Source organism: Ambystoma mexicanum, chromosome 12 (genome assembly GCF_040938575.1).
Source record: "Ambystoma mexicanum isolate Mex_15411 chromosome 12, UKY_AmexF1_1, whole genome shotgun sequence".
Classification (NCBI taxonomy): Eukaryota; Metazoa; Chordata; class Amphibia; order Caudata; family Ambystomatidae; genus Ambystoma; species Ambystoma mexicanum.
In genome coordinates, this window is record NC_090936.1 from 819,500,782 (window position 1) to 819,572,870 (window position 72,089).

Below are 72,089 nucleotides of genomic sequence, written 5' to 3' on the forward strand. Positions count from 1 at the left end.
CCGAGGGTGATCCTAGCATGAAAAGTCATCACCCAAAGTACATTTAGAAACAAACTTTTTTATGTATGTTTTTTTAACACATCAGGCCCTCAAAGGCATTATACTTTTCATTGAATGGAGATTTAACCATCGAAGAACCTGATAGATGGAATGGAACTGTTGGCTCATGCTGGAAAAGCTCAAGCTTGTATTGTGCTCAGGAGATCCACTTTGTCCCGTGCTCAAAAGGTGGGGACGGGAGACTGCTAGCAATCACATCCTGACTGATAATTTGTGAACACTTCTTTCTTTATTGAGAACCCTCTCCCATACTCTTTCTGTAATTAGTTGCAAGTATTTGGCCATTTTCTTTTTAGTTTAGGCCTTTTAATTTGACAAGACGCCAATAGGACTCCCATATTTTTCATTTGATGGTCAAAGCTTGCTCTCATCTAATAAACACTCTTGAACTGTGATCAGTTGTGTCTGTCTTTACTGTTGCCACCATGAGTTCCTTACAGCAGACAGAAAAGGGTTTCAGATAGAATATGGTGATGATTTGAGGTGGTTGGAAATATACCATTAAAAGGGGGTAAGAGTGAAGTACGCATATCAGAGAAACACAAACAATACCCACACGATAAGGGAGAGGACAGGCTGAGAGGCAGAGGCATAGAAGATTCCAAGCTGTCCGGCAAGGTCTTACGCCTGACAGTGTTTTAACATTCCTTGCAATGGCCAAGATTCCTATACATCCAGGATATAAAGCAGATGCTCTAAGCATACACATTACATTGTGAAAAGGAACATAAAGAATCCAAGAAAGAACTGTAGGACACATAAAAAAACCTCAAGCACAGTGGGTGGCATTTTGACCATGACCAAGTAGGTGAACAGTGAGTGATAGAGGGGTAAACTGGGAGACTACTGTCCAACATGACTATTCATTTGATGTATTCTGTTGCAACAAGAAGATTGATTTGATTACTTTGTTGAAACTTTGCTTAGGGTTTTGAATCTACTCTCATTGCTAGTATTGTTGGGGGACCGACTGTTAGGACAGATCTTTTTTAGCCAACTAAACATTTTGATTTGGTTTTTTAATCTGACTTGATGTTTTTCCAGTGAAGTGAAGCACTAAGCTTCACTCCACTGACGTTTTTCTCATTTGTCATGGGGAAATGGACTAGTCCTTAAGGCTGTCGGGTCTGGGAAACTACATTTCCCTTTTATTGTTACATGATATCGCATTTGGGTAGCTTTGTATCATTGCAAATTGTATTTTACAATGCAGTGCAATGGGGTTAATTTTATATGACCCTAGGCTAACATGCAGAGGAATTTTGGTTACCTTTGATGTTCCTAAACGACAAGCTGTAGCAGCAGTTGCATTTGTGCTATTTTTGCAATACTTTTCTTTAGCCCTACCACGTTTACCATGATTGGCCACTAACTGTGGCTAGTGTCGCAAAAAGAATGAGCCACAAGGTGTTTGCTTGTTCTTCTGGCCATCTTGTTCTGTGACCTTCTCTCTGCTCTGCCAGGTCAGGAAATTCCTTTTAAGGTCATGCAATTGCGTTGGTTTGTTTTGCAGTCTAGTGCAGGGCCATTTGTGTGTGTTCCCAGGAAGTGGGCTGGGGCTGTCTGATCCCAATCTACATACTGGTGCCTGAATATCGGGTGTGCATTCTTACATGAGACCCTCATTGGTCCTTGATTGGACCACTGTTGGTGTGCATGAGTGGGGCAAATCTTGCCATTGATTCTGAGCACTCACCTGACTATGCATAAGAAGAGGAGTCCTAAAGGCATGCTGCAGAGATCCTGGTAGAAACCCAGCAAGGAGCCAAATATTCTTCATTGCTGAAGATGAGTGAGGAAACCATGGACCCGTCTGAAGAAGGCCTGGCAACCAACTTCTGCTGCTGTTCTAGAAGATCCATGTCTGGCAAGAGATCTTTAGAAGTCCTTTGTTGGAGCTTTGACCCTGGGAGTAGGGGGAACATCTAGTCCAGATGTCTGTTTGGTGCCCTGCGAACCAGAGCCTTTGGAAGTGCCCATGAGCGAGTCTGTGGCTGACCAGTTCGAGGTCTAGACTGCCACGCTGCAGACATCGCCATTCTGGGGTGAGAACTGGTACTTTGGGGATCGACAGCGTGTGCTACTGGACTCCATCCTGCCAACATTTGTTGTTCCAGCATTGAGGGGACACGAGAAAGGAGGCTAAGTCCGACCGCAGCAAGTATATCCCCTAGTGTCGCTGTGCATCTGTGGCCACTGTTCAAAACAGATTTCCTGTATCCAGTCCTGTGCTAACAGTGGGCCTACACTGAGTTCTTCTGCATTCCCCATGCTGAAGACCTTGCACCAGCAACAGTCACCCATCAGAGAAGTGCTCTAACCTGTAAACCATGGGCATTGTGGACCAAAAATGATTGAGGGAAACGTGACCCGGGACACTTTTCAGATCACCTGATAAGTCCTAAAAAAAAATTGGAGATTGGTTGGTGATTTTTAGAGATAACTATATCCCCCTTCTAAACGTTTGGTAACTTTTAGAAACGTTTACTATACTTTGGCTTAGCCTTTGCTTGCTAATGCAAGTCCTCTGAAAGTAAGTAACTGTTTTGTTAGTTAGTGTCTCCATTGACTATTGAAACAATTGACAGGTCCCCAGCAACCCTTTCCTCATTTATTCTTGCTTCATAAACTTCATTGGAAATTTGGTGAACTTTTGAGCATAAGGCCCATTTAAAATAGGGCTGGATTTTTGAATATAGGGTTTTCTGCTTCCTGGGTGACAGTGTATATGACTTACTTCCCTTCCCTTTCTGGTGTTGTGAAGTATCTCTGTAATTATTGCTCTTTCTAAATGAATGCATATATGTGTTTTAAATTAGTTTGTGTGACAGTAACTGCCTGCTAATAGTATTTTTTCATTGTGTGTGTCTGGCCATATAATAAATGTTCTTTTTAGAACTGATTGTCTAAGGGTTATTCTTGTTTACTTGGATGGACACATTATAGACACCTTACCAAGCACACACTTCCTGAGACTTTGCCTTGACCACTCACCTTGCTACCTTCAACTGGTTTGTCTATAGCTCCCAGAGGTGTCTCTCTCCCAATCATAGTGTGGACTCCTATGCATCTGTCCACCAGGCCAGAGTATAAAAAAATGGTCGTAACACTGATGAAAGTACTTGTGTTGATAATGTGCTGGAAGTGATGGTGTTAAGGATGCCAAAGATGTGGGGTCTGAGAAGTGGGAGTAGGAAATGGAGAAAGAATAGCATGCATTTGAGATGCATATGAACGATGGACGGAAGGAGGATCATGCAGATATGGGGGACGGGCAAAGTCATATGAGAATGGAATTGGCGTTTAGTATTCTGTCCTCAACCTGTCCTGTAAAAAGCTGTGAATCATAGGTAGGATGGCTGGCGTATGGACATGATTTGCTGCTTCTCGATCATACACCAGATGTCCTTCAAAAGTTACTAGATGTATTAGCGGAGTACTCACTTAACAATGGATTAGAAATTAACATAGATAAGAGCAAAATAATGGTGTTTCCTGCTAAGAATCCACCAAAAAAAACATGAATGGCATATGAATAATGTAAATCTGGAACAGGTATCCAGTTACAAATACTTAGGGATTCTGCTGGATTGCAATTTAAATTGGGAGAAGCAATGGTTGTCTTTAAAGGCGCGTTGCCTAGTATCCGCTAATGCTATCAGTGCTTTTATAGTCATGAACATAGGTTTCTCAGCGCATGCGGTTCTGCTGATGCACACAGCAAAAGTATGTGCCATGTTAATGTATGCAATTGAGGTATGGCGACGTAGATATTTATCTTGATTAGTCAAGATACAGGCAACAATATTTAGAAAGTTAATATGTCTTCCCGTCTCTACTTCCGTCAAATATCTTTATCTGGAATTCAGCATGAAATGTATTTGAACAGAGTATCTAAGTCGTTCAGTGATGTGCTATGTCAATTTGATGCAGTTAGATAATGGTACCATTGTGGTTGCACACATGCATGCATTTATGAAAATTTAAAAATTATCTGCAATGGGTGTTCTGGGTACTATTAAATCCCTCTTTGATCAATGGAAAGTGGGATTTGCTGTCACATCAAATATTGTTCCTGTAGGCATATTTAAGAGTTGTCTCAAAAAGGAAATTAGCATTATACTGTAATGAGTGCCACATTGTCTATCTGGCCTCTAAAGTACATAGTGGAAGTTATTGCCAATATTACATCCATCAGGTGAATGTACCAACATATATTAAAGCGTTTCCCAGTAACTATGTCTTTCGATCCTATCTTCTAATGAAGTTCAATTATTCTGAGGCACTTGAGACACAAGGGTCGTGGAAAGGCCTTTGTCGCAGACTTTGTAGATTGTGTGGCTGTGCAGAAATAGAATCCTTATATCACTTGCCAATGTGCTGTGAAAGCTTGCAGGCATTGAGAATCAAGTTTCTGAAATCTTAGGACAATCAGATTGTTATTTGTATGATAGATGAAATATGGACATTTGTTATGCAAGGAGATGATATTAATTTTATTTATTTTATAGTAAAATTTTATTTGAGAATCGTCGAGATTTTAAAATGTTTAGCATAATGATGGTTATAAGTGTAGCTTGGTTGATGTAAACCTTTTTAAATTGGATTGTGTATCTGTTTCCATTGTTTTAATTGTGACACTTGTATTGTTTTTTTATTGTTTTATCTGTTGTATATACAAAGCTAGTTAGCTGTATGTATATTAAATAAACATAAACACACACATATGAGAATGCAGGAGTGGTGGAGAAAAAAGGGAGGAAGTCTCTTGCCTGACTCGGAACCCGCAGGGTGTGGTCAACAGTGCCAGGTCCCACCCTGAGCTTGTGGATACTGCACCCGGAAAAGGTATATGGGAGATCCCCAGTTCACCTTCATTGGGTCACTGTACTATTGCAGGAGACAGGTATTGACCACCACAAACCATACTCGTGGAGAGGGTTATGAGGAGGGCAGTCATAGAGACACTCATGCTCCCTTCAAACCCACTGCCCTTAACAGTAGTGAACATAATAGTAAAGGAAGTCTGCCAATGACCTTTAAAGAAACATCTTCCCATAAAATGCATGCTTTCAGGGAGCCATTCAAGTTCCCAAGCCATAACCACATCTCAAGCATAGAAAGTGAAGATTTGCCCTTTACAGAAACAATGTTACACCACTTTAATCCCCGATGAGCAAGGACATGCATTATCTCCTACAGCAGGTGCCTCGGGGAACAACTTTCCATTGTGACTCACGTTTGCGTGGCCCATGAAAGTGCAGTGCTTATAACGTATTGCCTGAACAATGCGTGTATAACTTTAGATCCTATACAACCTCGCAGGAAGGAAGTTGTTTTTTCAAGTCTCCAAAAAATGAAACATTGTAAATAGATTCTGGATTTTGCACACTAAAATGTGCTTTCCAACATAAATGAAAGCCACACCACTTGACAGTTTGTTATGATTAGTGTGCGTGTATTTTTCTTACTCTACGTGCCACGTATTACACATTAGAAAATAACACGCTCGTTCAAGAGCATTGTTCATATTAAAATGACATTGTAAACAAAAAACAAGATTATATTTTGTATATGTAGTTTTTGTTGTTTGAGATGAAAAATAGCTCATTTTGGTGAGGGGCATAACGTAAGGAACATGTGTAAAAGATTTGTGAAAGGCTTTTATGCACGTTTCTTACATCACGGCTCATTTTCCTGCATGTGTATGGCGGAGAGGAGAGGCGGAATGCAAATTACATTTCCACCGCTTCCTTCTGCTATACAAATACTTCCAGCATTGCGAAAATGTTGTGGATCCCTATGGGGTCACAGGCGTTATGCGCCAATAAAAAGCAGACGGACCCATAGCAGGCAACGTTTACTCAATTTGCACAACGGAGCGAACCGTTCATAGCAAAAGGCTGAGTACAGGCTTGTACAGCGCCTTTTGTCCTGCACTTATGCACTGCATTGTGGCAAAGACCCACCGAGGTGAAAGCTTCACGTAACAGGAAAATTAGCTCCTGTCACAACAAACAGATGAAGTGACTGGTGAGGAAGTTGATCGACCTCATAAGCATTCATAATATTTGCATTTGCAAAATCGCTTTGTATTTTACATAATTGATATCCTCTATGGCTTACAGTGAGTGTTTTGAGGTAAAAAGTAATAACTTTGCTCCTCTAAAATTGCAATCAATATTTAGTTAGGATATGCTGGCATTGCTATGACTTCTATGCACACTGTTTATATGTAGTTTAATTATTTAGTTGGCCAGTCTGATCACATGATATGGCCAAGAAAAGTGTGTTGCCACCATGCTTGCCTACAAATAAAAGATTGTGATCAAAAACAAAACAAAGAAGAAATAGAACACATTTGAAATAATGTATGTTACCTACCAAGTCCGTGTGATAGATAGTAGGTTGTTGGATTTTTTAACATAAGTTTGGACAAAACAAATATGATAATATTAATATAAAAATTGGTTTGTTTATCTTTGCGTTTTAGTCTCGGCTCAGGGGGCAACCCGCAAGAGGACACCGAGCAACACACGTTCGATCCCCGAGTCCGCACTTAGAAACCTTTGGGTATTAAGCATGTTATAAATAACCTATCACAAAACAATGACTTCAGTGAAGTAGTCTCCCCCTAATATTACGAGGGTGTGTGTATTTTCTTTAGACAAACCTCATATTATATAATGTCGTTCAACCTGGAAATAATCACTATTGTATTTCTGAAACATATCATAGTGTATAATGAGGGCAGGATTTGAATGACAGACAAAACAGTGTTTGATATTAAAATTACTTATTGCAGAGCTAAACAATCTAGGGCTCTTTAGAACATTAGGTAAGACTTTGAGAATGTTGTACACTGCCTGAATTAAGAATCTTGAATCCCATGACAAAGTAAAAGTCACTTATCACCTGAAAATTATAGCTTCAATGTAAACAGTGTCAGTCAAGTGTTTTGTGCAGTGTTGGTCTTTTCAATAGGGCAGCAGGTTGAAAACTGGAACTGTGTAGGCAATGATCAGAGACAACTAATGTAGGGAATCGGGGGCGATCGTCCCAGGCACCCAAGAAGTTCAAGATGTGGAAAAGGGCCAAGAGTGTGCTGTAAATGCTTGGGGAGGTTATAGGAGGTGGGGGTGTTGATAGAAGCTGCATTGTGGGTAGGCTAGTATGTGAATAGGTGTAGACCAGGTTGTATACAAATTGATCGTTTTACAATTGCTTGAATGACAATTGACCTTTTCACAATTGACCGAATTGTGAAGGTCAATTGTACCATATATATGGGGGGAAACCCCCCACAACCCCCCACCCAACGCCAAACCCCCCAAAACCCATATATATATATATATATATATATATATATATATATATATATATATATATATATATATATTCAGTCAATTGTGAAAAGGTCAATTGTGACCCTTTAAATTTGGTCAATTGTTCATTCGAACAATTGTAAACGACCAATTTGGGTAATACCGTAGACCACACTAGAATTTTAAGCACCATCTTAGAAAATAGCAGCCATCTTGAAATCAAGGCCTGGTGCTGTTCTGCATCCTAGACAGTAGGCATGGCACGGAACATAGAGCTATGTGTATGAATGCAGGAGCGGGCTGCAGCCTGGGCAGCAGTAGGACAGGCCAAGTCCATGGGGATTCATAAACATCTAATTGTCTCATACAATGGGGGTCATTACGACCCAGGCGGTAATTACGCCAACTTTACCACCATGGTGTAAACTATGTTTACACCATGGTGGATGGCGGATTTACCGCCCCATTCCAAGGTGAGTGGGGCGGTAAATCCCCATTTTCCATTTTCCCTTCCCCATTCCCATTTTTGCCCCATAGGGCATAATGGGAGTGGGGAAGGTGCTAATTACGCCACCGTAAATTACGGTGGCGTAATTAGCATCATGGCGGGTTAGCGCCATGGATTTTAACGGCTGCTTAAAGCAGCCGTTAAAATTGGAATCAGGCGTTAAGGGTTAACGACGGCGTTAACCCTTAACGCCTGGGTCGTAATGAGGCCCAATGTGCATGTAAAACCAAGAAAGAATGAGCTGTGCAAGGCCATGAGGGGGCCAAAGCTCCTGATGCACAGTTGGCCCACAAGAAGGAGGGTATGAGCCTCTGACCTACCCCTACCCAACCCTAAGATGTCCCTCTCCCAAGACCCCAGCATTCCAGAGTACCAGCCAGACCGAGACCACTGACCATAAAACTGTTAGAACGCCCATTTCTCAGGAAGATTATAGCAGAATATCCTAGGTGCATGAGATTTGTGCTGCGAGGTACCATGGAGGGAAAGACACACATTAAGGCCAGAGGTGGGAAGAATTGGAATTGGCGCTGACACTTCGGGAATCGAGCCGGGGTTTGTCAGATACTGTGACCTGAAAAGTATCTTCTGCGCCCTTGTCTGCAATACCATTTGTTCATTATGCCACAGATAGGGCATGCTATGATTTGGACATGTATTTAGCTATTAGGAGCTGCCCGATGACGTATGAGGAAGAAAGACACATGGAAGAAGATAGACAAGAGAGGCTGGGACCAATGACCTTGCATTCCTTATGTAGAAGGCCACCCTTTTATAGGTTCGCACCAACCGGCTACATGGATCTGTAACCTATGTAATGCATGTCAGCTGTGACACTTTTCCCCTTTATAAACGTATTGTCCATGTTAATTTCGTCGCAGCGCTCTGTGGCAGCAGAGTCCTTTGCTGGTGTGTTTTTGTCTTTTCTGAAAATAAAACTTTTTCTCCTTGCAAGAGGTATGCTGGGCCTTTTATCTCTAGTGGGTTGTATTTTTTCTGGTGTGAGCGTTGAGAGGCTTCTCTACACTAATTACTGAATTCAGTCTGAATTTTAATGAAATATCTGGAAATATATCTCCTTTTGGCTTTTATAATTAAGTGGATTGATATAAATCACAGTGAATTCAACCTATTCATTTACTTGAAAAAGAAAAACAATACATTACTTATTTTAGCTGGGGAGGGGGGTCAGTTGCAAATCTGCTGAATTTCAAAAAAACCTACAAAATGTTATTAGCGCATGGAGATCATCATTGACTTCCACTCAGCCAATCAGAATATTCAGAGTGCAGTTAATAACAAGAGACATTGGGCCTCATTACAAGTTTGCCTTTCTGCAAACAAGCATTCCGGTAAGCTCACGGGAACCCTTGTTCCCTTGTTGCTGGACTGCCAAACTACGAGTTTGTCTGCCGGAGCTGCTGCGCCAGACAGGTCTGATCCTGCCAGGCGTAGCGGCCACAGTAGCCAGACTCTTGACGGAAGCGCCAGCACCGATAGCAATGGTGCCAGAGCTTCCATGAATCCATTTCCATGAAGTCCTAATGGAGTCCATGGAAATGGGGACTAACATTTCACTGGCACCTAGCTCCCGGTCTGCCGGGACTTGTAATGTCCTGGTGGCAACGGGAAGCTAGGTGACGGTAAAATGTTACGGGTCCGGCGGCAACCTGCCGGTAGCACATGGTTACCCCCGGACTCGTAATGAGGCCCATTGACTGCATTCTGAATATTCTGGAGCTCATGTTGCTCCAATATGTATTTTGTCGTTGGTGACCTGCTACGTTTGCACTCGGGTGCAGCCATGTCTGGGCCGTCAATTTTTCATCATTAGGATGACAGAGTGCAAACGGGCAGGGCAAACAACAGCATACATGTGTCTATGCCACATTTTGCCATGCACTTTTGCACACCGCCATGCAAAGTGAGTAAACAATGCCTGTCATGCTATGCAAGGCAGTGTTTGCTTTTAATTGTGAGTGCTGCTTGCCATGTTCCCATAGCAAGCAACACACACAATTCTAATTAAACCCTGACTGACATGCTTGCATGTCGGGAGAGTTTAATTTCAATTTGTGAACACTGCTTACCATGCACTCACAGTAATCAATGTTCACACTTAGAGATAAACACTGACACAACATGTTTGCATTTCAGCAAAGCTTTTGTTTACAGTTGTACACACTGTCTGCCTGTGAGCATGGCAGGCAGCGTATACAATGGATCCCTATGGGATCTGCCTGCCTTATGCCAGCCATAAAGCAGGCGCACTCCATAGGGAACTCTAGCATGTGCTCCAGCATGAAAATACATGCCTGCGCAAATGTTGGAGCATTTGTATCGTGGAGAGGCGGGAAGGTGACGTAAACACTTGGTGTGGTCCGACCCTACTCTCCGCCATACAAATGATTGAAAATGGGGCATGACATTAATGTAGGGTGTTTAAGGCTTACTCGAATCTTTTAAGCCTTCCATTAATGTTACACCCCATTAGAAAATGAGCTCCTCTATCTTTTAAAGCAGGCAGGGACACAGACACAATAATGTAATTCACAAGTCAAGTCTCTTTCTACAATACACTTCCTCGCCAGGAGGACCAGCTTCCAATTTAACAAACCAAATGACTACTAAATCATGGGAAAACACTTTAATTTTCTTAGAGAGAAACTGTTAACTTTAACATGAACCGTATGGCATACTCTTGTTAAACCCTCTCCAGTTTAACCAAGTTTGCAATTGAAAGGTTAAATGCATGAAGAAAAACTTGTTTTTTTAAATATTATAAAATAAAACCACATTTAATTAATGTACTGAGTTTGTCAATTTACTTTTTCATCATTATATTACAATGTTTAACTTCACCACCAAAACTCCAAAACATGATTTGCTAGTACCATTATGTGCTATTAGCCTTATAGACCTCGGGAGGAGTCATTGTCACTTGAGAGCCTGCAACAATGACCCCTCCATCAGTCTATACGGCTTGTATATTAATTGTCAAAAATTAAATCCGAAAATGCAGTTTTGTAATTGTAAGAGATGTAATACAGAGAGTGACTTTTCACAGTACTTTAATAATAATGATTAATTACCAAGGACACTATTTACTGCGATAACAGCATATATTTCCTTGATTGTCTGCATACCAACAGATCAGATAAGGTTGTTTACATAGGAAATGCACAGACGCAGTGATTGCATGTACTCACAGTCTATAAACATCTTACAATTATTGCACTATACACATATTATATATTGCATTCCATTAACATTTTGATAATGTAACATTAAAAACATAATTGTAAAATTAATAATAACACTTTAATTAAGGTTCTTGGACAATTTTATTCTTCTTTCCAATATTTTTGAACAGGGTTACAGCCAATGTGAACTGAAAAATCTGTCAAGAAAAAAATATATATAGTTTACGTTTGCGCTACAATGCAAAGTTTAATAATGTATTACTTGACGAAAGTACAATATCACTTCTATGTAACAACGGATGACAAACATATCTCCAAATAATGCAGTATTAAATTTGTCAATAAACCAACATATTTTTGGGGAAAGTTGTTGATTGAAAGGTCAGACTTCGCCATTATATTCGTATAGGCTGAGTGCTCTGCAATCAGAGTGACAACATGAATATTTCTCCACAGGAGCTCAGGAATGAGCAGTGTTTTCTAAACTCCTATTCAACCCCATGCCTCTAATAAAACAGAAATGCTCTCATTCATAAAGGTTAAACAGACAGAACATGAATGACACCTCCTTTCCCTATTTAAGGTTGCATGGGCCAAAGAGAGGCACTTTCAATAAGGATGGGAGCGAGCAAAGAAATATCCAATAGAACAAACACACGAATACAACATTTCAGTAAAGGAAGTCACAGAATAGGCAGGCTTTGGATTGAAAGGAGACACTCTGGGCCTGATTCATGGAATATGTTGCACGGTTCAAAGTACTTTACACTGGTGCAAAGTGTATTTCTGCTGTGCAAAGTGACTGACTTTGCAAGGCAAAAAGACACTTTGCACTGTTCCATGAATCAGGGTGTTTGTTGGCAGTGCAAAGTCACTTTTCACCAATAAAAATGACTTTGCACCCTGTAAAATATTCCATGAATCAGGCCCTCTGGGTCTAAAGACAGCAGTAGACAGGCGTCTTTGGAGCAATGCGCAAATTAAAGTGGGGTATTAAATGTGACGTGGGTCCTTATAACCAGACCCGAGGGACAGAACTACTACAGATACATTGCAGTTGTGTTCTTTTGGCTCAACAGTGTTGATCTGAGAGTCTGGGAGCTTTGTGAGACAGCAGTTTGATGTCCGGTTTGTGACCGGTTTACATTGGCATCCAGAGCTGTTTCTTTGTCAGTGGGTTGCTGTGTGTTGCAGTACAGTTTCTTAAAGGTTAAGGTGAGTCCTCCGTCTGCCCTTCCCAGCCAGGAGGGTTGACTGGGAACATTTTCAGGGGATTCCTCTTCCAGTGCGTGTTGTATTAATAACAAGGATTCAAGAATCAGGCAGTCCTTTTTTCCAGCAACAGGGCACCTCAAGTGGCCATCTGGGATCGATGAGGGGAGGGTCATGCTCCTCCTTTGAGTTAGCTTCACCTCTATAGCAAAATTCCTTTGCCAGTCTGAATGTTATGTTATGTCATGTTATGTTATGTTATTGGGCATGTATATTGCGCTCTATATTTCATTGGTATGACCTCAAAGCACTGGTATGTTGAACGCCCTCGGGGACGGCAGTCCAGGTCAGTCGAGAGAGTTAGTGTCATAGGGTGCACGTGTGCACCAGTTATGTGTGCAGCTGATGTAATTGCCTGATGTTAGCTGCATGCTAGCATTAGGTGTGACGGTGAGGATATCAGTTGAATGTGTGCAGTCTGGTGGGTGGACACCAAGACTGGGTTCTGGCTGTGTTAGGCCTGTAGGACGATTATGTGAGCAGCTAGGCTGGATTGTCAAGGGATAGCTGCATTTTATTAGAGTGATGAGGTGTTAATGGGGTAGTGTTCGTATGTGAGCAGTTAGGCCGAATTTTATCGAAGGGTACTGCTGTATTCCAAATGTGTGATGGTGTATAGTAGAGAGTAAGCATAGAAATATGATTTGATGTGATAGTTCATTCACAAAATGCTCAAGCACAGTGAGTCACACAATAGATTTACAGGTGAAAACAATCTTTTTCTGATGGCGCTTCAACTTAAGTGGGCCAAATTTCAAGCCTTCAGTAAGTGTCCAATACTAACTTTTGGGACAACTGTCTTTGCCTGGTGATGTCAGTCCCAGAGTGTTTTGTATGTAGGAAGTGGGCACAAGAAATGTTTGTGGAATAAGAAATTCCGGTATGTTGGAACCCATCTCTTGACTACAACTCCTCTCCTGGGATACTCTAAGATCTTCTTCTCCCCAGTCTGCTTGCATCATAGAGTCTCCAGCAACTATTACCCTGGTATGATCTCTTCATTGTCCTGGCAGGGCTTGCCTTTGACACAGTTGTTCCAAGCTAACTCCCTGGCGCTATATCCTGTCCTACTGGGAAGATGGCAAGCCTTCCCAGAGAAAAATAAAGGGGAGCTTCTTAGGCTGAACCCAAACAGTGTGTTTGGGGGGGGACACAAAGTTCCGTGACAGCTGAGTGAGTCACTAGAAACTAGGCTGCCCGCTATAGCTGTATAATCCTAAAACCACCATATCAAACCAGACATGGTATATATTTATGTATTAATCAAACTGCCATAAGGCCTGGGGGATGTACAATTATAATAAAAATGTAATTTATCCTTTCAAAGGGATTCCCATTTTTATCCCCAAAAAGGCCAATGTGAAATGTAGAACAATTTGGTTTATAAATGCCAGTAAGACATCTGGCTTCATTATGAGTCTGCCGGTCCGGAAACATGGGTGCCGGTAGCAATGTACCGGAACCCTTTCCGGACCAGCAGACTACAACTCTAATCTGCAGGTCACATCAGCCCCAGTAGGCAGGGTTGCTATGGAAGCACTGGCACCACTGACAACTGTGCTGGCGCTTCCGTGTACCATAGGGCACAACATTTTCTGCCACCTGATATCCCAGGCCGCAGGCACTGTAATGTCCCAGTGGTACCGGGATCTCTGGCGGTGGAAACGGTGGAAACCCACTGGTACGTTACCGGCAACCTTTAATGAGGCCCTTCCTTTCAAAGGCACGTTTCTGATGTAGTCTTGAACGTTCCCTCGAATTTGCAGTTAATTGGCAACCAAAACATGGTTTACCCTTTTTTGGTGAACTTCTTCACTGAGTCACTTTCTAAAAGTGAAACTTCATTGCTTAACATGCTGCTAGCATGGTCATTTCGAAGACCGAGCAGAAAGTACACAGGGGTTGTCTTATATTTGGATGTTAGTAATTTCACCGGCACACTCAATAGTTTTCAGGTACATCTGGGCACACATCCACCACTACCATTTTGTAAAACATAGAGCGGTGTCAGAAAGTGAGTCGGAGTAGCTGATTGGAATTTCATGGCAGAATCATTTGGTAGAGCTGCTGAAATGTCACAAACATCTGGGAGATTGTCCGTAGCAAATGGGCATTCATCATAATCGGGTCGTACTTTTTGAACCAAAGCACCTACTAAATCAATGGTTTACTGTAAAATAAACAGAGCAGGACCCCAGAGATATTTCTCAGGTTTATCCCTGACTCTTCTTCATTTTTATGATAGAGGTATTTTAGAGAATTGACTTGCCAAATCATTTCACATGGAAAGTATTTCACCTTGAACAATGATTGTCAGTAGGGCTATGTCTGTTAGCTTGATATCCACTGCAGCCATGTTGGGTTAAGTTACACTGGACTAAAATGCATTATTTAAATTCAGTGAACAGTTCAATGTATGCTAATACTTTTAGACAGCTGTTTGAAATAGATTGCGCCCAACAATGTTTGAGACAAAGGGCCTCAGTACGAGGTGGGCGGTAATGGGCTAACAGTGCCGGTAAAGGTGCCAGAGACGTTAACCCCTTACTGCCCTATTATGAGGTCCGCCTGGTTTTTACCAGACGTCCTTAGTGGCTCCCGCGAGCGGCCCAGCATGCTAACAACGGGCCCGTAATTAACGGGCCCGTTGTTAGCATGCTCCCCATTCCCTTTGAGCCCTATAAGGGCTCGAATGGGGATGGTCCGGGTTCCCTGAATGGAGAAATACTGGGCCCTCCAAGGTCGGAATGGCCTGGTATTTCCCCATTCAGGGAACCCGGACCCGAGCTTGGAGGCAGCCATCCAAACTTGTAATGAGGCGCAATGTATGTGCAAACTACCAGTCTAGGTGCTTCTAAATCTGGCTGCCTCTGTCTGAATTTCTGCATTTTCCATGTATGTGTGAATTACAAATCTCAGTGTTTCTAAATGTCACTGCCTCTGTCGACCTTTGCATTCTCCTGCTTTTACAAGGTCAATTGTAGGGTTATTACGAAAAATCTGCTGTCCTGTGTGATATTTGTCCAAATACCTCCCTCATCAAAGCCTCTTGGCTGCTAAGCTGCCTGGTGAGTTCCTTCGTGCTCTGTGCAGCTCTCCATTTTCTCTTCCTCCCTGGGCATCCGTCTATCCCCTTCCCCTTATGGTGCTCCTCATCTCCCCTATCTATTCTGATCGATTCTCCATTTCCTATCCTCCCTACCTTTCAAAGCCTGGAAGTACAGAGTTTAAGAAGCACCTCCTGGCATCTAACCCAGGCCTGCCCCTTTGCTGATACCTATGTTAACGCCTTTCCCAGGCAGACTATTACTGCCATACTCTTTGTCATTCCATCTCAAGACCTATGGACTCCCCATATGGTCTCAGTCCTCTCTCCTTTCTCTTCATCTCCCATTAATGGTGGAACCAGATGGAAAGTGTTCTTGGCTCACTTCTTATCATTAAGGAGCACCATTAATGTCTATCTGAATGGCACTATCATGGCCCAGGGCTCTCAGCCCAATCTTCTCCTTCTTCACAGCAGTCTGATATGATATGATATGATATGAGTGTTTCCTGTCTCTCATTAATTACCCCCCTTCTCTGGCCACTCTTCCACCTGCCACCCCTCTGGCCTTCTCGCCCCCACCGACAAGTGTACCACATCCCTGTACACTCCCTCAGAAAAACGTTAAAGGTGGAAACCAGATTCACTTAGCTACCCTCAATTCTCACTCTGCTAATAAACACTTCTCTGACATCTGCCAACTCCTTAAAGACTTTGATGCCCTTGCCCCCACTGAGATGTTGTTCAATGCCAGCTCTGTCACTTCTTTAGACACTTTCCTCATAAGGGCTATAAGATCCTCTCCATGTCCAGCCCTAACCGTTCTGGGGGTGGAATGGCTGTTATCTTTCCTGAATGGGTCCCTGCTTCCATCATACCCATTCAACCCTGCTCCTCCTTTTGAATGCCTGATCTGCAAGCTTTGTGTCTCTATTATCCCCTCGCTCACTCTTGCCACTATTTACAGGCCCCCGGGCCTGATCTCCCTCTTCCTGTCAGAGTAGGCTGACCTTACCTCCTCTCTCTTAACCTCTACTTCTAAGCTTCTCCTCCTTGGTGACTTCAATATTCATCTTGACTCTCCTGACACTGCCTCCTTACTCTTCTGCAACCTCTGTGACTCTCTTTCCCTCACCATTCTTCCCTCCTGTCTGACCCACTCAGCCAGGCACACCCTGAATGTACTCATTGCAGAGAGCATCCCTTCACCCTCTCTAACCCTCTCACTACACCTCTCTCCTGGTCAGAGCACACTCTCCTCTCCTCTCACATAGAGCTCTCACATAGAGCTCTTGGGCTCCCCGACTAAGCCTCTTCCCACTCTGCCAGTCTCCTTCTCTGTCATTGGACCAATGAAGCAAGTATCAGTGGCTGCCTTCATCACCTCTTTTATCCCCCCACCTCTGCTGCTGACTCTCCCACTGACTCTGTCCTTTCTAACCTCCATCTCTCCATTTCCAACACCCTTGACACCCTTGACCCTGCCATGAGGATCTGTATGAAGCCTGCTTCCAAGAGCAATAACTGGAATGGTTCCAACCTTGCCTCACTAAAAGCTAAAATAGTCTGCTCTATGAAAGTCTCCTCCAAAGAGGTGCTACCCTGCACCTCCAGAACTTCGAAGGCCAATGTTGGTCCCTCTTTGGCTGAGATCTGCAAGCAATCCTTTGCCACTGACTCCTCTCCCCTCAAGCACTCCCTTGTACAACCCTTCCTAGAAAAGCTGTGTGTGGATCCTTCCTGCCCGGCCAACTACTGTCCTATTTCTACTACCCCTTTCTCGGCGACACTCTTGGAGAAATTGCCCATCTCCAAACTAATCCTTCACTCTGAATCTGTTGGTTGCCTCCATTACCACCAGTCTGGCTTTAGAGCAGCCAGAAGCACAGAAACTGAACACCTGTAAAGCCCTGCTGTCAAATCTTGATGCCCTCTATCCTTCTGCTCTCATCCTCTTTGACCTGTCCTCTGCCTTTGACAGTGTCAATCATGCCATTCACATAAATTGGCTCTATGATATTCTTGATATCACGGATTGGACACTGGATTGGTTGACCTCTTTCCTCTCTGACCCTTCCATGTCCAAACGGGCCCATTTCTCTCCTCCACCTCACTCTCCATCTGTGGTTCCCCCAGGGCTCCATACTCTCGCCTTGGCTTTTCAAAATCTATCTTGCCCCGCTTGTCCACTTGATCTCCACCTTCTCTCCTCATTTCCAGTGTTATGTGGATGACACTCGGCTCTCCTTAAAGCTCCCATCCTCTTACTCTTCTGCTTCCTCTCTCATTCCCTACTTTCTGACTGCTATTCAGGCATGGTGTGCTGCTAATGATGTCTGCCTTAATGTCAGTAAGACTGAGATCATGCTCATTGGGACTCCTGCCCCCTCCTTTCCTCTGACTCTCTCGCCACCCTCCTTGAACACTCTCCCTTCACCCTCATGGGTGTCATCTTTGACCCCTCCCTCTCTTTCTTCCCTCATATCGCTGACCCTGCCAAGAAGGCCCACTATCAGGGTCACCTTCTCAGAGGCATTCTCCCTTTTCTCACTTTCTCCCAGAAACTCAATGTCTCCAGAGCTCCGTTTCTCTCCAGGCTGGAATACTGCAACAGCCTATTCCTCAACCTGCCTCTTTCCTCCCTCTCCCCTCTTCAACTAATCCAGAATAGGACTACAAGATTCGCCTTGGCCTCAAGCCCAGGGACTGCATCTCTCCATCCCTAAAATCTCTCACGAGTTCCCGGTGGCTGCAAGGATAACATTCAAGACCCTCTGCCATCCACAGGCCTTTCTGGTGTCTGGGACCCCACTACATCCAACTTTCTCTGTCTAAATACCTTCCTGCTAGAATAGCTCCAACTCTCTGCAGATCATACGTTTCTCCAAGCAGAGGTTGAGGGTAGATCCTCCCTGCACTTCCCTCTGTTTGGTCTCCCTCTCCCCTGACCTTCCACCTCCCCCTGTACTTCCAGTCTGCACTTGCACAATCCGAATGTCACAAGGCCTAGTACGACCATTATTGTTTTTCCCCTTGACCCCCCACCCTCACCTTGTGGTACCTGGAAACACCTTGGCTGTATAGGCAGCATAAAAATGTACAATAAAAAAATATATGAAAATAAACTAAGTTACAGGACATTCCTATGAGTAGTGGACCTAAATCCAACTCAGACTACAAATAACTTTGACCAACTGATAACAAGAGCCATGAAATGTGAATGTATTTAGTCAGCAAAACACCTTATATGCATTTGATTTTCATCTCCACAAAATGCAAGAGAGTGCACAAACAAAGGGACTGTTTGTAAGCAGCCTATTGGATGCTAATATTTCCACTTATGTTAGAGTGTGTATGCTATCTTTATTCACTGATGCTCTCTAGAGGTAAATACCCGTGCATGGACTAAAAGCTGCAGATATTTATGCATAGTAGAATTGGGTTCTTTGGCACGTCAATTATATTGGGTCTCACATTTTTGTCATTTACATGGCAGATTGTAAAAGCAGAGGGCTGTTTTTTAGCTCCCCTTTTACCAATGATTATTTGTCTTATCAAATACCAGACAAGTTACATCTTTTTCCAACAAAAATCACAGCAAAAAAACATTAGGCTGTATACAAATATGGACAAAAATAAAAATACCATGTCAAATTCCATATTGTACATCTGAGGTGGGGAATAGAAAGGAATGTAAAATAGCAGTCTGGATCCCACAAATTTGGAAATCTGATTCTGGGAAGGGACAAGGTTATGAGACCCATAGTGCAACATTATTCCTTAGCTGTGACCAATTATTCAATTAATTTTGAGAACTCGATTTTCAAGACTTTTCCGATGAAATGTAGTCTGTTTCTGCTCTCAAGAAACAACTGCACTGGGGTCACCCCACCGTCATAGCCCCTGTACACTCAGTGGCATGACAATTAGCTTGGCATAGTTTGATTTAAGATTGACAGTTGTCATTGTTGAAAATCAAATGTACAGAAAATGAGCTGAGGTATGTATATTTGTCCGTAACTTTGTCATTAATAGGCACGATTTACAGTCGTTAGACATTAGAAAATGAGAGTTTATTGTAATAAATGGTCTGTATTGTGACAAAACGATCAGAGTCGCAACTTGTTTTCCAAAAACTTGTTTTGCACTGCTCTGCTGTTTCAAGTCCAATACATATGAATTAACAAATAGTTCTTCAAAATAAAAAAAGGAAAAACATCTCTTTGTGAAACTGTCTTTATTAGTTGGCCTGGAGGAGCTTCCAAAAATCAGACCGATTTGGCCTCTAAAATCGTTTAGAGAAAATGTATCCATTACCACGTGCATCAGACAGGTTTTGGCATGGGCACATCTGTTTGAGATCGTAGCAGACATCTGTGTCCCTCACAATTAATTATCATGAAATCGGGAGCCTCAAATCTTAGTCGAGACACAGGCCTATCTAGCCAATGAGAGCACCCTCGGGTAGAGCTATCGGGATTGTTCAACCAATGAGAACCCTACATTCTTCTAAAAGTAGATTGACTTCCTCACAAGTCCATGTTCATTTGCTGTTATTTTCTTAATTTTGCTTAGTTGTGAGGGAAGAAGTACCAGGGGCATGCTGACGTTTGAAGTGTTTTTGCAGGGTTTCTTGGTCACTTACTGGGGATTGTTTTGGAGTGTGTGTTGTTCTAACTTTTTTGTGGTGTTTATATTCTAGTACGTTTTTGTTGTACATTTGTGTGCCTCTTAGTTTTAGTGTTTGTTCATGGTGCTGTTACTTTGTTGTTGCTTTTTTACCCTTATACAGTTGACCCTGCATGTCGAGCCATTCTTGGTGTATTATTCAGTGTTGTTGGTATTTGCGTTATTTTAGTATAGTAGTAGGTTAACTTTACAAGAATGTTTCAGTAATTATACTATACTAGACATGCTTTCATGATTATTTATCTTGGTCCTAGGATTTGGTTTCACCTTTTTTGGAAGTGTGTAATTACTCAATTCTTTCTCTCTTGGTGTGCCTGTGATGCTGGTAAGGAAAGAGGAAGATGTTGGAAGTAGGGGGAGCTGTGTGTCTTCTCACAGGAGGAGGTGAATCCCCCACAATGAATAAGGAGCGAAGGAGTTGATCATGTTACTGTTTGTTAGTGCCAGTTTGTGGCCTGAGGGAATGGGAATGGATAACTGATATTTTAGCAAATTTTTGGTTATGTAAGCGATTTCAATCAGGCCCACACCCAAGTCTCGCTCAGCATGTAGTGCGCAAATGAAACCCTTATTTATTTTTGTCTAAAAGTTCAATATTCTGAATGGTATACCACTCATATCACACCCTTCTCAACATAACCCCCAGGTTACACTGAACCAGGAATCAGGCTAGTTGTAAAGGTAATTATTTCTTTATTTATTTAGAATTTAAAATCACAATACAGTTTTAATAGGTAACAACCATCACCAATGGGGTGACAGGAACAATGAATAATATCTTTAATGCACTAAGAATCAAGTAATGGACACAAAAAGAATGCAGCAAAGAAAAGAATACTTTTGGGTTGGTTTGAAACAGAGAGCACTATGGTTAGAGGTTCCCCCTGCAGCACCCCTCAACCCACCAATAGGCAATTTAAATAGATGTGAGGAGAGAGCAGGTACTCAGAAATAACACAGGCCAAACCAAATATCACTCCCACCTTCCCCCTTTAAACACAAGAGAAATACGGATTTGACTTTTCAACTGTCAGATGGCTTTGAAATTGGCTGAGCAAAAACACAAAATATGTTCAGAAATGCTTAAATTATTATAAATTCCTACGGGAGCCGCTTTGAACAGATGCAAGCAAACACAAGCAAAGATTTAATCAAAAGGAAGCAGTTGGGATCTCAAAGGCCAAGCGGGAAATAATTCACGGCAAACTTTTACTTATATGATTTTTAATATAACGGGTTATTTGCATTGCAATTTTGAGTTGAAAACGTAGCTGAGGATGTAAGGCACAAATGGGAGTTGAAATTTCATTTCTATCTTACAAACAGAGGGAGTTATGGAGGTTTTAGTGAGAGGTGTTTTTCGGAAATAAGGACACAAGTTTTGGACAAGAACTTCAGTTTAGAATCAGAAAATATGGCTTATGCTTTTACTCAAGGCTGGAGCCTTCAGGCCAGGCATCCAAGTTAGGACAAAGTAAGCTCTGAGACTGACTCATGACTTCAGTAACATATCCCCATCACCTTCCCCAGCAGAACCAGTCCAAACACTCAAAGTGGGATTTATGGATCAGAGTTACACAAATAAATATGACTATGAAAATGGTACTATATTAACTAGACAGAATAAGATAGCACTAAAGATGTTGACACTGTTACTGGTTATGAAAGTAGGGATAGTTCAGAGATTAGAGTGGAACAACATAAGCAACGTATACAATAGTTCTCTAGCGTCCTGTTAATACTCACAATCCATTGGGATTTACTATTTTTGGACAGCCACGGTTCTGGTCAATGGATTGGGTCTATCAAGGAAAGACAGCACATCAGGCGTGGGACTGGATCAGCTAGGCCGGTCACCGGAACTGCACAGGATCTGCCCTTTTTGTTTCTGGGTATTTCAAATCAGCGGGATGGCGAGTTCATCAGGCAAGCATTATGGTAACAAGCCAGATAGTTTCAGGATGCTTTCTCACACCACAGCGCTTCACTGGATTGTAAGAATTCATTTGAGGATTGAGACCTTGCTGAAAATGGTTCAGCTACTGCTTGGCCTGGTCCTTGGCATCTGTATCTTGAAGGCTATTGAATGCTGGATGTTGAATGCTGGATCAGAGTGCTACGCTGGAATCAGAAGAGTGAGTTTCTATATGTTGTCAGCTGTCTCTATTTATCCTTTGAAATACATCACAAAAATTGGTGTATGAGCCGGCTTAACTAAACTCGCCCCTGTGGACTGGGATTGGATCAGAGCTTCATCTCCGCCATGCATTTGAGTGATTGGCTCAAACACAGGTGATGTCAAGTTTATGGATTGGTTTTTACAATCCTTAGAAACCTCCCCTAGCCACTAGTATCAAAATAGATTTTTGTCCTAAATACATATTTATACATGTGTAACCTCTATGAAAATTACATACAAGGATTCCATATTTTATGGAGTATCTGTTCATCAAAATCCCGCAGCTGTGAGATCTTGTTTCGACTTTTTGCAGCATTTTGTCCATTTCCTCATGAAAACAATTTCCAAACTGTCTCCAAATTTCCACAAATATGTGTGTTTACCATAGGGATGTGTGTGTAAAGTTTAACAATTCTAGCATAAATATAGTTCCCATAAAACCACATATATCGCCATTCCTGTTCCAAATATATTACATAATTCCACTACGTTTTGAAACGTAGTGCCAAACATTAGACTAACAAATGTGCCCTTTTTATATTTTTCACCATTTCTTATAACAAGTTATGAGTCTCTAAACATTGTTCATTACATGTTCTTAGCAGCAAATGGTCCACCTTTTGTCTCTCCCTGGAGCTCAAGGAGTAGCCCACACCTTTGGGAACCTTCTGCAAGCCAAGTTTACAACCTCTTCACACGTCCATTTCCTGGCCTGGAGAATCTGCCATTGTTCAGCCTCTGGCTGCAGACAAATGTCTGTCTTACCCCACAATTATCATATGTCAGTGAGTATCTGCCAAGAGCAATGCCCGCCCCTTGGGGAAAACCTATTTTTCTACTTCTTGCAGCCCAGCCAGTCTAATTTATTCTTCATTTCTTGATTTAAACTCCAGCAGAAAACAAACTTGTTGCATCACATGACAAAGATAAATGACCTTCTTAGATTTAAACCTGTGGGATCAAAAACAACTGAAATCTGTGTTTCTTTCAGCAACAATCCTTTTATATTTGCTAATCCGGCAGGCTTTTACTTTAGATAACTTTAAAGTCTAATCAGGAGAGCCCATTTGACAGGAACTGTCATTCACAGGTAGCCCAGTGTGCTGCACTGAGATTTTTGTCAGGAGCTGTCATTCACAGGCAATCCAGTTTTGCTGGAAAATGTTTTGCTCTTAACCTTTCAGGACTTTCTACATTCACAGTGCTTCATTAGGTTAAATGGATTTTAGCAGCAAGCAGGATTTTGAGTGTTGGGAAGTGTTGTGTACAGGCATTTTGGAGTTTTAGCAGCAAAGTAAGTGTCATTTACAGGCACATTTTGTAGTTTCACTTGCAAAGTTATGCTTTTCCCTCTACACTCTATGTTTGCTTGTCATGGAGCCCACTGGCACTTTTTCTGCAGTGTGTGCTCTATTCCATCACACATGCACCATGATTGGCTGGTTGTGCAGCCATCTTTTTGTGTGTTGAAAAATGCGGTTTTGGAGGTTTTGGCACGCACAAAGGTTTTGCCGCCATTTCACAGTTTCTTGCACCATAGATAGCATAGTGAGGCCGCGTAGTATAGCAGAGTGGGTCAATACATTCCACAGTTAGCAATTGAAAATTCAGGATAACCATAGGGCCTGCCTTACTTTAGAGTTTAGCCTGAAAATGTAGTTGATGAAACTGTCTACTTCAACTGCTCTTTTTTCCTGTGCATTCGTTTTTGCCTGGTATTTTCTGTATACATTACAGTCTATGCAATGTACACTGAGTTATTAATTGCTCATGCTTTTAATCTGAAGTGATGTTTTTGAATAAAAATTGTATATTTGTTTACACATTTTGTTGTCTAACAGGTGGTTGAAATTTCATATGTTAGACTTTTGTTCTTAACACAAATTGTCAACTGTGTTTGGTTTGATTTCCTTTTGTCTGCCTGTGCATAAGAATAACGATGAGTGTTCCCTCCTGAGCTAGAGCACAGCTCACCAACAGCTGTTGTGTTAAAATGTAGGTGTCTACCTATTTTGGGGTGTCACTGTTGGTGCAGCAGTATAATGGATGTACCCCTACCTCCTTTTTATGTTAAAGGTTCCGAGGGAAGCAGCATCACCAATCCTCTGATACTATAGAGGGGCCTGGAGAAATGGTGGAGGCCACAGCAGAAGAAGTGGGAGAGAGGTGGGTCTATGACAGGAGGAAACAACGAGTGTCAAGGCAGCAGGGAAGGCAACGCAGGGCATCTTGCGCTCACTGCAACAGAAACAGGAGAGGACATACCTCTTCTGGGTTGACATTCTGAGGCAATGGAGGTAGGAACTCTTGTGTGTACCCCACAGAGGCAACTGGAGGTGCAGGAGGATATTTTCTCATGTTGTGGGAGGGGAAGGTATAACAGGCACCCTGGAGGAACAACTATGGGATTGCTCGACTATAGTGGGTGAACATTGAGAAAGAAGTGGTGTTCACCCAAAAGAAGAGGATGCTGAATATGAGGCTGAAGGCCATCAAGGGGAGGTTCAGTGGGAGTGCCGTTGAGCTGCAGCTGGTGGTACACCTAGGTGTGTGGAAGGAGGAAGTAGAGGAAGAGAACTGGGAGGTGATGGGGAAGGAACCTCTTCCTGCTCCTGTTGTTGATGAGGGGGAAAATCAGGCAAAAAGAAGCCCCGGGGAGCAGCATCATCTATATCCCCTCCACAGAGCACGTTCTCCTGGCATCTGACTATTTTACTTTGCCCCAAGTGAAGACTGTAAGGAGGGAAATAGCAGAGGTCTTCTGCATTGTGGACAGCTGTGGGAAGATTGTGAAGTACGGACAAAAAGTATATTACATAAACCTCGCCCTTGAGACAACAGCCATGAAGAACCTTCTTTGCTTATGACACAAGAGCATTCACCAGGTGAATAAATCCCTTCCATGCAGAGCCCACTGATGGATGGCAGCCAACATGAGGAGGAACATGGAGCTACACTTTCCCTACCACCCGAAGTTCGTTGTGCAGAGGGGGAAGGAATGAGGCAGTCATGGAGAAGGGACTAGCCTCACAGAGACACTCTCAGTGACAGTTATAGAAATCTGTGACATAGCTTAACAACTTTTAAAAAAAACACCACGGTGGAGTTTGAACACTTGGCTGGGCAGCTGCACACTGTGAGAGATCTAGCGAACCTTAAGGTGTAGCTACAATCCATTGGGAGAGCTTGAACACATTAGTGGGCACAGCACTCGTGAGCAAAAACACAATAACTCTAATACATGACTGTCTATATGGCAGAGCCTAAGACCTTTCGTGGATGACTGCTGCCTTTGCAGGAACCCAATAAGTTAAGGGGTCACTTTTCCCTGTGGGAGATTCTGAGAACATTAATGGGTGGCTGCACCTTGTCAGTGAACCCGAGAACCTTAAGTGGTTGCTGCACTCTTTGGTAGAACCTGAGAACTTTAGTAGGTGGCTGCACAAAGCAAAACAACTCTGTTCCACTTTGAGGTGTCTGATATGTACCGGGAAACAGTTCATCGTCATTCTTTCAGCTGGTCTGTTGGCTATGTGTAGATGCTGTTCAATAGTTTTTGTGTAATGAAGTGACTATTCATTTTTCCAAATAGAAATTGTTTAACACCTAGAACTCCACAGTTTCTCCTGCCATTAGAGACAATAGCCCTAATTTCACTAAACTCTCTTTTTCACTGCACACATGCAAGGTAATCATAGGGATTCAACATCAACCTGCACTAATCCCAGTGACCAATCTGACTGCTTCCTGTGCCAGCACTATACAGGAACATCTTCCCTTCCCATGTTTGAAGACTGCAATAGATAGACATCAAGCATTGGTGTAGCTAATGGATCCCTGTCCCCGCCTGTTGATGAACTGTATATATTCCATATGCTTGCAGTGAGCAGGTATCCCCATAGCAGCTCCTTCCTGTAGCCTGCGCCTGCACTAGTCAGAAAGCTTCCAACAGGTGTTACTAATGTAGTGCCTGTTGGTGCTGTCAATCCTGAGCTTGACATTTCTGGTGTAGTTGGAATAATTTGAGCTGTATGATGTTTTTTCTGCAGCATGTGTTCATTCTCCCTTTGATGGTGTATGCTCTGAGAAATACATTTGAACTGGGGTCTTCCAGCCCTTTAAGATCAGGTAGCAATAATCTTGAGATGGAGCAGGATGAAGAAGTTACTCAAACATCAATAATCAAAAACGACTCAGGTAGTTGGCAAAAGGATAATATCAATTATATAAAACAGGGAGTACAACGGACATCAACGGAAGTCTCAGCATAAGAACTCTTAATGCAACTTGAAAATAACATTTCTTTTATAACAAAAAAATCATCATAGGTGTCGTCAACCTACGTATTTATTAACGTCATCCAATGTGTCAAACTGCAAAACCTATTGAAGAAAGTGATAGGACTTGAGGGAACATCTAAGTATACGTTCCATACTCGTCTAAGGCAGTGAAATAAAGTGATTTGTTTCTTAACATCAGGTGGGGCAACCAAGCCCTCAACTTAAACAGATCACTATGAACATCACTAAAAAAACAACGTCCCATTGGCTACAAAAACTATAGGACCCTTAATAATGCGGTACCCTACCATTGGTTGGCACTCTAACCTTCGTCAATATGTTCCCTCCTACGTAAGCAACACGCAGACTGCGCTTCCAGGTGCTGGTAAGCTAGTCTTCGACCATTGCTTCCCACCAATTACATATTCATCCATCATCACCTCAGTGATCTACTTTCAATTAGGGCTTTGAACTTGGCCTTGGGAGTGTTCTTTGCTCTGGAGAATTCACAGGAGGGAAGGCATGCTTTGCTCTCATGTGTAGGTATGGACCTCATGCTCATCCAACTTCATCCTTCCACGTGACTGAAGACCACAAAATCGTGCCTCTCGTGTATCAAAACTACTCTATTAGACCTCTGACGTCGTCCTTGTTCATGCCTCCTGAACAGGAGCTTCGTTCTTTCACACAATTTGTATCCAATGTCTGCTCACCCCAGCCAAGGCTTCTTGGCTCATCCAGTCTCACCTTTGTGAGATTCACTTTGTAATTCACTTGTTTTCTAACTGCAACACACTGGAACAAGGCATTCCTTCTTTGGCCCAGGTCTGCTATAACACGTAGAGGAAGCATCCATTCTTTACTTGCTTATATATATATATATGTATATGTCAGCGCTTTCCACAATCTATTCACTATTAAGCTAGCCTCAAGAATACTTACTCTGCTTGCATTTCTTTGCATCTGTACACGTGTAAAACAGCTTGACATCTTCATCATTTCTGGAACATAAGTTTCTTAATCTTGATCCCAAGATGCCACTGATGTTTGATACTTTCTTGATGCTTTATAAAATATCTGCATTCTCTAGTCTCTGCATCTCTTCTATATGTCAGCTCCTCGACTCTGTATGACATCACCATTCGTCTTCGCCATTCATTGGTCCTGCGTCTTCCAGGATTTTATCCAAATGGCCATCATACTGTCTCATGTGCAGGTATGGTTTTGTCAATGGGAACCTTGCTTCCAGGATTCTCCTTGGTATCAGTATTTTCACTGGTACCGCACGTGTCTCACACTCTGGTTCCCAACATATAGGCATAATGGGTGAGGTGATTGAGGTGGGGGTTCTTAGCTCCTTCTCTACACATTCTTGCACATGTAAACAGTGTTTGGTAAAAATACTGGAATAAATGCTGATACTACTGGTTTTGGCATTTTTACTGGACTGGCTCACTCTGAGTCTGCCGGTAGGGAAAGTGAACTACTGGCAGGCCTGTCCTGCCGGGATTTCAGGCCCCTAACGACAGGCAAATGACTGAATCACCGGCAACATTAACAACAATTCCAGTGATTCAGTAGTTCCCAGCCCATGGAGTCCTGGACTCCATGGAATGGGAACTTACAGCCATAGCTGGCACCCGTAATATCCTGGTAACACCGGGATATCAGGATGTCCATAACAGTAAGGGGAGTTTGTCAGTAACCCGCACAGTAGTACAGGTGGGTTACCGGCATACTCGTAATGAGGGCCAATATCTTCTCCTTATGGTGGTTGTTTTGAGTCCTCTCCATCAGACATATGTCTGTAACAAGCCACATTTACCCTGAAAAATGGGTCCGAAGAATGTCAGCCAGCAGCTATTCCATCTTACTTTTAAATCCAATTACCAGTGGATTGTCACTCGAGGTGGAAACCAGGCCCCTCACCAGCTGTGTCACATTGCCATCGCCTACCAAAGCACATACATACACTTGTTTTATTCTGCTCAGCTCAAGAATGCACACCAAAGGGAAATCCTCACTGAGGGATGCATTGTGGTGGCTGAGCCACTTGGTGACATTTAAATAGTGTGCACGTTTATTCAGTGTCTCTCCTTATGGTCGGTTTTGTGAGTCGTGAACAGCAGACACATGTCCATAAAAAGCCACTTTCACCATGAAATATGGGTCCAGAGAAAGGCAGCCAGCAGGTATTCAATGTTACCCTTAAATCCAATTACCTGTGGATTGCCACACGTGGTGGAAATCATGCTCCACATTAGCATTGCCTGCCAAAGTGCAGGTGCTTTTTGTTTTGGTTTGTTCATATATAGCCTATCCAACATGTTCAAATAAGATCCAGTAGGTGGCCAAAGAGGTTTTCAGGTTATGCAGCGTCAACTTGTGTCTCACCTGCACAATGTATTTTTAGCACTATAATCCCAGCGGAAATGTGACCTGATGACCTGTGCCACAGCAACCATTTCATTCACAGCTCACAATGCATATAAATCATGTGCCATGAGGTTTAAGCTGAGTCTGTGATAAATAAGGGAGATATGGGTATCCTTCCTAGTGCTTCAGTCAGTCTTGTGTCTGCATTGGCTGACATTAGTGTTAGGAGTAACACACATCATAGAAACTAGCAATTTCTTTGCGGACATGAGCCACGATTTCCATAGCACAGAGAGGAAATCAAGAAATATGAAGAGTCAGGTGTAAAACTGATGTGCCTTATTAATGAGATGATAATGAGATGAGATTTATCAGTCAAAAGAGAAGGTGTAATACCTGAGAACTCCTATACGGTTACTAGCAGTAGGGAAAGGTCACAGCACTGAGAACTCTACATGCTTTTAGTAGTCTTACGGGAAGGCCTTAGCACTGCAAACCCCATGTTCATTTACTGGCTGTAAAAAAAGGCAAAAGCAGTGAGCCACTGACATGCATTTTGTAGGTGTGGAGAAGGCCAAAACACTGAGAAATCATTTGGATAGTTACGAGTTTGCCGGTACCATGCCGGTAATGCTATCAGGATACTGGCAAACAGACCAACCATTACCGACACCTGATATCTCATTATCACTGGGATATTACAGGAGCCGGCAACAGCAGTCTTTGGCCATACACGCAAGAACTCATCCACAGCAAAAGAGTCATCAGGAAACAAGAGAAAACCTAGTGCCACTCCAGGACCGCAGCCAACCTGCCGTTCTCAAGGAACTCAGAGCAACCCGCTGACAACTAATCATCACAGTCCTGGCCTCATTCTATCAGAACACTATAGCAGAAGCAGATAACAAAAGCAGAACCTCTTCAAAGAGGTCAAGCACTGTATCAACCCTCTACCTGACCCTGCCACACCACACTCCATCAAAAAAACACTGCCATCAACACCTTTTTCATCGCCAAAATCAGTAAGATTTGAAAAGCTCTGCATCCACAGAGCCACCTCACCTCCTTCCTTGTGAAATCTCCACACTATGGACAACATTCAAGACGTGCTCTAAAGAGTATCTGTTAGAAACATTGGCCACCCTAAAAGCCACATCGTATACAGACAACGTCCATCCAGCATCCATACTCAAGACCCATCCTGCAGACACTCTCCTTCCCTACCTGGAGATCATCAACAGCTCCCTAACTCAAGGCACTCTCCCATCAAATCTAAAGACAGGACAAATTCTCCCACTACTAAAGAAACTCACTCTGGAGCCTGACAACCTAGGTAACTATCACCCCATCACCCATCTTCCCTTCCTAGGTAAGATAACTGAGAAAGCAGTATCCGCCTAACTGCAGCACATTGACTTAAAAATCTCCACCAACCCTACCAATCCAGGTTCAGACCAAGATGCAGCACGAAGATGGCAACCATACAGGTGGATGATGACACCCTCCTCATCCTTGATGATGGCCACCCCTGCCTCCTGGTTCATCTCGTCCTCTCGATGGCTTTCAAAACAGTATAACACCAGGTGCTCACGGACACCATACATCAGTGCATGGGGATCAGCCACCTTCTCCTACACTGGTTCAAGTCCTACCTTGCCAACTGCCAGCAGTTTGTTCAGATGGACTCCTCTAGTTTGCCAATGCTAACCGTCACCCGTGGAGTCCTGCAGGGTTCCATCCCCTCCCCAGTCAGATTCAATCTATACATGGAGCTGCTGGGAGCACTCCTAGCCACACACAACATCCACATCCACCAATAACACACAGCTATACCTCAAGATTGACTCCAACAAGGGCTTCCACAGGCTGAAAACCTGCCGCTCGCTGATTCAGTCTCAGAGGTCCAGTGCATACTTGAAGCTCAAACCCTCCAAGACCTAATACCTACTCCTCACCAACAACACCACACACCCAGACATACATAACTGGCTATCTACCATGAACCCTGAGAGCTTCACACCCACGCTCACCTCCTGTGCCAAGTCCCTTGGGATCCACATCAATAAACAACTCTCCTTCAAGACATACACAGCTAAGAACACTCAGACAGCCTTGCATCAGCTCACTCTCCTGTGGAAAGACAGCTTTAGATCCACCATTCAAGCACTGGTCCTATACCACCTGGATGGGAGCAATGCCCTGCTCGAAGACCTCCCGTCATCCTCCACTCTGGCCACGAGAAGTGTCCTATACATGGCCACATGCATTTATTCCGGACCGGGGAAGTTATAATGAGGCCCCATATTTGATGTAGACAAATGATAAGTGTAACTGTTACAAAACAGAATCACATTCTAAAAAATGTATTCAATATAGATAATATCTCCTACCTGTATTACAACAGCACAAATTCCAATTCCATTTATAACAAAGATATTACTGGAGAACCACTCTGTGAGGTCAATGCCACACCCCTATGGAAGTATGAAATAGAAAAGAACAAATGGTAGTTTGTTAATAACTCGCACAAACACACTCAATACAAACACACTCAATATGTACACAGTGATATTGTTGTCATGAATATGAGAACTATTCTGATGTTCAAAGACACTTGTTGTATGTAGAGAGCCATAGAAAAACTGTCACTAAATATATTTTGTTCATTAAAATTCTGACTTAAATGGGCCTTTGTCACATACATTATTTTCAACCTATGTGAGTGTACTGCCAATGCAAATTATATATAGATAATATACCTGTTAACCAATAGTAATAATGGTACAATAGAATAAACAAATATTATAGTTCATATGATTATAAAACAATGTATTAAGGTTAAACAAGTAAAACATATCTGATAACGAAATTCATGTTAACTGTGAAGAGAATTAACACTGGTATACGACATATCAAATTAATTGTTCATGATAAATGTATAATTGTATTTAACAAGAAAGACAATGCATACGTCAACTAACAAGACATGACTCACAAGGAAGGGAGAGATGGAGAAAAACACCACAATTTTACATAGAGGCACTTATATAATCAATGCATGCATTTAATTTTTGATTATATGTCTTAATATCATTTAAGGTGGTTGAACATCGTTTTTCAGTGCTATCGACATAACAAACATAGTCCCAGAATATGCAGAATACGATAACATTCCCAGGTATTTCCAATTAGATGATATAAGGAAAAATGCCAATTTGACAGATGCAGTGAGAGCCAAATGACTCGGCCCGGCTCGACCTCGAACTGACGCTTTGTCGAACTGCACACCAGAGTATCAGGATCACTGCTTCAAACCGATACCAAGCACCAACTCGAACCAAATGAGTATCACTCGCGGATCCTACCCAGATGTTACCAGGATTAGTTCATTCTCTATGAAATTCAGTGGAAAAACTTTGTTAAACGGACGTAATGGTTAAGTTGCACTAATAAAAACCTATGCAATTCAGTGTAAAAACTTTCTTAAAGGGAAGTTATGGTTACAAGTAAAACCGGAAAACCCCAGAAATTCGCAAGTTATGCTAAACAAAGCAACGATAACTTGCACCATCACCTTGCACTGCTAAGACTAACACCCAAGACATCAACAATGACATCACAAATGTCATTGATTTTATTATATTTTATAAAAAAAGTTGCACACAGAGCTCCTATAAATGCATATATGCATTTCCTAAATTTCATAAAAATACTCCTAAAAAGAAACATTGTTAAACAGTAAACATTTTCAATTGTTCATTCAATGTAAATGTAACTCTTTCCAACCTCACTCATTATATCCCTTACACTACCACCATTCTCCATCTGATCACACATATCTGTATACCGCTAAAGTATATATATGCAACACTTCACCTTACATATAAAGTACTCTTCTTTCCCAATCTCTACTATAAGACACCAAACACTTCTGCAACAACAGTCCACCATTGCATTACCACTAGGCCGCAGTGTCCCTATTCTTTAGAAACACTGCAAAACAATACAAATACATTACACCACAAACAGAGCACTTTCTTTATTAAAAACATCCCCACAAAAATAACCCATAAATGCACTTTTTCTTCACATTCATGTTTGCCTAGTTCCTTCCAAGGTCAAAAACACAACAATTCTTCTAACTACATAGTTAACACCCTTAAGTACATGACCATAAGACACCTTCATCAACTCTTTTTCCCAAGAACTCCTCTTACCATAATAAATAACAACCTGGCTTACAAAAGTACTTCACCATTACCACATATTCCCACAGATTTTCTTTTTCAATTACAGAAAAGAAGAAGATTGCCGAAACCATCTTCTGAAAAAAGAATACCCTTCACATCCTACAAAGTAAGTACGTTAATGCACGATCTATATTTCTGTAATTGTAACAATATTCTTCCACTATATATTAGCCCAGAGTATTATTTTCCTATCAACATTTATTTCACTGTAACTCATTATAAATCATCATTCACACTCTTTTTGTTCCCATCTAAACACCACCATTACAAAACCCACTGTTTTCCTCAAGACATCACAATGTTCCTACTTATTCAATCACACCACCACACTACCACTCCCTTCCTCACTATCTGAAGCCATCACACCTCTACAGACTCTTACTCTTCCAACCTTCCCACCCACATCTATTATGCCACTTCTCAATCAAACAGCACCCTATTAATCTCTACAATCACACCCACACACCCATGCACCATACATGTATATATATTCCACAACTTTCAAAAATAAAATTATTTTTTTTCCAACAGACACAACAAAAGAAAGAAAAAATAGAGCCGATAAGAATAAAAGCAAGCCATAAAGCCATCCACCTATAAAAAAATGTATATAATAAATTAAAACGAAAGAGCTTAGAAATATCAATTAACAAATCTAAACCAGCCACAACTAAAAAAGTAAGGCCCCTCTTCCAGAAACTAAAAAAAACCACTAATGAACCTAAAACTATATCTACCAGTGTTAATGTAGCAACAATAAATCAATCCAAAAAATGTATTTTACAAAAGGAATTCCACCATAAAAAACTCCCCCAAGAGACTAATCCTAGAAGCTCTAAATTGACAGCACATTTCTACTAAAGAGAACATTGTTTATATTGATTTTAAACAGAATGAAACCACTAACTAAATTAATTAATACATAATAAAAAGTAATTCTAAACATGTGCAATGTCAATATAGACAGCATTTCACACTTTTGTGAAGCTGAATGCATTCACACAAGCAGTACAGAACCATATTTCAATGAAGAAGCTTATAAACAAGAACAACACAAAAAACAATTCTCATAGACAGTGATGGCCGAGGGTAGGAAATGGTCAAAGGCACCATTATGGCAAAAGAAACCATTATAGAAAAAAACATCCCCAACAAACCTTCGACCAAATGTTCCTTTCACTCAAACAAACTGCCCAGTGTACAAATGCACATGCAGCTCAATGTGTAACGTACGCCAATAACACTTTAAATCTTTATGACAATTCCTCAATCACTATGTGAAACTAACAGACATAACTAAAAATAAAAATGTAGAAACCATGGACTCTTAACCAGTGTTCAAAAACACTCAACTTCAAGGACATTTTTTAGCCTGCATTTCAGGAACTGCTTGCAAAAGCACCTTCCACAACATCAAAATGTAAGTAATACACCATTTTGCTATGTGGAATCTTGTGCATAAAATATACTATGCAAAAAGTCCTCCTCTAGAACTGCAACATTTAAATAACATTCTCCTACATGAAACAGCCAAAGAACTCCTTCAAAAAATAGAGCACATTCAAAGTAAATACTTTGGAACTGAAGTTGTCTTAGAAAATTCAGTAACTTCATAAAACATTACTGAAAACCTCATTAACACCAACCTCCTAGCAAATAGCTAAGTTTCAAAATACATCCTCTGAAATACCAGACAAAGTATGTGTCTGTTGACGCAGACGTTTTTATAAAAAGAGCACTATAATAGTATATATGTCCTACAAAATAGAGGACAATGAGGAATCCCAATGGTTCAAATTAGCTTTATATCTACAAGCATAAAATAAATACAAAATAACTGACCCCTCAATAATTTGCAAATAAAAGCTTTACAATAACCAAATGCCATCATGCGCTATCACTAATTAGAAATATTCCCACTTCCAAAGGCTCTCCAACAACTTGTATGAAAGCATTATCATCTTAACAGTACACCCATTTCAAGCTATAATACGCCTTCAATCGAAAACAGCCAAATTACCTCCATTTTAGTTACTAAAGGGCATCCATGGCAAAGAAGTATATTTGCCATTACATATTAAAGAATTTGTAGAAACTCTACGAGCACAATGACCAATTGACCAATATCAGATTGTAGTAGTTTATGGTGTACCAACAAAAAGACCAACAAATTAGGCAACAACTAGCCGACTTAAACAAAGTTAGACAAGCCCTACAATATCTGAAAGAAAACAACAAATACTGCAAAGATATAAACATAGAGTAAAACTTAAGCGAAACCACCCAAATAATTCAGGATTCGCCAGCAACTGGCCAATTTCAACATGTAGATCCTGTTACTGCAACCAACATTTTAGACCAGTAAACAATTTGCCTACTGCACTCCAAAGACACTTTTGAAGATGCATTAGAAACATATCAAATGTGTCAAACCAAAGGATCCCCAAAGAGCATATGGGAAAAAAGTGTAGAAGCCGTTCTTTTCCTCTACTCTTTCCTACAGGAAAAGGAGGAAGGTACGATGAAAGGTCTACACAAATTAGTGGATCAGAATATCTCACTTTATGAATGCATTCTGAAGACCCCAGATTCAGACAAAATGTAGAATACATTTTCCACCTCCTGGTTGAAAGTGAACTAGTAACTCTATGTCAGGGAGTTAAACACACTTTCCAAAAAGGTTCTTACTTTTTAAACATATCCGCTACCCAACTGCTTCAAAAAATAAAAGAGAAAAATAAAGTTTTGCAGTTAAGTATCACAAATCTCTTGGCAAACATGTGTGGTAGAAAAGAATATTGGTTCCCACCTCACGCTGATGTACGTTGCTAAGGAAGCTAAGCCCTCCCACACGGTTTGTTACTTTAATTTGTGCAGAGTATGCATGGGATGACTTGCACAACTTCTTACGTACTGCGAACCAATTTTAAGATGGAATAGATATATAAACACCGGGAGAACACTGTTATATTGACCCTGTCAATGTATCAAGGTACTTTCACAAACATTGCATTGCCATGCTGCACTTCATCTGCAATAAAAATACTCCTCCGCTCGTAGAAGTGCACCACTTCTTTTGGAGAAAAGAATATCAATCCAGAGGAACTCCACACATCCACATGCTTTTTTGGATAAAGATGCTCCCACATTTGGCCATGACAGTGAGGCCACTGTTTTACTTTTTTTGAAAAATACATTACCTTTAAAATCCCTTCAGAAACAACAGATAGTGACCTAAATACACAAGTCTTATGCTTCCAAAAACATAATTGTGGCAAATACTGCCGATGTAGATATAAAGACAAAGGTAAATACTATACCAAATGTCACTTTGGCTTACCTAGACCAGTTTGCAAAAAAGGACAAGTAAATAGCTTGAGAAACAGTGTACAAGTCAAATACCCTGAAAACAGATACAATATTAAAAGGGACGAAGCATCCAAGTACATCAATAATTACTATGCAATCATTTCCCTCTTTTGAAATGCAAATATAGACATACAACACATTGCAGACAATTCTACCACAGTTGCAAGCTATTTCACAGCCTATGTCACCAAAGCTGAGAAAACTGTGCGAAAACACCTCTGGGATAACATATCATCTGACAAAACACTGTCACTAAAATGTTACAGCTTTGGTATAAAAATGTTCTCCCATAGAGAATGGGGGTGCTACAAAGCTACAGATCATTTAACAGGTACAGCCTTACATGGCAGATCTGAACACATTGCCTGGCTAACCTTGCTCCAGATTCCATCCCGAAACAGAGTACTAAATCTTTACCAAGAGATGGTAGCAATAGCCACAAATGATCCTAACAGCCAGGACATTTTCTTTTAAAAAAACAATGTATTCGACACATAATAGCAAAATAGAAGTACTGCTTTGGAGAAAATGTGTTTGTACGTCATAGCCCAAAAGTAATCCAACAAAAACAATGTCACACCAGATGAGACAATTGGCAAATATTCAGTCTCAAATTGGGAAGGAAGCCTAGTAAGATTTACCAAACCCAGCCTAATTAATCATATAAAGTTATCATGTATATCTCTGCAACATAGAGAACTGTATTACATGGCCCTACTGCAACTTTTTAAACGTTGGAGAAAAGTAGAAGTATTAGGTAACTATAACTCATTTGAAGCTGCATTCAAAGCACATTTAAGCTGTATAACAAATGTGAATTTCAAACAATACAAAGAAATGTTGGAGAATGAACAGCGTGGGAATCCGCAGAGGTATGATTTGTACAAATCGACCAAGATTTTTTTTTTCGTGCAAGTCAGACCTCTGTGCATTCAAACAGGTGTCCTCTTTTGGGAAATGCATGGGGTTCCCTGTTTTCCTTGCTGGCTTCGACACCCTAGGCCCAAATCTGTAGGTTGCCCACATGAACAAATTGTGCTGTGGCGAAAGGCGTGGGGTTACCAGTGGGTTACCCTTTTCCTTTTACGCCCCCAGTAGGTGCACCCACACATGTGAGGTACCTTTTTCATCTGGACACCTGTGGGAACGTGAGAAGGTATGACATCTGTTGTTGGCGACGTGTTTCGGTGAGTGGACACAGGGAAATGTCTCTGAAATTGGCTGGAAATTAAGACAATTCTCAGACATTTCGCTCTGGCCACCCACCGAAACACACCGCTAACAACACATGGCCTACCTTCCCGCGTCCCCACATGTGTCCTGATGAAACCGGTACCTCACATGTGTGGGTGCACCTGCCGGGGGCGCAAAAGGAAAAGGGTAACCCACTGGTAACCCCAAGCCTTTCGCCACTGACCATTTTGTTCATGTGGGCAACCTACAGATTTGGGCCTAGGGTGTCAAAGCCAGCAAGGAAAACAGGGAACCCCATGCATTTCTCAAAAGAGGACACCCCTGGGAATCCACAGAGGTTTGCCTTGCGCAAATTGCCCCAGTTTTTATTAGCCACAATCCCCGACAAAGTGTGATATTTGGTAGGGAAAAAACACAATGTTCATTTTGTTTGGGGTTCTGGGTAATACATTCTGGGCCGTTTTGCTCAAGTCAGACCTCTCTGCATTCAAACACGTGTCCTCTTTTGGGAAATGCATGGAGTTCCCTGTTTTCCTTGCTGGCTTCGACACCCTAGGCCCAAATCTGTAGGTTGCCCACATGAACAAATTGTGCTGTGGCGAAAGGCTTGGGGTTACCAGCGGGTTACCATTTTCCTTTTGCGCCCCTGTAGGTGCACCCACACATGTGAGGTACCTTTTTCATAGGCACACCTGTGGGAACGCGAGAAGGTATGACATCTGTTGTTGGCGATGTGTTTCGGTGAGTGGACACAGGGAAATGTCTCTGAAATTGGCTGGAAAGGAAGACAATTCTCAGACATTTCGTTCTGGCCACCGACCGAAACACACCGCCAACAACACATGGCCTACCTTTCCGCATCCCCACATGTGTCCCGATGAAAACGGTACCTCACATGTGTGGGTGCACCTACCGGGGGCGCAAAAGGAAAAGGGTAACCCACTGGGAACCCCAAGCCTTTCGCCACTGACCATTTTGTTCATGTGGGCAACCTATAGATTTAGGCCTAAGGTGTCAAAGCCAGCAAGGAAAACAGGGAACCCCATGCATTTCCCAAAAGAGGACAGACGTGGGAATCTACACATGGCCAAATTGGAGGGGTGTCCCATCTCATGTAACCCTCCCCAGGGGCAGATAAGGGGGGGCTGTCCTGCACTCCTCCCTGGGCTCAGGCGTCCGTTCCTAGGAGCAGATATCTGGTCCCAGGGAGGGCTGCATGACATGGCACCCACTCCATTGCAGCTGGGGGTAGAGGGGGTCAATGCCCCATCCCATTCAAACATTCCCAGACCCTTTGGGGAGCCCCACAGCCCCCCCCCTAAAATGCGTTACACAATTTTCACTTTTTTCCTTTGGTAACCCGTCTCCCCTTGGTGCAGAGAGGCACATTGATGTGCCAATCCGGCCCCAGGGTGCCCAAACCTTACTGCCCCACCCACTGGGGGGCCTGTCCCACCATTTTTGGGGGCCCTCTCCCCCCTCACCCCAAATGGGTGGTGGGGCACCTCATGCAGGCCTCCCTGGGCCTCCTACAAACAGCTGCGTGAGGTACAACCCCCCTCCATTTGGGGTCGGGCGGAGAAGGCCCCCAAAAAGGGTGGGAAAGGCCCCCCAGTGAGTGGGACAGTAAGGTTTGGGCACCCCGGCACCAGATTGGCACACCAATGTGCCCCTCTGCGGCAAGGCAGGTATAGTAAACAAAGAAAATAATTCAAAATGGCAGGCTGCCCTGCACGGGCTGAGGGGCCCCCTACACTGCAGTGGAATTTTCTAATGTGAAGGGGGTGCACCTCTCCACCCCCACCCCAATTGGAGGGGAGGCCCATCTCATGTAGCCCTCCCCAGGGGCAGATAAGTTGGGGGGCTGTCCTGCACTCCTCCCTGGGCTCAGGCGTCCCTTCCTAGGAGCAGATATCTGGTCCCACGGAGGGCTGCATGACATGGCACCCACTCCATTGCAGGTGGGGGAGACGGGGTCACTTCCCCCTCCCATTAGAACATTTCCCGTCCCTTTGGGGTGCCCCACAGCCCCCATAAAATGCGTTCCACCATTTTCCATTTTTTTCTTTGTTTATGAAACTTGCCTTGGCGCAGAGGGGCACATTGGTGTGCCAATCTGGCCCTGGGGTGCCCAAACCTTACTGCCCCACCCACTGGGGGGCCTGTCCCACAATTTTCAGGGGCCCTCTCCCCCTGCACCACAATTGGGTGGCGGGGGCACCTCATTCAGGCCTTCCTGGGCCTCCTACAAACAGCTGCGTGAGGTACACCCCCCTCCATTTGGGGTGGGGGAGAGGGCCTCTATAAATGGTGGGACAGGCCCCCCAGTGGGTGGGGCAGTAAGGTTTGGGCACCCCGGGGCCAGATTGGCACACCAATGTGCCCCTCTGCGCCAAGGCAAGTTTAGTAAACAAAGAAAATAATTAAAAATGGCAGGCTGCCCTTTAGTGAGGGCAGAGGGGTCCCATACACCGCCAGGTAATTTTGAATTGTGAAGGGGGGTGCATCTCTCCACCCCCACCCCAATTCAGGCCTTCCTGGGCCTCCTACAAACAGCTGTGTGAGGTACACCCCCCTCCATTTGGGGTGGGGGGAGAGGGCCCCTAAAAATGGTGGGACAGGCCCCCCCGTGGGTGGGGCAGTAAGGTTTGGGCACCCCGGCACCAGATTTCCGTAAACAATTTTCGTAAACAAACAAAAAATGGAAAAGGTACACTACACTTTAGGGCGGGCTGAGGGGCAACCTAAACCACCAGGTAATTTTCTAATGTACTGGGGGGTGACCCTCCACCCCCCCACACCAAATGCAGGGGGGGCATCTCATGCAGCCCTCCCTGTAGTGAGATGCCCCTTCCTAGGAGCAGATATCTGTCCCCAGGGAGGGCTACAAGGGGTGCCCCCATTTCCCCTTGGGGTGAGGGGGAGAGGGCCACCCCCATTTCTGTAGAATATATTCCTGGTGGCTAGTGCCCCACCATCTGACCCAAAATTCCCTTTTCTTATTTTCATTTTTTTTGCCCCCTTCCTTGGGGGCAGATGATCAGCCATCTGCCCCCAGGGGGGCCTAACCTGCGAGCCCCATCCTTTGAGGGGCCTGCACATTAATTCCTGGTAGCCCTCCCCCCGTCCCCCAATTGGATGAGGGCCACCTCAAGTACTCCTGCCTGGGGCCATCAATCTGCCCCAAGGGAGGGCTACAAGGGGTGCCCCCCTTTCCACTTGGTGTGGGAGGGCCACCACCATTTCATGGGGGCAAAAAAATCCCAGGCCCCCCACACCCACCCCCATCCCTGTTCGATTTATTATTATTATTCTTTTCTTTTTGCCCCCCTTCCCTGGGGCAGGTGATCAGCATTCTGCCCCCAGGGTTGTGCACATATGTGCCCCCATGCCTTGGGGGCCAGGGGGGAAGAGGGCTGCTTACTTGAAGCAGCCCCCCCACGTCACAAATGTTTCCATGGTGGTCCAGTGGGTTGCTGGTCACGGATCGAGCGCTCTGCGCTGATCCGTGACCAGCAATGCATCATATACATGGTGTCCTTGGAAAGGGGAGAACCTCCCCTTTCCAAGGACACCACTTTTTCCTATATCCCTGGTGGCCTAGTGGGCCCCAGGGCCCCAAACCCCCTCCCACCTCCCCCCATCCCTCGAATAATTTTTTTCATTTTCACCCCTGGGGGCAGTGATCATCTGCCCCCAGGGGTCTCCAGTGCTGTAGCCCCATGCTTTGGGGCCACGGGAGAAAGGGGGCCGCTTACCTAGTAAGCAGCTCCCCCACCCCCCACGTCACAAACGGATCTCTATTGATCCGGTGACATTGCTGCCCACGGATCGCGCACCCTGCGCCCGATCTGCGGCAGCAATGCCACACAATGGGTATCGTTGGAAAGGGGAGAACCTCCCCTTTCCAACGATACCCTCCTCGATCCCCTGCTTGAAATACAGCCGGATATCAAGGCTGACAAAGAAGGGCACTCACCTTCTTTCTTCGCTGCAGCAGCCGAAAATGGCTGCTGCAGTGGTTTTACTTTCAGTTTTACGCCGACGTGCTTTACACACTCCAACATGAAACTGAAGGTAATCCAGCCCCCTGGCAGTGAGGGGGGACCTCCCCCTCACATAGCCCGGGGGTTGGATTACAGTTTTGAGCGATCCCTGCTTTGCAGGGATCGCTCAGAACAAGGTGCCACAAAGGACGAGCTATCTCTTCCTTGGCACTGCACATACACTTCCAAGGACGAGATATCTTGTCCTTGGCACTTAAGGGGTTAATGCCAACCCTTGCAAGCTGTAGTCAATTCAACGAGACAATGTTAAAAAACAGAAATGCAACCCATACTGCATATCAGCTCCACAGACAAACTAGAAGTGCACATCGTGACACTCCCTATGTGTCAAAAGGCAACAGCTTGACTAAATAGCTTAGAAAAATGTATCACTAACACAGCTGGATTGGAGAACATTTTTACTTTGTGTTTAAACTGCAGAGTAATTCTAAAACATAACCTTGACATACAACAAAGTTTAGTCAATGGAGCATTTGGTACAGTTGTTGGCTTTCAAACATATCCACATGACAACAACATTCAGTTTGTCAGCATCCACTTTGACAAACTTGCGGAAATAAAATAAAAACATTTGGCCACACAATAGCATGTTTCCTAAATTTCAAAGACATGTACGTATGCAGAGAACAATTCTCTCTGTCTCTTGCATATGCTGTGACTATTCACAAATCACAAGGTCTAACCCTAAATCGCGCATTGATTGACATTGGCAGCACAGTCTTTAAAGAAGGCATGAGTTAGGCAGCACTTTCATATCTCTATATACTCAATAGTCTACTTCTAGTTTACTTTGATGCAAAAAAAGTCATCCTAGAATACAACAGGTTACATGCACTGTACGCCACCATCGAGATACACTGTACCTAAAAAAAAAACTTTAAAAAGAAAAACAAATACAGACAGAACCTATAACAGATCTCCAACAATACCGCTAAAAATAAACAACCAACTGCTTCTCCATAAATTAATACAACCACAAAACTGTCTACTACAAACTCAACAGCACTTCCATTAGAAGAGAAACAGACATCTTTTTTCCAAAAACTCTGTAGGCCCATGAATCGATGCAGATACACAGCAATGCCAGCGCCTAGATGCCTTTGGGTTAGGTGTGCTATACAAATTGCAAAATAAACAAATTCAATAGAAAAAACTCTTTGGGGTAAATTGCTATGCACATGTAACAATCAATCTTCACTTCCAATTGCCACCAATTGTTTACAACATTTACTTTAATGCCTCAGACCAGTTGTGTTTGTAAATGCTCGCCCTTCATAGAAATGCCACAAAAAATCCTGACAGCACTAACAGTGTCTCAGGTATAAGGCAAGAATTGAACTACTGTGCAGGAATGCCCAAATTTACCCTAAACATAAAAAAGATCCTCAAGAATTCCTACTGTACTTACTACAAGTACTTGGATCCAAACATATCCTTATAAATGAAATCTTCCAGATTTCATACACGTGGAAAATAAATGAAGTCTCTGCAACCATCTTTCACAAGAGCACATGCCTAACAAACGATTTCTCTATGTATGCATACCAAATTGTGAATCCATTCCATTTCACCAAATTCTGTAGAATGTAAATCATGGCATATTATGCCCTTTTTGCAATTCAGACGATTGTTCCAACATACAAATAAACTCACATAGCCAATATCTCATACTAAAGCTTCTAAGGTACAATTCAGATGGTACCAGAAATAACTGTAACTCACTTGCTTTACACACAGCCAGGTATCTCTTGGTAAAAAAAAACCTTCACATCAGTAGGTATAATATACCCCACTGGTGCCACAACCACTTCAAGGCACTATACTGCATATGTAAAAAAAAAAAGTGGTTGGTTTGAATGTAACAGCATTCCATTATTCCAAAAAATAGGTTACCAGCAAACCGAACTAATGCCTACTTAATATTCCTTCAACTCATATTTACCCATTAACCTGAAGCACAATCAACAGTTAGAATATGCCAACAGGTATCTAACTACTTCACAAATATCCTTCATTACAATGCATTTCAAATACACCATCACAATTCTTGTTACTACAAAATGTCTTCTAAAGTCTAATGTAGTTAGAATATGCCAACATATATCTACCGGTTTAAACATTCCCTTAACGACAACATACTTCAAACAAACATATGATTGAATTGATATTTATTTCTATCGCTCTCGTACACAAGTGTTTCAGAGTGCGAAAAAGCAAGGGAGAGGAACAGGGGAGAACAAAACAACGATCTTACTAGGCCCAGAGACATTGAGAACTCTCAAGTGGATGGGAAAGGGGGAGGGGAAAAGTGAATGGAAGGGGGAGAAGTGGAAAGTGCTGAGCAAAGGAGAAACAGATAAATAACACTAAATAAATAAATAATAAAGGCAACACACAGTGGTAGTGCAGCCAGCAAGTGGCAAGTGCTGGGTGTAAGGCAGGAGACAGGGTAGGTCTGATAAGTGCAGGAAGAAAAAGGGGGGTACTGTATGGGTACAGATACAGACCCCAGTGTAAGAGGGGGCCCGGAGGCAGTATGAGAGGGTGGCAGGGTGAGCAGGTACCTGGGCCCAGAGGATAGAGGGTGGACAGGTGCATGGTTGCAAGAGAGAACAGATCAGCAGGGGAGAGGGGGGAGTAAAGGCAGAAGCAAAGAGGAAGGTCTTGAGGTGCTTCTGAAACCAGAGATGGTTCTCCTCCTGTTTTAGAGTGGCAACAAGGCTGTTCCAGAGGGAGGCCCCAGCCAATGACAGAGATCTACCCTCAGCTCATTTCTTTGAAAATCAACTGACCCTGAGGGAGTTAGAGGTAGAGGAGCAAAGAGCTCGAGAGGGGATGTATTTGTAGAGGGATAGCTGAAGGTATTTTGGACCCAGGCCCCAGAAAGCCTTGTGGACAATGCAGAAGGTTTTGAATGTAATCCTTGCCTCCACTGGGAGCCAGTGGGAGATTTCAGAGCTGGAGAGATACGATCCCAGGGCTTGGGGCCAAGGACAAGTCCTGTTCTGGATTAGTTGCATAGGGCAGAGAGTACAGGCAGGTAGATTTAGAAAAAGGTTGTTACAATAGTCCAACCTAGAGAGAACCAGAGCTTAGGAGACAGTGAGCTTCAGGGGAAGGCGAGGAAAGGCAGAGTACCTCTGAGGAGGTACAGTAGGAAGTTTGACTTTTTAGAGACATCAGAGATGTGGGCAGAGAAGGAAAGTGTGGAGTCAAAGATGACCCCGAGGTCCTTAGCCTCACAGGTGGTTCTAGGAGGGGGGCCAAGGGAGGTCAGCCAGAGAGTGAGGGGGATGGTCAAGTTGTGTCAATGAGGAGGATCTCCATCTTGCTGGCAATCAGACAAAGATCATTGGCAGCACACCAATCTTGAATGGCAGTTGGGCAATCAGAGATGAGAGAGTGTAGCAATGGAATGTTTAACAGAAAATGGCAATGCAGTGGGCAGGAGTTGCCAGGTATTGGTTGAAAAGCCAGGGCAAGAGGGTAGACCCCTGGTGAACCCCACAGATAGAGAGGGAGATATATGATAGGAAGGACTCAGGTTGGACCTGGGAGGGCCGATCAGAGAGGAAAGAGATCAGCCAGGCTAGAGCCTGATCAGTGATAACCAGGTTATCACAGGGACAGTTGAGCAGGAGGGTATGGTTGACCGTGTCGAAAGCAGAAGAGGGATGGAGAAGGATGAGGACAGAGGGAATGCTAGAGTTAAGGTTGGAGAGCAGATATTCTCGGAATTTCAGGAGAGCAGTTTCCGTGCTTCTGGTTGCTCTGAAGCCAAACTGGTGGTCACGGAGACAGCCAGTAGAATTGGAATGAAGGTTAAGTTGAGAGATGGCCAGCTTTTCCAGGAATTTGCCCAGAAAGGGAGGAATGGAAATTGGGCGATAGTTAGACAAGAATGATCAGCCATGGGTTTCTTGAGAAGAGGATGCACAATCACACTTACAGTCACATAAATGTAATAGTTTTATAAAAATCCTATATGAATTTGTTTTCCAATGACCGAATGATTATTTAATGTCAATACAACAACAGTGTATCATACACTAATGTTTTACCAAACATAGTACACAGAATGTACTGTTTATGAGGGTCAAACAAGTAAATGTATTTGTAGAAATGTTTGAAATTAAAGCTCTTAAACTATACTGCTTAACAAATTACACTGTGTTTTTCAACAAAATTAACCAGAGTGTCCAACTTCATTACTGTATGCAACTAAGTAACCATACCAAGTATTAACAAATACATATTCCGTAAGCACTATCCTCAATCGTACTACAATCATAAATATCATATACTGTTCAATTATATCATTCCACAATATTGCAAACTCTTTATACTCTGACTACATTACCTATAATTACTATACAAATATTACTACTGTGGTGGTTGTGGCCAGTAGGCATATTCTTGGGGCCATGGGCTACATCCAAGCCCCTAAGAATGTGTCCACAATCAGCACAATCAAATGAAACCATATTACAAATACTTACAATACACCTTCAAATAACGAAACTCTAACTGATCCCTCTGCAATTGAAATGATGTCCGCGGACAATAAAAGTGACAGCGGACTTGGCAGCATCTGCAAAGCCTTTTTTTCACTTATAAAACAGCTCCATATCATCTTTATTCCACTCTTCCATCCTTTCCAAGCCCTCTTTCAGCCATCAAATAACCTCATATGGGTTTTTCAATCCGTTTGGTTAGAGCACTGTCCGTGGACAACCGCAGTGTCAGTGGACAGAGGGGTACTCGCACTGACTTTCCTCACCTAGAAAATATTCCACCCCCACCATTTCCCAACCCTCATTTGACCACCAAATAACCCCAAATGTGTTTTCCAGATTTGTTTTCCACAACGCTATCCACGAACGCCGGCGGATGTCTGGGGATCCAACATGGCGACCGTTTCCAAAAATATGACAGACCTCACGCTTTTCACCGTCTAATCAGCAGCAATGTCCAATATCCGTGCACATCACGCCACCCCCTGATTAGTCCAGGAACACTACCCTACACTACCCTATTCTCGGACCAAATAGGGTACTGAGTCTGCGGACCAGACACAGATATAACTAATTATTTGGTACCTACGTTTTTACTATTTTTTTTAAAAAAATACTGGACGGAGTTCCACCAAATTTACAAAAGCATGCTTTGGGAACAGGCTGCCGCTACTTTCACAATTTTTGGTGAAAATCCGTTCAGCGATTTGGGCTGTAGACATGAGCAAAATATGTTTTCTGTTGCGTCTGTGAGGATTTCCACACATTTTGGGACCCCTTTTTAACTCCCCCCCCCCCCGAACAAAACTAGGGCAGGAGTGAAGTTATAAGCTGCCCAAAAAGTGCTCTTTCTATGAGTTGAGAAACATAAACATAACTACACGGCCGCTACCAAAGGCTGTGTAATTGAAAGAACCTTCATTGGATATTCCTTTATATTGCACTGTTATGCTTAGTTATTTGGGTCATTACTGACTTCCATTCAAACCCCTCTTAACATTATAGCCTTCCGTCTGCCCATTTTACTACAAGAGGCAAAGTAGATACATCTCTTGACTGTGCCTATTTTAGCTTTATGGTTGTGTAAGTTCTTGATTTGTAGAAGTGTGAGGGCTGAGTAGGCACTTTATTCTCTCTTCATCCTTGTACACCTGCTGAGAAGAAGTCAATCCATCACAATCCTCTACTGGGGTTCTGCACCCCCGGTCTCTCGACAGACAGTCACCTAGTATTATAGGTAGTGTGTGCCAGGATGATGCAACAGTTAGTCCCTCCTTGCCAACACATATAGCAGAACACTGTCATGGCTATCACTATCAACAACAACACATTGCAGCTGTTAAGGTGGGGTTAAACCCAAGCTGGTGTATGGTGCCGCTGGTAGTGTGCTAGGAGGCCAGAGGTGGTTAAGCAGGTTTAGAAGGTGGAGGACTGTAGGCAGCCTGCTCTGGTGAAGGCCAGGTGTGTTGACACTCTGTATTGCCATCTGTATCACTGATGGGAGTTGCGTAAGGTGAAGTACAAGCATTAGATCTAGTCAGACCATATTTTTATTGCATGGATTTATGCATTGTCCTGGTCCCGAAAAAGCAAGCCTTTCGGGGGGAAGGATAGCTCAGAGGCAACGCGTTTGTCTTGGAAGTAATGCAAAGCAGTCCAACACAGGTTTGAATCCTGATCCCGCGCTTAGAAACCACTCACCAGTACAAAGCGTGTTATAAATGATCAATAAAATACAAATAAATCCCACTTTTCCTGTGCCTTTCATATCTTGCATTTCACATTGCATTGATAGTTTATTTGTATAGCGCCTATACACAATGTGTTTCAAAGTGCTTCAAGGCAGGTGAGGGGGCAGGGGAAAATACAATAACATTCTTAGAAGGCCTTGAGACATTAAGAATGAGAAATATACTATTGTACTGGGCCTGATGACATTTCTGAAAGTGCAAGAGCAATGACAATGATTGAGGGAAGGAGGGAGGGGGCAAGGAGAGGGAAAATACAATGACACTCGTACTAGGCCAGACGACATTTCTGATTGTGCATGGACATTGTGGGCCATTCCGAGTTGGGCGGTAGGGGGTTACCGGCACCGGTCTGACCAGCCGTTCTTAGTTGGACCCGTTATTAGCTCCTTCCCCCTTCCCATTGAGCCCTATGGGGGCTCGAATGGGAATGGGGAATGGTGTTCGGCATGGGAACTTACCGGGTCCGCATAGGTCGGAATGTCCCGGTAAATCCCCAATCTGCCTACCCGGACCCGAGTTTGGAGGCAGCCATGGTGTTACCTGCAAACTCGGAATGGCCTCCATAGACAGTAGGAGGGGGAAAGGAGGAAGAGGGTAAAGAGTGACTATCGTACTAGGCCTGACAACATTTCTGATAGTGCAAGTGCAGCAGTTTATGGGGAGGGAAGGTGGAGAGGAGAGAAGGTAAGGCAAGGGAAAGGAAGAAAATAAAAAGACTGAGTGACAGTGAGTAAGGTGAACAGAAGCAAAGCAGACAAAATTAGTGTTAATGAGCCAACAACAGATGGAATGCACACCGCCATGATACAAGAGTAAAACTGAAGCAAATAAGATGCAAGAGTCCGGCAGGAGCGTGCCATTAGGCAAAGTTGTTGATGGGCACAACATGATTCAAAGACATTGGGGGTCATTACGAGTACGGCAGTAGGGGGTTTAAGGCACCGGTAAGGATGCCAGTGCCGTTAACCCCCAACCGCCGCATTCCGAGGTCCCTTAATGGCTCCCGCTAAGGGCGGCTGGTTTTACCAGCAGCCCTTAGCGGGAGCCGTTAAGGGGCCTGGAGCTAAAAACGGGCCCGCTATTTGCGGGCCCGTTATTAGCTACTTCCCCATTCCCATTGAGCCCTATGGGGGCTCAAATGGGAATGGGGAATGGTATTCAGAATAGGGACTTACCGGGTCCTCCAAAGTCGGAATGACCCGGTAAGTCCCCATTCCGTGATTAAGTGATGATCCAAAAGGTCCAGCGTGAGAATGACAAGGTTCAGAATGGGTGAGTCAACATGCGTCAAAGTCTATTTAAAGCATTAGCAAAGGGCGGTGATGGTACATCCATAAGGTTTCATTGTGATCAGACTTTGGGCAAGGAGGGTTTGGTTGAGGAAAAAGGCATTGTAACTGTGGTATATAGGGAGGGGGAGTGGGCGGAGTGATGGCAGTGTTGCTGAGGAACCAGGAAGGACAGAGCCAAAGAGTGGGCGGGAGGGATTATAATGCAATTGTATACATTTGTGCGATTATCAAGCAAACAGGCACATACAGGCAGGGGATGGGGGACAGCAAGGTATGCCTTTCAAGCAGACAGGCACATACAGGCAGGGGAGGTGGCAAGCTAGGTACGACTTTCAAGCAGACAGACAAATACAGGCAGGGGACGGGGACAGCTAGTTATGACTTTCAAGCAGACAGGCTCATACTGGCAAGGCAGGGGAGACAGCTAGGTACCACTTTCAAGCAGACAGGCACATACAGGCAGGGGAGGGGGACAGCTATTTACGATATAGTGGGAGTCAAGGTGCAGGGGAGGTGGAGAGATGGAATAAGTCGAGGGAACTGACCTTGGGGAGCAGTTTTGGTGGGAACGGGGGCTGGGAGCTGACTCCCTGGCCCGGCCTGCTTGCGGACAGGGAGCAGACAGGGGGCTTAGTTGTGGGCCTTCTATGTAATGGACTGGCTCTCACCTACCGGTTGCTGTAATTGGATTAAAAAAGCTGAGGAAATCAATGGGGGCGGGAGCAGGCACATGCAACAGGCAAGCACACTCAGGGCAAAGTGGTGTGGCCATCTTGAAGGGCCAAATCAGTATAGGGCAAAGTAAAGAATGGCAAAGTGAGGAAGAAAACACACAGCACAGGGGTTTTGCATGAATTCAAATTGCTGGCCAGATGGGATCTTCAGTGCAAGATTTCTTTTCTGTGAAATTTAAACACAAAAAGATTTCTTTTTTTCAAAAATCATACCATGTGCATTTCAGCAAAGCCATCAGGTTTACCCTATCCGGGCTGGATCCACGGGATGTTAAAAGGCAGGACCAGGGCTGCAGACCACAGGCAAACAGCGTTTCATCCACGAATTGGAAGTGAGGAAGGAAGTCCTGTCAACTCACAGTGTTTCCCTTTGGTGAGCTCAAATGCTACATGGGACATGTCAAGATGGGAACTGATCAGGCGGAGGGTAGGGATATCCTTTGTCTCACCTGAAACTTGAGAAAGTTTGCCTTTGGTTGACTTTTATTTCTCTGCAAGAGCAGGCACAGGTTCAGAGACATCATCAGCTTCCTCCTCCTGAGGTATCTGCTGGGGAAACCCTCTGTCTCATACACCTGTGTCTCTCCATATCCTCTGGCACCATCCCCACATCCTTTTTCCATCTGTCTCCAAGCAAACCAACACCTCTGCTGCAACCTCTCAATGTGTTATCACCATTACAACTTTAACTCCAAAGTTCATTAAGCCATTGTACAGCAACAAGTCTGGGGTGTCTTCAACAACTTCTCCTCCTGTATCAAGTGACTTATTGCCACCCAGTGATTCCCAAACACAATCATCACCTCTGGCAAACGTTCTATCTGCACCAACCCTGTCTACCCCTCGGAATCTCATCCTGGTGAAATGGCAAAATCATCATTATCAGCCCTCAATGCACCTCAACCTCCATACCATCTGGTAGTAGCCACAACTATATTGACATCCCTGCATCTTCTCCTCTTCTTGTGCTATCCCCCAACTATCCTCCAACCCAGGAAAGACATGTTTGGGCTACTGGCAGCTAACAGACACAAACCAGAACCGTCAAACCTTCTCCTGGCAATTACAATTATTCTCCCCCATGAAGTCAACCTCTTCTCTTATAATCCAACCATCCCTCCTCCAATGAGAGAACCCTTTTGCACTTTATGAATTGCATTCCTTTCTTTTTAAACACTGGATAATAAAAACAAGGACATGTGACCGACTAGGACAAACGGAGGGATTCACAAAGGATACTTAGAAACCCAAAGGACTTTGACTAAAACAGTAATGATTCTCTGGGTCACACAAACTTTGGAAGGATTTTTTTTTTCAAAACAATGAGGGAATGCAACTGGGATCCCTTGATTATTAGTTTTCTAAGGGTGAACTGCAAGCTAAGGGAAACAAATTGACAAAAGTTCTAGTAGGACAAAGACAGACAAATCAGATTAGGAATACAAAATGAAAAAATGTATTTGTTCATTTGTTTTGGCTTTTTTACATTTTGTGATGACACAGAGAAAAGCAACACGGAAAGGAGGGGACTTTTTGTGTGTACTATGAGGGAAAACAAGGGTAAAATTATAAAAGACAAAGAGGGTTAGAACATAGAAAAAGGGGCAAATATATATCAAAATGCAGTAACATTTAGATCTCTCAAAAAATCGATAACCCCACGCTATAATCGAACAAACGTCCCGTAAAACAAACATTCTGGGCTGCCTTGTACATTTCTGCTCTAGTGACCTAAGAAAATCCATAAGGCAAAAGTGTAAGTTGTCTGGTCCTTTTGCAGTGCTCCGAACATACCATAATACACTGAGGGCCTGATTAATAGAATCCAGCGCGGAAGCAGAACAAGCGGTGTGCGCTGAGAAGGAGCGTGCGCCAGCCGTGGCACAAACCAGCAATTGCGCGGCACGTGTATTCATGGATTTCCCGAGGCATCATTAGCCGTGGCGCAATGAACAGCAAGTAGCACCAGTAACGCCCCAACATGCCCCCATGCGCAGGAAAAAGCCAGTAAAATGCCCAATATGGCGCAAGGCCCCATGCCATCCATGGCCCAGCACACAGCCCCCCATCGTAATTGCATAAAAAATCAGAGCGTACCCCGTTCGCACCAGCCACATCGCATGGAAAGGGCCACGTGTACCCCTGTAAAATCTCATACCCCGCTCGCACCAGCCAATCACATGGAAAGGACTGCGCATACCCCCGCAAACTAGCTCACCCCACTCGCACCAGCCAAATCGCATGGAAAGGGCTGCACATACCCCCGCGCAATCGCTCACTCCGCTCGCACCAGTAAAATTATGTGGAAAGGGCTGCAGGTAACCCGTCCGCACCCCAGCGAAATTGCATACCCCGCTAGCACCAGCGAAATCACGTGGAAAGGGCCGGGCGTCCCCCAGCAAAATTGCATACTCTGCTCGCACCAGCCAAATTACGTGGAAAGGGCCGTGTAACCCTGCAAAATCGCTCACCCCGCACGCACCAGCAAAATCGCGTAGAAAGGGCCACGCATTACCCAATGAAATCACGTACCCCGCTCACACCAGCCAAATCGCGTGGAAAGGGCTGTGCGTACCCCTGCAAAATCACGTACCCCGCTCACAACAGCCAAATCTCATGGAAAGGGCTGCGCATACCCCAGTGAAATCGCGTACCCCGCTTGCACCAGCCAAATCACGTGGAAAGGGCCACGCGTGCTGCCATCAGCCACAAACACACCCCGCAGGCAGCCCACACCACACAGGCCCCCAACCACCTGTGACCATACCACGCAGGCAGCCCACTCCACAAGGGACTCCCGCATCACCTGTGACCTTGCCCCGCAGGCAGCCCACACCATATGGGATCCCCTACCACCCGTGACCATACCCCACAGGCAGCCCACCCGTGACCACATCCCACAGGCAGCCCACACCACAGGGGTCCCTCCTTCACCCGCCGTGACAATACCCTGCAGGCAGCCCACACCACAAAGGACTCCCATCACACGTGACCATAACCCGCAGGTAGCCCACCCGTGACCAAACCCCGCAGGCAGACCACACCACAAGGGACCCCCCCATCATCTGTGACCATACCCTGCAGGCAGCCCACACCACAAGGGAACCCCCAACACCCGTTACTATACCCCGCTGGCAAGCCGGACCCATGTCCACCCACAACCACCAGTGACGGAAACCTGCAGGCAGGTCCCGACTCATGTCCCCCACCCCCACAAGTGACTGCAACCTGCAGGCAGGGCCTGACTCACGTCCCCCCAGCCCCACCAGTGATGGCAACCTGCAGGCAGGCCCTGACTCATGTCCCCCCACCCCCACCAGTGACGGCAACCTGCAGGCAGGGCCCGACTCATGTCCCCCCAACACATTGGCCTAACATGCAATCGTGTAGCATATGTCCACAAAATGCCACCACATGCTGCCCCCGCCCAAAGTGTACCTCAACACTAATACATTGGTCCTGCTCCCCAGTACATTCCCCATGTCATGGGAATCACAAATTCACACATGCATGTTTGCGCACACATGAACGACATTGCTCAAGAGCGAGGACATGTAACAGAGCCAAGGAAGAGTGAGACATGCACCAAAGCATTGAGAGCAGACACCACTGGGATTTTAAGGTTTAAAAATGTATTAATGTATAAAACTCACTAAAAGACAACAGTAAAATCAACATGAATGTAATACAAATGAAAATAAAATTGAAAAAAAAGAAATGTGATGTAAGAAATGAAAAACTCAAAAAAGTGGTCCATGTGCATTGATGCTTCTCAAATTGTAAACAGAAATCATTAAAAAAAACATTCCTCCATGGTGAACAAAAAAATAAAAAATATATATATTTTTCCAACTATATACAAAGCTCCAGGGTCCATACATGATCATCCATAATAAGTCTAAGAAGAAAGAACTATTTACAATATGTGGAGCATAGCCCATGAAATCCAAAAAAAAAAAAAAAGAAACCTACTCCTAAAGAACTATTTACAAAGGTAGTGGGCTAGTCCTACGACTCACCATTTTCCCCAAGAGTTTGGGACAGGGCATCATTGAACTCTGCATCTATTTCCCTGAGGCGGGCCTGTGCTCTTCCCTCGAGGGCCCACAAGGACTCCATTGTGCTCCTCACAAACTCCCTGCGAGACTCACCGAAGAACTCAGCCCGCCTCTCCGCCCGACGCAGGGTGTTCTCCGCCCTGGTGATGGTGAGTCATGCCCCCTGTGACTGCTGCCGCTATGCTGGTCCATTTGCTCCAACACGGAAGACATCCTTGCGTTAATATCCACGTTTCCCTCCTGCTTGATACCTGACCCTCTGATGTTGATGGCCCGAGTCCTGTTGCCCCCTAGGTTGAGCCTGCTGCCGCCGAAAAGCCTGGTACCTGCACCTCTGGGACAGCCTCCGGGATGATGACAACCCCCGGGACTGTCGTGCACGTGCCATACTGCTTGATGCCTGCACTTCCTACTTTGCCATTGGTCGTTTTGCTGTGGTGACCACCTCTGATGATCCTCCTTCGACTCCCGACTGTGGCAGGGATGTGGTCTCTACCAAACTGGCCGCCGGGGTTGGGACAGGTACACAGGGGGTCCTGGTGGTATCTGGGCTGGAAGACGGCAGGGAGGACGACTGACGCACTGAGGAGAAAGAGGAGGAGGGAGTTGCAGCAGTGGCTAGCACACATAGCACATTCGTGACCATGAACTGTGCTAACCAGTTGATGAGGCGACAGACCTCACCGTGATGATGTGTAAGCCCCTGATTGGAAGCCAGTACATCATCATGAATGCTGCCTGTACGCCTCGTTTAACCCTGTCATGAATTGCCTCATACGCAGGTAGTGGAAGAGCTGATTCCGTGGACACATCCGCAACCTGCAGATGGGTCCGGCCTGAGGCATGCCCACAGGTGCACACTGGTGCAGTCGCAGTTCCAGGGACAGGAGCAGTCACAGGACCCTCCATGGTGATCTGCACTGCCTCTGGCCCTTGACCCTACACTGCACCAGGAACACCTACCTCATCACCACCGCCGGGCCCCATGTGCTGGGCTGATGTGGCCTCCTCCTCCTCCTCCACCACCACCACCTGGATGACTCCCCTTTGTCTTCCGCATTGGATTGCTCATGTGTGGTCTCACCTGTCCCTCCCACTGCCGAGGAGCCCACGATGAACTTCATCCTCTTTGGCCTCCCTTCAGCAGCTGCGGCAGATCACTCTGATGCGGCACCAGCCTCCTCGCTCCCAGAAAATGACATAACCTGGGAGGACGACTGGGACTTGCGTCAGTGCCTGGTGGAGGCAACCCTGCTGCAGTGATCCACAGCGCCAACTCTGCCCTCTTCCTCCGTCGTCGCTGTGGATAGGGAGACATTGAACACAAGCATCAGTGTACAGAACAAATGTCTGCTTGACGCAAAGCAAATGCATATGAGTGGCACTGTCAAACGTCACAACCATTATCACCCTCCCCAACACACAGGTCAGTGCAAGCAACACACATGCACAAACATGCATTTCATGTACAACCAACATTCACATCCATGTACAAGGCACTGCAAGCACATCAGACGAGGGCTTGAACCTCACATGCATCATGTTACATACACACATCACCTGACAGTCATGCATCAGGCCATGTAGACCTCCCGTCACAGTGCACTTGGGGACAACTGGGCTGCATGAGTCAATCACACATTGCTCATGTGTCATGCATCCTTGGGGTTGGCCAGTCACACACTCCCTACTCAGACACACGCATATGTACACCATGCATGTCCATGATGGTGACATAAGCACCCATGTGTCACACCTCTCGCATGCCCCAGTCCAGACACAGGTATGCAAACATGTGCGCGTCATTACATGCCGGTGCGCATCATGTATTGCAACACAGACACCATTGATGTGACACACACTTGAATGGACTCACATGCAGCACTGTCGGGGACATGCACACAGACATCTGTACAGGAAGCATGCCAGACATAAAGCCAAGGTGCACACTCCAGCCACACGTCAACATGCACATGCACTATGGTGGATAAGAACACATGAAAACTTACCAGTTTATTCCAGACAGAGCACCAACTCCAAGACCTGGGGTTACAGCACTGGGTAAAAGCGCTCCAGGACCCTCATCTCGTTGGTGGTCAACCGGCCCCAGCGTCTCGCTCAATCATCAACTGTCTTGAGGAGGTGCCGGGTCTTGTTGTGGGTCCTGGATTTGAAGTCTTCCCAGTGCTTATGGACATGTTGGTACTCGCGGGGTGCCACCCCCTCCGCATTGATGGCACCCATGAAGTCCGCCCAGATCTTCCTCTGTCCTTCCTTGTCAACTCACGATGGTTCAGGGAAGGGGGCATCATAATGCCCCTGGACTTGCTCCACCAGGATGACAACTTCTGTGGAGGAGAAGCTGGCAGCCTTCTGCCTCTCTACCGGGGGGTTTCAACATGCCTCAGACAGTGTTGGGGTGGACATGGCAACCCCAGAGGCAGGTGTGGGTGGGCAAGGTGGTCCTGGGTCTGGGCTGTGGAGCAGTGGTATGGCAGTTGGGAGTCTTCAGGATCAGCAGAGATGGTCTGGTCACAACAACAGGTTCACTGGCAATGGCTCCAGAGTGGGCACCAAAATGCAGGGCACGTGGGCAGCAGGCACACAGAGTGGACTGGCAGCAGCAGATGGCTCTAGGATGCAGCTCGGGTTAGTTGGAGGCAGGTAAATGGCTTTGTAGGCAGGAGTATGGGTTTTCCGTATTCTTTTGCGTGGCCAGCTGGAAACAGAGTGACTCTGCATGTGCGGAAACAGCGCCTTAGCATGTAATTGGAGGAAAGGCCCTAAGCACGTAAGTTATGTGACGTGCGCTGGATGTTATGCATTGCCATTCAGTATCGGGTTAAAGGTCTGTGTAGGACAACAATGCACTGTATATCTTTTTCATGGGGAGGGATGCGTGAACTTAACTTCTGTGTGGGTTTGAACACGAATAGTTCACTACTGTGCGTACTTCTTGTTTTGGCTGGGGAGTTGCCTACGTGCACACATGCGTGTGTTTTTTTCTTTCTACTACGCAGATGGTGAGTCGCGCATACATTTTTCATTTTGTGGTGGCCCCCGTACGTCGTGTACCCCATTTTTGGGCGCATAGTAGCCTACGTGTTCCTTGCATATGCATTTTCTGTGTTGCTGGGTGCCACAGCATACTGCGGGACGTTTTTTGTCACACGTGGGCTGCCAAGGGGTCGTTTACAAATTGATTTATTTTGTTGGGGTGCCTGTGTGTTGTGCAACCCGTGCATTTTCCACCAGTGGTCACACTGAGCCTTGCTGGGGCACGCATGCAAGTTTAACATCACCTACCCTGCCCACTCACTCCAATTTCCCAGGTCAATTGTGGCAAAGGTGGCCAAGGGGGGCGAAGTGCTGGAGCTGGCATAGGTAGCCAAGGGGGCTGAGGTGTCCATGTCCATGCAGGGAGGGACATGCCCCCCTCTCAACAAGGTCCAGTAGCTGCAGGGGCAGCTACAGCACCATCCACCCAGGCCCAGGGTCCTCCTGCCATGCCTGTTGTGGTCCCGGCCCCGGCTCTGGGAGACCAAGGGGCAAATGTCCATGTCCCAAAGGCCAAGAGGCATGTGGTGCAGGGACCTGCCACCAGCGCCATCCAACCAGGGCCAGCAATTCCATCTGCTGTCCTGACAAGCCTGGGTCTGGTAGCTGCAGGGGCAGCTGCAGCACCAGACACCCAGGCTCAGGGTCCTCCTTCCATGCCTGTTGTGGTCCTCGCCCTGGCCCAGGGAGACCAAGGGGCACATGTCCATGTCACCAAGGCCAAGAGGCGTGTGCTGCAGGGACCTGCCACTTGCCCCACACAGGCACACATGCCTGCAGGGCCATCTCCACTCACAGCATCAGTGGCTGATGCCTCAGCCCTGGCCACCAGTGCTCCAGCCCCTCCTGACCCAAGTGGTCCGAACCACACAGGGACTGCACAACCCTGCAGAAAGGGTAAGCAGGCAGTAGGCAAACAGGCTCAGTCCCGAGGCACGGCACAAGGGACTCGTACGGTGAGGAAGAGTAGCTTCAGTGATGCAGAGATCCAGATCCTCTTGGAATATGTGCGGTAACACAAGGTTGACATGCTTTTGCGGGCAGGTAGCAGTCATACGCATGCCCAGCGTATGGCACACTGGCACTGTGTCGCCAATCGCATCAGCACCCTGAGCATTGAGAGGCACACAGCTTCTGAGGCAATGAAGCGCTGGAATGACCTTTGGTGCTGAGCCAAAGTTAAGATGGGTGCCAACTACTCCTCCACTCTGGTGACTGGAGGTGGACCAGCAGCGGAAGAAGAAGTACTCACTCCACATGAGTACATCGCTAGTCAGATGATTGATGCAGAGCTGATCCAGGGCATTGGGGACCTTCCAAATTATGAGGCAATGTCTGGTGAGTGGTGATGGGTGTGTGTCAAGGACATGTATATGTCACGTCATGGCCGTGTGTTGATTGTCTGGCAGTTCGGCATGCATTCACATGATTACCATGGGTGTACCATGTCATGGTGGTCTGACATGTACTTGTTCTCCTAAAGCCTACACATGCACGATGTGCTGCACTCCCTGACAACAGACAACTGCACTCCTGCTCAATCCTCCAGTTACACCTTCTGTCCGGGACATCTTGGCCTTCTTCCTGATCAAACTTGTGATGTCTGATGGGCTATGACCATATGCCACTCAACATTGTCCCTCTCTCTGCTCATCTCTGATGTCTCTGATTGTTCACCCTGCCAGCCGAACCTCCACTGGGGTGGCCTCCCTTTCCCCACCTCCCCATGGTTGCCTGCAGTCTCCAGCGGGCTGGTCATACATGTGGTGTGGTACTGCAAAGTCCTCTAGCAATATATATGTGCTCCTACTCATTTTGCTCAGCAACTCATCCTGAGCTGGACTGTGTGGGTTGTTCTTCTGTTTTGGGGGCATGTGTTTAATCTCCATAGGACTGTGATATTGGCATTGGGTCACAGAGGGTATGGCTATAGATTTCCCTCACGGTGCAATGTCCACAGAAATATTTGGGAGCCTCGGGCACAGTTACTTCGAATCCATCTTCCGCATTGGCTTACCTATCATGGACTGTGGTCATGCCTTAGCTGTTCACTCAGGGTCAATGACTTCTCACATTGCAATCAGTTGGTGGTGAGGGTCTCCTTTTGGCAGTGGCCTCCCTCTAGTGTGGGCTCCGTGCCTGATTTGGACAGGAGGTGATCCTTATCCAGGTCAGGTCCATTTCATGGTGATTGGACATGTAATGTGCTTTCACTACTCCTCACCCCTGCTGACATCCACAGTAAATGATGGAATGCCCTAGTAACCTGCCCAAACTCTGTCCTCAGGCACAGGCCTCTGAGATTACAGTTTTACACTTGCACTGCATCCACTCCATACACCACACTCAGGGGAGGTTGGATTCACACCTACAACCCTATTCACGCTACTGACACATGTTGTATGCACTTCCAATTCCACCTGGCTGTTCCATTCCCATGGGTTGTCAGTGTGTTGTGTTTGATTCGTGTGACATTCACCTGTGGTGCATTGGCCACTCCCACTTACATCCACTGGGATCACTTCCAACATGCATTTTTACTTGACTGGTGTCGATGTACAGGGACTCATGTGACGTGTGTGCCCACAATCAACATTTCACTGCACCCTTGCATCTTGCCACCTTGTGGGACTTTTGTATATGGAGTTTTTGTGTTACATGTCATGTCACATCCCTCATTCATGGCTCTGTGACAGTGGTATGTGTGATGCTGGAAATGCATCGGAGGGACAGGGCCCCCGTATCCTTGTCCTTTACTGCTCTTTATCGTGTGTTCTGTTGTGTTTTCCGCGCAGGAGTTCATGCGGGACTCCTGGCGGTGTAGCTCTCTTTCTTTCGGTTTGGTGAATGGACCCATGGGATACCCTCATGGCACCCATGGGTGGGGGTACAACTCTGTGCCGCTAGTGTATGTTTTTGGGCACCTATGGGTGGCCCGCACAGCCGGGTATGGGCTGGTGGCAGCTCCATGCTGAGTTTGACAGGTGTGCGGAGTATCCTCCATTTTTGGATACCCCGGCCCTGCCATTGGGATCAGTTGATTCCTGATGGAAAACAAGATGGCCCCGGTGGCCTCTTGCTTTCTATTACCCATTACCTTGTTTTCCCAAAGTCCTGGGAAGCCCTGACTCTGTCCCTTCCCCCTGACTGGCTGTTGGGTGGAAATGCCATATATGGTGTTGTTGTGAAGGCCCGGCCAGACTAGCTGGAGCCTTCCTGGTGATGTACGTTGTGGGTACCTCCTGTGGGTGGGACCTGGGTGAATAGAGTGTGTGACGAATATGCATTCTGTGTTTTGGGTGTCTAGTATCTGGTGGTTGACACAATGACTGAGACAACCCTGCCGGTATGAATGTGGCTTGGAGTGTTGAATGGCTCGCTACTTGTCCCAATACAGAAAACTTGTTGTTGTGAGTGTCTGGAGAGAAGTGAATGGCCTGAATACCTTGTGTGCCTGATTGGCTGCCTGCCTGCCTGAATGCCCGTAGTCGTGATTGGATGCTTGAGTGTGACCCAGCGGAATGAATGGGAGATCAACAGTATATCTGGGGACCTCTCACTACTAGGAATCGTGTTCAGAAGCTGAAGTCCACTACAACGACTAACTGGATTAACTGACGCTTGACCTTGAAGCCCTGCTGGATGAGAAGAATTGCTGTTGCTCTCCTTCACAATCTGAAAGCTGCTGTGCCTCCAAGGACTGACCCAGAGAGGACCGGAGCCGCCGTGCTCGCGTTTGCCTAAGAACTTCAATTGATCATCGGACGCTCTCGTCTGCATCGTCATCCGCTTGTCTCCCGCTGGAGAAGGCCCGACCGTCGACGCGATGAGGAGCATCCACCGGAGGGTTTCCCGCCACCTAAAGACCACAGAGACGCCGACGACTCGACGCCCTTGCTGGGCCACAGTTCTTCATCATCTCTTTGCGGTCCAGAACTATCGTCACCGAGGTGCCCCACACGCCTCTTCCTTGCAGGACGCCAATGCTCTGTCGTCGGCGAGCACCGCTAGAAACGAAGCTGCCACTTCCCTGCCGTAGTTCACCCTGTTCACCGTCGGACGTTCGACGATCCGTGACTCCCGCCTTAAAGGGAGGGCACTCAAGAAGGGCCATCGATTCCCCGACACCGAACGCCAAGTTCACCGACACCTCTCGGCGAGCCGTGGCTCCCGCCTGAAAGTGAGGCACTCAAGAAGGATCGGTCGGCGCATCGTCGGAGAACTCTACTCCACCAGGTACATTGGGGGGGGGGGTAAAACCTTAATAGGAAGAAGTGAGACTATTGAACATATGGACTGGGCTTGTGCGATATATCTTTATTTTACAGGTTGCCCAGGTGGGGGGATCTCCACACAGAACTGTGTCTAGGGTACGGGGCCAGTATTCTGCCTACTGTTTCAACCATCTTGCGTTCCTTCCATTCGCTATTGCTGGTTTCCTCATTATTAATCTGTGTGACATTTTAACCATACAGTTGATGCACTTTAATGAGATTTGATAACACTGGTGGTACCACTTTAGAATTGTATATATTTATCATTATTGACTTCCAAGTACAAAGTGCATTATTGTGATCGTGTACATACCTTTGAATATTAATTATATAAAGACTGTGTTTTCAGTAATACAGTGTGTGGACATTCCTTTGTGGGGGTTCGGGGACTACACTGTACTTAAGAACCAGCCTGCATCACCTCCTGAGAAGCTAGGCCTGGATTGCTCGTCCATTGCTACCATAATAGAGAATCTTGGCTGGGGTCTTCTGTGCCTCTCCTCTACCATATAGAGAGCGGAAGTACAGACACCCCCTACCAGTCTTTACACTGGTGGCAGCGGTGGGATGCTTATGGTTTTAAGAATCAGTATATAACCGTGCCACTTACAAAATATCTGCACTTTATTCGATTAAGGTTTGGGTGTGTACAAAATAACTGCATTACAAGTAATGGAGTCTATTGCAAATGGTAAATTGACTTGGATGAGCTTAGAGGCTCTCCAGAGTGCTTGTGAAGCCAGGGAGTTAGACTTTGTGGATAAGTCTAGGGCTGAGCTGATAGCTGCGCTGGTGGACTACCAGACCGATGGTACTCTTGATGAAGGGGTGAATGCAACCAATGAGGACTCTGCCCCTGGGGTTTCTACTGAATCTGTTTCTGGGAATGCCGCCATTCCTGCTGCCTCTGTTCCAAACCCCAGCCATACCTTGGAGCTTGAGTTATTAAGGATGAAATTGGCCTTTGAATATCGCAATTTGGAGATAGATGCTGAGCTTAAGAAGGAGGAGTTGACTCAACAAGTGGAGCTCAAGAATAGGAATCTTGAACTCAAGAATAGGGATCTTGAACTCAAAGACAAGGACACTGAATGTCAGAGAATCGAGCTAGAGGAAGCTCGAGTGGAGACCCAGTGAGAGTGTCAGGTCCCCAGCAACTGAATTTATAAAGGATTTGGTTGGTGTGTTTTCGGAGGGTTCTGATATCCTCCAATGGATTTAAGCGTTTGAAATGGCTTGTGCAATTCATGATGTTGACAAAAGAGATTGGGCTAAGTTTTTGCTGAGCAGAGTGCCTCAAACTGGATATGACTGTATTCTGAAGCTGAGTGTGGAAGAAAGGGGTCAGTATGAGTGTATGAAATCTGCTTTGATTGCCAAGTTTGGCAAGACGCCTAACCAATACCTTAAAAGGTTCAGGGATTTTAAGAAAAGAGAGAATGTGTCTTGGGTTGACTGGGTGAGTGCTGCGCACATGAATATGATGGGGTGGATTGATGGTTACAAGGTGAAAACCTTTGATGAATTGTCTCATCTGTTTTTTTTTAGCATTTTTCTGAAGCCTGTTCACCAGAGCTGCGCCAGTATGTTGCTGACCAGAACATTTTGGATCCCTTTAAGCTGGCTAGCTTGGCTTACAAGTGGGTCTCCCACCGGGTGTCCCCTAAGGACTCCAGTGGGAAGGACAAGGACAAAGAAAAGGGGGCCTCTCAGAAAGCTGAGGAGTCCCAAAAGCAGTCACAGTCGAATAAACCTAAACCCTCCTCTCCTAAGACCCAAAAATCTAGTGGGGATAAGTCATCTGTGGGTGGGAATAAGAGTAGTGGTCCACCTGCTACAAGGCAGGCTCCCAGGTGGTTACAGTACCGTACCCCGCACTCACGGCACTTGTTGGGACTGTGGGGCTCTGGATCACAAAAGGGGTGACTCCAAGTGTAAAGGTAAGGAACTCGGAGTACAGGCTGTCAGCCTGACCTACCCTTACCCCATGTCTGAGGTGGAGGCCACTGTCCTCCCCTCCTCTACTGGAATCACTTTTGGTACTCCCGTACAGATTTCCTTAGTGTCCCTTGGGGCCTGGGACCAGTATGCGGAAGTACTGGCGACTATCCCACAGAACACCGTAGATTTTTGAGAAGTGTCCTCTTGAATGGCCAGCCTTCTACTGGTTTGAGAGACACTGGGGCAAGCATGACAGTGGTGGACAGGACCCTGCTCAAGCCAGAGGACTATGTAGATGCTCCTCTGAGAACCACCAGGTTAGCTGGTGGGCCTCCCAAATTATCGCCTGTAGCCCGAGTCACACTCGTAATTGGAGACAAGACAGCAAAGCTTCCTGTCCTGGTTCAGGACAACGTCCCTGCTAACATTCTGTTAGGTAACGATCTAATCGAGTTGGGATTGATCGCGGATAGTCTTCCCATGACTGCTGCTGCGGTCACTAGGTCACAGGTGACACCGGGTCTGGCTGTGAGTCAGGTACCCGAGCCGAAGGCACGGCCTAAGGCACGACGAAGGAAGAGCAAGAAGGCCACCTCTGTGGATGGAGCTCCTTTTCTTCCTACGGTTCGTACCGCACCCATTGGGATCCATGCTCCGGATGGGCAGGGTCCAGTTGTAAACCCCGTCTCAACTCCTGTGGGAGAAGAGCCAGAAGACTCTCCTGTGGGAGAGGTTCTCAACCCGGAGGATCATCCCGATCTTCAATGCTTGTTAGCTGAAGGGGGACCCTCCCGGGCAGACTTCTGTAAAGGACAGAGTGTCCCTCTCTCGAGGGCCTGAGGAAACAGTCCCTGTCCCAGGCACAAGGAGAAGTGCCTAGGACTTTCCGGATTTATTGGGAGGGTGAGCTCCTTGTTAGTGAGCCCACTAAGCCTGAACCTGGTGCCCTCAAGAGGTTGGTGGTACCCCATGTTTACAGGCCCTTCCTACTGCAGTTGGCGCATTAGGTGCCCTTGGCTGGTCATCTTGGCACCAAGAAGACTAAGCAGAGGCTCTCTGCCCATTTCTACTGGCCTCGGATGGGAGTAGAAGTGGAGTCCCACTGCAGGACCTGCCCAACTTGTCAGTTGTCTGGCAAAACTGGAGGCAGTGTCATCGCCCCACTGCAGCCATTGCCAGTGCTTGGCACACCGTTTGAGAGGGTGGGCATCGACATCGTCGGTCCCCTTGACCCTCCCACGTCAGGTGGACATCGGTTCATCCTGGTTTTGGTAGATCATGCCACCAGGTACCCTGAGGCTATACCCCTTCGGACTGTTACGGCCAAGGTGGTTGCCCGGGCCCTCCTGGGCATTTTCACCCATGTTGGATTCCCCAAGGAGGTTGTCTCTGACAGAGGATCCAACTTCATGTCTAGTTACATGAAAACCATGTGGGAAGAGTGCGGGGTAACCTACAAGTTCTCCACCTCTTACCACCTCCAGACCATTGGTCTGGTCGAGAGATTTAACAAAACTCTCAAGGGCATGCTAGGTGCTTTGGAAGAGCCCCTAAGGAGGAAATGGGATCTCCTCCTGCCATGCCTGCTGTTTGCTTACAGAGAGGTACCTAAAGAGGGTGTTTCTTTCAGCCCCTTTGAGTTACTCTTTGGACATCCCGTGAGGGGGCCCCTTGCCTTGATCAGAGAAGGTTTGGAAGCTACCCCCCCGGTCCCGCCAAGCAAGTGGGGGACTATGTGTTAGACCTCAGACGGAGGATGACACAGATGATGGGTCAAGCAACGGCGAATCTCAATTGGAATTGAACAAATACTGGCATGACCTTAAAGCATTGCAAGTGGATTGGACTCTGTTACAGGAGGTCCTCGTGATGGAGCCTACCAAGCCTCGAGCATTGGCAGATAAATGGACTGGACCCTTCAGGATAATCCCCAAGATGGGCGAGGTCAATTATCTGGTTGACATGGGAATCCCAGGGGTGGCCCCTCAGGTATTCCATATTAATAGGCTCAAGCCTTTCCACAGGCGAGCAGAAGTCTCATGTCTCTTTCTGGCTTCAGAGCAAGAAGAGGATGAGAGAGAGCCCCTTCCTGATTTGCTGCATAGCAACCCTCAGGATGGCTCAGTGGAGGGAGTGCAGCTCTCTCCAGATTTGACAACCAAGCAGCAGAGCGCCTGCCAGACTTTGCTCCAGCAGTATGCCTCTCAGTTTTCGCTGACGCCAGGCCTTACACCGTGGTGTAAGCACGAGATTGACACTGGTGACAGCGTGCCTGTCAAGAGCAGGAGCTACCGAATGTCAAATACGGTTAAGAACCACATCCAGGCTGAGGTCGCCAAGATGTTGGATCTGGGTGTTATTGAACCCTCAACCAGTCCCTGGTCCAGTCCAGTGGTCCTTGTCCCCAAAGCAAGTTCCCAGGCCGGTACCAAGGATTGGAGGTTCTGTGTGGACTACCGAGGAGTCAATGCCGTCACCAAAACTGACGCGCACCCATTGCCCAGGGCTGATGAGCTCGTGGACACCATAGGTGCTGCCAAATTTGTGAGCACCTTTGACCTCACCTCAGGCTATTGGCAAATAGCTCTGACAGACCATGCCAAGGAAAAGACGGCGTTCTCAACACCAGAGGGACTCTACCAGTTTAGGGTCATGCTTTTTGGGTTGAAGAATGCCCCTGCCACTTTCCAGAGATTGGTCAATCATGCTCTCAGTGGGCTGGAAGCCTTTTGTGTGGCTTATTTAGACAACATTGCCGTCTACAGTTCCACTTGGGAAGAGCACCTGACACATCTGCGTAGAGTGTTGCAGGCCTAAAAGAGGGCTAACCTCACTATCAAGGCCACCAAGTGCCAGATAGCTCAGGGGAAAGTCACGTATCTTGGTCATGAGGTAGGAGGGGGTCAAATCCAACCTCTCCCAAGTAAGGTACAGGATGTACAGGACTGGGAGACTCCCACTACTCAAACCCAGGTGAGAGCCTTTTTGGGCCTCACTGGGTACTATCGCAATTTCATGGCGGACTATGGAACCATAGCTGCACCACTGACAGTTCTGACTTCACCCAAGCAGCCTAGGAAGCTCAATTGGACTGAAGACTGTCAGAGGGCCTTTAATGGCTTGAAAGAAAGTCTGTGTCGGGCACCCGTGTTGTGTGCGCCTGACTCCAGCCGACCCTTTATCGTCCAGACGGATGCCTGCGACACCGGAATTGGAGCTGTCTTGTCCCAGTTAGATGACAAAGGGAGAGAACATCCTATCATATTCATCAGTAGACAACTCAAGGTTAGAGAACTTAAGTGGGCTACTGTTGAAAAGGAATGTTTTAGTATAGTTTGGAGCCTTAAGCGTTTTAGGCCCTATCTTACGGGGTCTACCTTCAAGGTCCAAACAGATCATAAGCCCCTAAAGTGGCTTATGCAGATGAAGGGTGAGAACCCGAAACTGCTCAGGTGGTCCATTAGCCTGCAAGGGCTAGACTTCACCATAGAGCACAGACCAGGGAAGAGTCATGATAATGCAGCATGGCCTTTCTAGAAGGTATGTTGACCGTCGGGATGAGAGTGTCTATCCCGTGGGAGATTAGGCACCCTCCACCTCAGTCTGGGGGGGCGACTGTGATGCTGGAAATGCATCGGAGGGACAGGGCCTCCGTATCCTTGTCCTTTACTGCTCTTTATCGTGTGTTCTGTTGTGTTTTCCATGCAGGAGTTCATGTGGGACACCTGGCGGTGCAGCTCTCTTTCTTTCTGATTGGTGAACGGACCCGTGGCATACCCTTATGGCACCCATGGGTGGGGGTACAACCCTGTGCCCCTAGTGTATGTTTTTGGGCACCTGTGGGTTGCCCGCAGAGCCAGGTATTGGCTGGTGGCAGCTCCATGCTGAGTTTGACAGGTGTGCGGAGTATCCTCCATTTTTGGATACCCCGGCCCTGCCATTGGGATCAGTTGATTCCTGATGGAAAACAAGATGGCCCCGGTGGCCTCTTGCTTTCTATTACCCATTACCTTGTTTTCCCAAAGTCCTGGGAAGCCCTAACTCTGTCCCTTCCCCCTGTCTGGCTGTTGGGTCGAAATGCCATATATGGTGTTGTTGTGAAGGCCCGGCCAGACTAGCTGGAGCCTTCCCGGTGATGTATGTTGTGGGTACCTCCTGTGGGTGGGACCTGGGTGAATAGAGTGTGTGACGAATATGCATTCTGTGTTGTGGGTGTCTAGTATCTGGTGGTTGACACAATGACTGAAACAAACCTGCCCAAAACCGGTATAAATGCGGCTTGGAGTCATGAATGGCTCGGTACTTGTCCCAATACACATAACTTGTTGTGAGTGTCTGGAGAGAAGTGAATGGCCTGAATACCTTGTGTGCCTGATTGGCTGCCTGCCTGCCTGTATGCCCGTAGTCATGATTGGATGCTTGAGTGTGACCCAGTGGAATGAATGGGAGATCAACAGTATATCTGGGGACCTATCACTGCTAGGAATCGTGTTCAGAAGCTGAAGTCCACTACGACGAGTAACTGGAATAACTGACGCTTGACCTTGAAGCCCTGCTGGCCGAGAAGAATTGCTGTTGCTCTCCTTCACAATCTGAAAGCTGCTGTGCCTCCAAGGACTGACCCAGAGAGGACCTGTTAAGGCGCCCTCTTCCCGAGCTACGAGGGACCATCGTGCATAGCTGATCTTTGCCAACGCTCCCTGGTAGACAGACCTTTCGACAGGCTGCCGACCCGATATGGGGACTGCTGCGGAACTCCAAGGAGAAGCACCCAAACTGTCATCCGCCACTGTCGACGACCGCCGTCGCCGACCGGAGCCGCCGTGCTCCCGTTTGCGTAAGAACTTCAATTGATCATCGGACGCTCTCGTCTGCATCGTCATCCGCTTGTCTCCCGCTGGAGAAGGCCCGACCATCGACGCGCCGAGGAGCATCCACCGGTGTGTTTCCCGCCACCTAAAGACCACAGAGACGCCGATGACTCGACGCCCTTGCTGGGCCACAGTTCTTCATCATCTCTTTACGGTCCAGAACTATCGTCACTGAGGTGCCCCGCACGCCTCTTCCTTGCAGGACGCCAACGCTCTGTCGTCGACGAGCACCGCTAGGAACGAAGCTGCCACTTCCCTGCCGTAGTTCACCCTGTTCACCGTCGGATGTTCGACGACCTGTGCCTCCCGCCTTAATGGGAGGGCACTCAAGAAGGGCCGTCGATTCCCCGACACCAAACGCCAAGTTCCCCGACACCTATCGACGATCTGTGGCTCCACCTGAAAGGGAGGCACTCAAGAAGGATCGGTCGGCGCATCGTCGGAGAACTCTACTCCACCAGGTACATTGGGGGGGGGGGGGTAAAACCTTAATAGGAAGAAGTGAGACTATTGAACATATGGACTGGGCTTGTGCAATATATCTTTATTTTACAGGTTGCCCAGGTGGGGGGATCTCCACACAGAACTGTGTCTAGGGTACGGGGCCAGTATTCTGCCTACTGTTTCAACCATCTTGCGTTCCTTCCTATCTCTATTGCTGGTTTCCTCGTTATTAATCTGTGTGACATTTTAACTGTACAGTTGATGCACTTTAATGAAATTTGATAGCATTGGTGGTACCACTTTAGAATTGTATATATTTATCATTATTGACTTCCAAGTACAAAGTGCGTTATTGTGATCGTGTACATACCTTTGAATATTAATTATATAAAGACTGTGTTTTCAGTAATACAGTGTGTGGACATTCCTTTGTGGGGGTTCGGGGACTACACTGTACTTAAGAACCACTCTGCATCACCTCCTGAGAAGCTAGGCCTTGATTGCTCGTCCATTGCTACCGTAATAGAGAATCTTAGCTGGGGTCTTCTGTGCCTCTCCTCTACCATATAGAGAGCAGAAGTACAGAAACCCCCTACCAGTCTTTACACTGGTGGAAGCGGTGGGATGCTTATGGTTTTAAGAAACAGTGTATAACCGTGCCACTTACAAAATATCTGCACTTTATTCGATTAAGGTTTGGGTGTGTACAAAATAACTGCATTACAAGCAATGGAGTCTATTGCGAATGGTAAATTGACTCAAATGAGCTTAGAGGCTCTCCAGAGTGCTTGTGAAACCAGGGAGTTAGCCTTTGTGGATAAGTCTAGGGCTGAGCTGATAGCTGCCCTGGTGGACTACCAGACCGATGGTAAAACTCTTGATGAAGGGGGGAATGCAACCAATGAGGACTCTGCCCCTGGGGTTTCTACTGAATCTGTTTCGGGGAATGCCGCCATTCCTGCTGCCTCTGTTCCGAACCCCAGCAATACCTTGGAGCTTGAGTCATTAAGGATGAAATTGGCCTTTGAATATCGCAAGACGGAGATATATGCTGAGTTTAAGAAGGAGGAGTTGGCTCAACAAGTGGAGCTCAAGAATAGGGATCTTGAATTCAAGAATAGGGATCTTGAACTCAAAGACAAGGACACTGAATGTCAGAGAATCCAGCTAGAGAAAGCTCGAGTGGCGACTTCAGCGAAACCCAGTGAGAGTGTCAGGTCCCCAGCAACTGAATTTATGAAGGATTTGGTTGGTGTGTTTTCGGAGGGTTCTGATATCCTCCAATGGATTGAAGCATTTGAAATGGCTTGTGCAATTCATGATGTTGACAAAAGAGATTGGGCTAAGTTTTTGCTGAGCAGAGTGCCTCAAACTGGATATGACTGTATTCTGAAGCTGAGTGTGGAAGAAAGGGGTCAGTATGAGTGTATGAAATCTGCTTTGATTGCCAAGTTTGGCAAGACGCCTACCCAATACCTTAAAAGGTTCAGGGATTTTAAGAAAAGAGAGAATGTGTCTTGGGTCGACTGGGTGAGTGCTGCGCACATGAATATGATGGGGTGGATTGATGGTTACAAGGTGAAAACTTTTGATGAATTGTCTCACCTGTTGTTTTTTGAGCATTTTTCTGAAGCCTGTTCACCAGAGCTGCGCCAGTATGTTGCTGACCAGAACATTTTGGATCCCTTTAAGCTGGCTAGCTTGGCTTACAAGTGGGTCTCCCACCGGGTGTCCCCTAAGGACTCCAGTGGGAAGGACAAGGACAAAGAAAATGGGGCCTCTCAGAAAGCTGAGGAGTCCCAAAAGCAGTCACAGTCGAATAAACCTAAACCCTCCTCTCCTAAGACCCAGAAATCTAGTGAGGATAAGTCATCTGTGGGTGGGAATAAGAGTAGTGGTCCACCTGCTACGAAGCAGGCTCACCGGTGGTTACAGTACCGTACCCCGCACTCCCGGCACTTGTTGGGACTGTGGGGCTCTGGATCACAAAAGGGGTGACTCCAAGTGTAAAGGTAAGGCACTCGGAGTACAGGCTGTCAGCCTGACCTGCCCTTACCCCATGTCTGAGGTGGAGACTGCTGTCCTCCCCTCCTCTACCGGAATCACTGTTGATGCTCCCGTAGAGATTTCCTTAGTGTCCCTTGGGGCCTGGGACCAGTACGCGGATGTACTGGCGACTATCCCACAGAACACCCGTAGATTTTTGAGAAGTGTCCTCTTGAATGGCCAGCCTTCTACTGGTTTGAGAGACACTGGGGCAAGCATGACAGTGGTGGACAGGACCCTGCTCAAGCCAGAGGACTATGTAGATGCTCCTCTGAGAACCACCAGGTTAGCTGGTGGGCCTCCCAAATTATCGCCTGAAGCCCGAGTCACACTCGTAATTGGAGACAAGACAGCAAAGCTTCCTGTCCTGGTTCAGGACAACATCACTGCTAACATTCTGTTAGGTAACGATCTAGTCGAGTTGGGATTGATCGCGGATGGTCTTCCCATGACTGCCGCTGAGGTCACTAGGTCACAGGTGACACCGGGTCTGGCTGTGAGTCAGGTACCCGAGCCGAATGCGTGGCCTAAGGCACGACGAAGGAAGAGCAAGAAGGCCACCTCTGTGGAGGGAGCTCCTTCTCTTCCTGCTGTTCCTACCACATCCATGCTCCGGACAGGCTGGGTCCAGTGGTAAACCCTGTCTCAACTCCTGTAGGAGAAGAGCCAGAAGACTCTCCTGTGGGAGAGGTTCTCAACCCGGAGGATCATCCCGATCTTCAATGCTTGTTAGCTGAAGGGGGACCCTCCCGGGCAGACTTCTGAAAAAGATAGAGAGAGTGTCCCTCTATCGAGGGCCTGAGGAAACAGGCCCTGTCCCAGGCACAAGGAGAAGTGCCTAGGACTTTCCGGATTTATTGGGAGGGTGAGCTCCTTGTTAGTGAGCCCACTAAGCCTGAACCTGGTGCCCTCAAGAGGTTGGTGGTACCCCAGGTTTACAGGCCCTTCCTACTGCAGTTGGCGCATGAGGTGCCCTTGGCTGGTCATCTTGGCACCAAGAAGACTAAGCAGAGGCTCTGTGCCCATTTCTACTGGCCTCGGATGGGAGTAGAAGTGAAGTCCCACTGCAGGACCTGCCCAACTTGTCAGTTGTCTGGCAAAACCGGAGGCAGTGTCATTGCCCCACTGCAGCCATTGCCAGTGGTTGGCACACCATTTGAGAGAGGGGTCATCAACATCGTCGGTCCCCTTGACCCTCCCACGTCAGTTGGACATCGGTTCATCCTGGTTTTGGTAGATCATGCCACCAGGTACCCTGAGGCTATATACCTTCAGACTTTTACGGCCAA